Raw genomic sequence first — 72,089 nt, 5'->3', positions numbered from 1 at the left:
CTTTTTGTTTTTTAAAGACACTTTGCTTGAGGTGATTGTAGCTGTATTAGTGCACTTGCGACAGAAACAATTGAGTACTGTCCGTGATACTTTTTTTATTTGCACTAACATACAATTTTGAGGACAAGCTTTCGGGGAGTGTCCCCTTCTTCAAGGTCCCCCACCCCCCAGTCTTTTCTTTTGCTTTGCTGTGTCTTATCTCTCTTATCTCTAGGCTAACCTTAGGCTTGTGTTTCTTTCTTTTTTTTTTTTTCTCATCCTCCACATCTCTTCTAACATTCTGCTAAAACTTTGTAACAGTACTGCTTGGACCTTGAAGAAGGGGACACTCCCTTAAAGACACTTGAAACTGAAATTATAAGATGGTCATACACCAGTAGAAATCTGGCTGAAAATGTTTACTTTTTAATGCTGCTAGAGCTTAGAAGGGATCCCATGGTATAGCGCAGAGGGTGCTAGTTCTCCTCTCCCCCTCCCCCGTTTTCTCTTCTTACAGGTTCCCATTGAGTACTACATACAAATTCCACTACTGGCAATAGCAGACTATTTGTGCCTTTCAGTGGACTCAGGGTACTATGTGCCACTGCCTTATAAAGAGTCTAGCTCTTTCAGCACTAGTGAAGAGAACCGAACCATGGCTCCCACCCACCCTCCCATATCATTTGTTACAGTTTATCTCACTGTGTTTTTATTAGTGGGGATTAGTCTAAAATAGTCTAGATGGACATTATTATTATACATGATTTATATAGCGCCAACAGTTTTCTCAGCGCTTTACAATATAAAGGGAGACAATACAGCAGCGATACATTTCAATACAAGAGGGTAAGGAGGGCCCTGCTCCTGGGAGCTTTCAATCTAATAGGAAGGGGCTGGTGGTACAAGAAGTAATAACTGTGGGGGATGGACTGATGGAAGAAATAGAAGATTTAGTTATTAGCTGAAGGCAGGATAGGCTTCTCTGAAGAGAGAGGTTTTCAGGGATCGCATAAAAGTGGGCAGGGTAGGTGCTAGTCTGACAGATGGTTGTAGAAAGTTTAATAGGATGGGGGAGGCTCTGGAGAAGTCCTGGAGACGAGCATAGGAGGAGGAGACAAGGGAGATAGAGAGCAGGAGGTCTTGGGAGGAGCGGATGGTTTGGGTGATATTTAGAGAGATTGTGATTGGATTTACTGCAATTGGATATTTGGTGGTGTATGTGCCTATGAAGCTATGGTAGGTCTTAATTTGGTTGTTTTGCGTTGTTAAAATTGGGGTTACCCTTCTTTGGGGTCAAATCAAAGTTTGTTTTCAATGTAGTGGCAAGAAAATTTGAAGAAGGATGCAAAATTTTTCTTGAACAAACAAAATTCCTATTGTGAATGTGGTTTTTATATGGGAAAAATTGTACATATTTGGGGAGATTTACTAAAACTAGAGCACTCAAAATCAGGTGCAGCTGTGCAAGGCAGCTTCTAACTTCAGCTGGTTCAATTAAGCTTTGACTATAAAACCTGGACACTGATTGCTTTCTATGTACAGCTGCACCAGATTTTGCACTCTCTAGTTTTAGTAAATCTCCCCCATTGCATTGAAACCTGTTTAATAGCAGGCCTGGATGACATTTTAAAGGCTTTCTAACAAAATTAGTTAACTCAATCATGGCAAGAAATAATGTTCTGATGAATGATTTTTCTATGACTGTTAAAATGAAAATATATATGTGTATGGCCAGCTTTAGACCAAATGGTTCTTTACAGGACGCCCAAATGCATGTTGTCATTTTACATCCTGTAATATGTTACATAAAATAAAGGAATAGATTATAGCTTGTCCATTGGAAGACATTAGTGGAAATGCTCAGTATAGCTCGGTTTTCATCAGTAATTTAATTTGAATTCACATGAAACCTATGTACAAATGCCTTCTGCCCTACACATAATGACCTGACAGCGAACAACAAAAACTATAGATTTTATTTAGTGTCATTAATTGCACAGCTTTTTGCTAATGATTTGCCTTCTTAGTTTTTCATCCACGCAATTAATGTATTTTTTTTTCCTAGCAGTGTCCTGTTTAACCCCTGCCTGACTTCTATCATTACCCCCCCTCCTCATTTCATCACTACCCTGCTGCAGCTGTCAGATTGAGGTCAGATAATAATCACACCTCTGATAAAAGCTTTTCCAAGTATCACAGCCTGGGGGATTCAAAAAGAGTGGTGGGGAGAGCTTGATATGCAATGAGAGACTGAGATGTGTGCAGTGACATGGGGAGAGACGCTTCACATAACAGGAACTCACAGAAAGGGAGTGATACATGAAAAAGGACGATGAAAAAAAAATATCGTAAGGCTGTGACTAAGACTCTTTCCCGAATTACAAACACACTGTGACTCAGACTGCCCAACACATCATAAAAGACTACAAGATTTGGGAGGCAGAGTAATAGAAAAAGTATGAAAAGGATTTACAAATACCTAGAAGCAAAATGTGGGAAAACGGAAATAAATTTAACCAGGGGAATTCCCCTGCGGTTTCAAACAAATGTTACAAATTACCTCCATGAACACTTTTACCATTTTAGATTTTATATATTGTAATAAATAAATAAAAAATATATATATATATTGTGCTTTTCTTTTATTTACACGGTTATATGACTCTATAGCTGGAGAGTGCAAAATCAGGCTCACTTCTACATAGAAACAGTGGTGTATTTAGGTTTTGTGCTGCCCTAGGCAACACAAAAATTGGCACCCCCAACAGAAAGAGCCTGACATTGCCCAAGAACACCCCTGCCCTCCACTACCACTGTCCTCTATACACCAGCCACCATCCCCCATGGCGAGAGAGAGAAAGACACTCACCTTTACACTCCGGACATCCCCAGGAATGAGAGTCGGGCTGTGCATACACTGTCATGATGAAACCCACAGCATCTCTCGAAACCCACCAGGTCCCCAATGCCGTGTGTGTCCCTTCTTCCATCCCTTCTTCCAAGGGGCAGTGCCGCCCTAGGCAAATGCCTTGTGGTAAATACATCCCTGCATAGGAACCAATAAGCTTCTAACCTCAGCTTGTTAAATTAAGCTTTGGCAATAAAACCGGGAAGCTGATTGCTTTCTATGCCGAAGTGAGCCTGATTTTGCACTCTCTAGCTTTAGTAAATAAACCCCTGTATATATATTTTATTTTATTTAGATAGTTATACAACTGACTCTCTCTCTCTCTATGTATATATATATTTATATATTTATATATATATATATATATATATATATATATATCAAAAATTAAAATGAGTACAAGATCTCTAAGTTGCAAAAATGTTCTCTTTACTTCAAGTGTATCTTCATACAAAAATTAGCGTGACTGCGGAGTTTCAAGCATAACACTGCTCTTCATCAATTGTAGCTTGATGAAGAGCAGTGTTATGCTTGAGACTGAGCAGTCGTGCTAATTTTTGTATGAAGACACACTTGAAATAAAGAAAGAATTTTTGCAACTTGGAGATCTCGTACTCATTTGTTTTTGGATTTTATTTATATATATATATATATATATATATATATATTATACTGTATATCTTTTTACATTTTTTTCTTAATTTTATTTAGTTATAAGACTCTTTAAAGGTACTTATCTGCATAAATGAAATTTTCACCCTTTAGCACATTGTTGTAAGTTGTCCTGTGCTGCAGATGGTGCTATGTGATATGTCCTTTCACAAGAAAATAGTTTATCCATTTAGGGTAGAGCTTAGATGAACACATGCTGTTTTGGAAGGCAAAGCTCGGGAGGTTTACATAGAATTATGTGCAAGAAGGAAAAGCTGGAAGTACTAGATAAATTTAGTGGCATTGGGGTTGATAACAAAAATGACAAATATAATACAATAATTTCATGTAAAGGTCTCCTCCATTTATACAAACATGAAAAAATATTACATTTTCTATATTCTGTCATTGATTTATTGTTGAAGACAAAAAATAAATATTTCAAACCACCTTTGCTAGGAAGTCCATGACTCTGTGGCTTTCCATTTTTTATTTCAATCATTTGTATTGAGTTTTCAAAAAGGAAAAATGTGTTACAGCAATACATTACGCTACTAAGGACTGGAAATTGCCCCATGGAGAGGTTAAACACAAGATCCACAGGAGTATGTTCTTGAGTACAGTAACATACAGTATCTTAGAACAGAGGGTGGCTTTCCATTTTGATATTTTTGATGAGGTTGATCAGTAATATTATGTAAAAGAAAGTCTTATGTGTTTCAGAAATATATGTCATTTTTACTTTCACTGACGCTGTGAATATAAAGCTCAACTCTGATATATATATATATATATATATATAATTATTTTTTTTTTTTTATTAAAGCTGGATGGGGGAAGATCCCCTGATTGGATACAGCTGCTGTTCATGCAAACATTTTCTGCCCAGCTCAAAGGGTGCCGTTAGAGATGTCTGCAGCTCGAATTTCAGCTGCTTCATCAGGATTCAGTCCATATTCAACCTGCACATGGTCAGCTTTTTTGGATAAAGTAGTTTTTTTATGCTGTCTGGGGAGATTTCCCCACAATTCCAATCACAGTGACAGGAAAAATCTCCTCAAGGGAGGCACAAACAGCAATAAAGATCTCCCCGCTCTCTTGGAAGGCACAGCACATGCTGGACTGGGGCCACATGAAGGGACACTGGCCACCCCAATACCTTGGCTGGCTCCCACACTCTTGCACTAAGCCTCATTAGAAGCTGAAGCCTTGCTCAGAAGCGCTGATTGCAGGTCCTGTCGAGATGAAGTTTAGGGAGGTGTAAAAACATTAAGCACATGTGAATTTCTTCCAGGGGTCCAACCAAGGCAGAGGATTCCTCCCAAGCTGCACCAGAGCCTTAGCTGATGGGTGTTTTGGTGCCAGGCCTGGTGAGCCCCTCAAGGCACTCCTAGAGGGATTCCTAATGTTGCGCTGGACCCTGGGAGCCATGTCAGGACATATGTGCTCTGAAAAACTTCCTTGAAAAAATCCAGAAGTAAGAGTTTTCCCCAACAGAGCTTCCTTTCAACTGAAGACCTCTAGAGACCCCTAGCTTGACCACCCCCTGTGACTCCACCCATTCCTGGACTGGATTCCAATCAAGAAAGTTCCTACAACTTATATTTTCTTCCAGACTAGGCTCCTCCTAGTCCCAAACCCCTTTAACCCCTGTCATGACAGCCCTCCTCACTGCACTAGGAAATGTTAGAGACTCTGTTGGGTTATTTATTTATTTTTATTTATTTTAGGTACTTATGTAGCACTGTCAATTTACACAGTGCTTTACATATATATATATTGAACATTCACATCAGTCCCTAACCCTCATGGGGTGTACAATCTAAGGTCCCTAACTTACATACACATATTAGGGCCAATGTAGACAGGATCCAATTAACCTACCAGCATGTCTTTGGAGTGTGAGAGGAAACCAGAGTACCTGGAGGAAACCCATGCCGGCACAGGGAGAACATGCAAACTCCATGCAGTAGGCACCATGGTTGGGAATCAAACCAACGACCCATTTACTGCAAGGCAGACGTGCTAACCACTAAGCCACTGTGCCGCCCGGGTTATCATTGCTGCCTGTGTTCCCACTGGAAAGATTTCACATTGCTTTCTTCCCTGAGGTCATCCTGGGTGGGTAATGTGACAGAGTTTCACTAAAGTCCCGTATACACGGTCCAGATATCAGCCGGTTATGTCCAGTTCAATAAAAACCGATCCATATTCAGTCCATGTACACCCACCTACCCGTGCATCCTGGAAAATTAGCCCCCGATCAGCATCTGACCAGTGCTGACAGCCAATGGCTGCCAGCACTAATCGGTGTGTTCCGGTGGGGGGCAGTCCTCCTGTCAGAACATATTAGCTCAGCAGAGAGATCATTGTACTACACTATATGATCAAAAGTTTGTGGACACCTGATAATCTCACCTACTACAATATATGGCAAAAATGATATGACACCTCCTCCTAATTATTGAGTGCAGGTGTTTCCAATTAATATTCTTGTTAATGTTACAGCATACGAAGAAATATTAAACAACTGTATGCTTCCAACCTTGTGATGACAGTTTTAGGATGTGACTGTGCCCAAAAGTAAGGTCTAAAATTATATGGTTTGATGAGTTTGGTGTGGAGGAACCTGAGTTGCCTTCACAAAGCCTTCACCTCAACCCTAATAAAAATCTTTGGGATATACTGCCTATTGTGTGCCAGACAACATCAACTTGTTCAACATCAGCACTAGACCTCTATTTACCAGATGGGCCAAATTCCCACAGACACGCTTTCCAGTGGAACCTGTTACAGCCCCAAAGTGTTGTTCAGCTGTGTATCAATGCTCATAGTTTTGGAATGGCATATTTAACAAACTCGTATATTGTAGGTGTGATGGTCAGGTGTCCACAAACTTTTAATCACATAGTGTAATTTCGAATAGTACAGCGAGCTCCTCCAGAGCACTTCAGGTTTTTTTTGTTCAGCCGCTGGTGTGCAACCAGCATAAGACTGCTTTCACACTGATCCATTTTTGCGTTAAAAAAAGATAAGAAAAATGCAAAACCATTAAATCCAATGGAACTCCCCACACTGCTCATTTGTGGGATCCATTGCATTTTTCAAAGTCCTGCTTCCTGCTTTTTTGTGCATGTTTAGTGAAGTGAAAAAAAAATGCACCAAAAACACACCTCATTGAAATGAATGGAAAATGCATGAAAAACACAGCGAAAAATGTAGCTACAACAAAAACGCAGCAAAAATGCACCGGCGGTTTGCATTTTTGGTGTCTTTTGAGTCACATGTCAGGGGAAAAACACCAGAAAAGTGGCAAAAAAGCACAGTAAAAACAGAGCAAAAACATGTCAAAAAACGCACATGCATCTTTACCTCGTTTTTGCAATTGAGCAGTGTGAAACACTAAGATGGGCAAAAAGGGTAAATCTACCCAGAGGGAACAAAAAGCAGTAATAAAAACCTGAGAGTGCCCCAACATGTGTCTGCTGTACAATTGAAAGGATGGTTTGAATTGAATTTTAAATGCAATCAGTAGTTTATTGTAAGGTTTAGTCTTAGGTTAGAGAAGACCGTCTACTATTTTCTTCAGTAGGGTTGTTAGAGAAGCCAGTCCTGACATCTGCCAGGAACAGAATGGTTTAATTTTTTTTTTTTTTTATTGAATTATCATCGCTTTAAGGTTTTCATTTTGATTAGAGTAAGGGACAAAGGGGAAAATGACTAGTCACCAGTTTTGTTTGTGGTATCCCTGCAGCTGAGTTTTTCCTCCATTACTCACTTACCATGCCATCTGCTGCACTGTATCTCTGTGTGGAGGCAACCATCTTGATAGAGGCAGGGCTTTGCTTCCTCATGTCAGAGCTTCATATCGAAGTAGAACAGAGAGTATCACCACATTTCACTTTGTATCTTTTGAGACTAGCAGCAAAGCCCTAGATCTCACACTGCAGATATACAGCTATGAAATTCTAAGCACAGGAGGGCCTAGGCACACTCACATACAAGAAAGTGCAATGTTATTTTTCAGGAGGGAAACATGCTTTCTTCAGGCTACTGCACAATCAACATACATAAATATTTCCTATACAAAGCAAATCTTCACTTCTTGATTCAAAGATGTATTTTAAAGTGAGCTTGATGAATAATTGAAATGTTGTATAAATCAATTCAAATCAATTTGTGCTGCCATTGCTGCATAATTGACAATGGGAAATCAATTGTTTTGGAACCATCGGATTTAGAGCAGCTGAGTTAAGCAACATGATTCTCACTAATCAATCAAGACAATGCACATGATTATTTAGAATGTTTTAATGCATTTAACAAACCTGGAAATATTATCTCCATAGCAGGCCACTACATGTTCAAGCTTTCTTTCTTGGTGACAGATTCAAACAAGGTCCTACAGCATTAGGAGGTGCCTGCTTGATCATCCCATGGCTATGTTGCAAACTTTAAAAAATATCAAGTCTAAGGCAAGTTTAAAGAGTAACTCCCATTTTCGTTGGGGAGTCTCTGGGTGTTCAATGCACATTGTAAGGATTTTAACAAACTTTGTTGCAGATGCCTACCTGTTTCTGCTCTGTAGAAAAAGCTGTTTGTTCCTCATTGTCTTTTGGATACTGAGGCTTTAGAAAGAGGTGTTACAGCCTTGAATGATGTAACCAGTGCTGGTGCTTCCACTAGGCAAACTAGGCAGCCGCCAAGGGCGCACTGCCATCTAGGGGCACCTGGGTGCAGCAAAGTCCGGCACTCTTTCTGTGTGGCCTATGGACCTTTTGTATGCTCATTTCTCTGCAAAGTCCCCCTCTCCTGATACACAGGGAATGATGGTATCTTTACTCTGCATAATTGTCTAGACTCTGAACCCCAGCAGGAGACATCAGAGGTGAGCCGAGCCTAGGAGGATGGTGTGCCATAAAGGAGACAGGAGGAGGAGGAGGTGAACAATGGTCGGGGTGAGGGGAGTGGATGCTGATTGATCGTGTGGGACACTGCCACATCATGAATGATCCTTCAGCTGAGGGGAGGGGCAGCAGAGGGGGAGGAAGAAAGGACAGAGGAAGATGCCAGGTGTCTGGGGCCAATGTAGTGGCTGAGCTGTTGCTCCTTCCAGTGTTCCTCTCAGACTCAGTCCCTTACTACAAGCCAGCTGGCGGTTGCCGATCACTGTGAAGTTTTGTAACTGTCTTTTTTTTTTTTGTTTCTCTGTCTAATTGGTTAATACAGTTAATTTATATTTGGATAATATATATTTTGCCTTTAATATTGGTGCTGGTGGCATCTTATGGCACTTATTTTTGCAAAATAAAAAAAATTTAGCACTTTCATGCTTTGTTGATTTAATATTTTCTACTGTTTTTAAAACATTTTTGTTGATTTATTTATTTGGGAGGGTGCAGGTAGCTGATCTTGCGTAGGGCACAAAATACTCTAGCACCGGCCCTGTGCGTAACCATGCCCCCATCTTACTCCCAGCGTCTGACATCACATTACTCGCTATTACTTCCCACGCTATCGGATCGGCTCACGAGCTTGTGTTCTTACTCCTATGATAAGTGAGTGGACAAGTTTCTTCTCTTTAATTAGTAAACCTTTGTTGCAGATTCTGAAGGGGAGGGACTTTTCATGATTCAACAGCTGATGCACTTGCAATGTCTTAATGAAGAAAGTTGCAGTGTCAACATCCCGTTAAAAGTGATTACCCTTTGGGAGTATGTCGCTAAAAAATATTTTTTGCGGAAGATGCCTGAAATATGACTTGTATCTAATTACAGCACTGCAGATTGGCAAGGGTGGCACAAACTATTTGGGCGCACATGCATGGGCTGGCGGCTGCCACCTTCTTATTTTGTTAAAAAAAATTGAGTCACTGGCCCTATAGGAATTTAGCTTATATGTCTGGTGGATTTATGGCAGAGAGACAGCAGATACACTTGCCTTTCAGGAATCTTCCATGGCATGTGGCGAACCATATAAATATCCCTGGCTTTCCCTCGCAGTTGATCGGCATTGGCTTGGTGCTCTCTCCTCCTTCCCACCCTTGTTGTAGGCACCTTAAGTGGTCGTTCACCCTTGCATCAAGGGGAGACTTTGTAGAATAAATAATTTGTATTATCTTGCTTGAGTTATGACTGTTTGAATTTATTCAGTATTTATTTTTTATGTTAATAAAGTTATTTGCCTATTTAGTGTAATAAAGCAATAAAAGTGCGGCGGCCATTCAATACCGTACATTTTTCGTTTGTTTATTTATTTATATAATTTAATTATTATTTTCTGATAAATTGGGTAGAAGAAGATTGTGTATCCTGCAGTCCCATGAAAAGTAAAGGCCATTTTTAATAACATTCAATTACAATATAGTTTGCGTTGCAATTATAAATGCTATATTATTTATTTATTTATTTTTAAAGATTTTTTTCACCGACAAAACTGAAGTTACCCTTTAAATCTGATTGGTGGAATTGAGAAACTTCTTAATATTACTCTTATTTTTTTTACGTCATGCTTAGTGTGATAATAAAGGCATTATTGGTTAATAATTCTGTACTTTGTTCAGACACAGAACTGCATGGAATAGTCTAACTCCATGCTGCTTTCATACAGCTGATTGACATTTACATAATATGTTTCAAACTGCTGCTTATTTGGCAATGCCTGCGTGAGTTAAAAGTAATCTTGCTAATACCTGATCTCCTCTGCCACGCTGAATCTTCTCTCCCATGTTGCAGATTTGCTATACAATGGTAAGAAGATATGATTAATCACACTTGATGCTCAAAAGTCACTGTCATCTAAATTTTACAAAACACAAAAATGCGCACAATAGGACATGTACCCGCTCATCTGTCTTCAGTATTCTCTGTCTGGCAGATTTTTTTGTATTAATTCTTGCTGCCTTCTTGTCAAGAGCTTTGTCAGTGATTGTTCACCTATCACACTTTTTTTTTTCACACTTCGCACAGCCTATTAAGTATTCTTGAGCTTGACAGAATAATTGAGATATCAAAAGAAAGCAAATTGGGATAAAGGTGTAGAGGCAGAAAAAGGTTAATCCCAAAGATAAAATTTAGAGTGTCAGCTCTTTTGCACAACAGCAGTGCCCCTAGGGAAAATTCAGAAAGCACCAAGAAACATGATATGGACTAAGTGCTGACAGGCATCAAGCCCTGGGCGTGTGGCTGGAAAAAATTCTATGTGTGAGACTGAGACCCGGAGCAGAAAAAAATACACATCGAATTCACATCACACTCCATGTGCTAAGAGAATAAAACAAAGGGAGGGAGAATGGGGGTTTACAAGAGAAAAGCGTGGGATAGAATAGAAAAATAAATTGTATAAGAGAAATTTATGAAGAATACGGGCAAGTTCTTTGTCAAACTGAGGAGCGCAGATAAGAAACCAAGGAAAGGTAAAATGGGTAGGAACAAAACAATATGTAATTCTAAACATGCTGGTTAATGTAGATGGTATACCAACACAATACTATTGAATTAGTCCTTATAAGAAAAATGTTAGATTTTATTTGTGTGCTTTCTTTATATCATTTTTCGAAGAATTCTTTACGCTCAATTTGTCTTCCTTTCAATTTTCGGTCAGGAAAGCGTATGTCATGCTAAAAATCAATATTTTCTAAAAGGGTCGTAATCATAAGGACCCCCTGCACCAATACACCATGCTGCTGTTGATTTCCATTGACATACATTTTCTGTATATGAATTTAAATCAATAGGCTTTGGAAAAGATGCATAAAAAATGCACAATCAAAGACACCTATTTCAACACAGGCCTCTAAATGATTTTGTCTGCCCTAACGGGACTGAACTGGGATTTTGCATATATTTCAATGTACTTTTTTATGCTCAGTATTAAAAATACAATTAGTAAAAAAGCTTTCTTTATTCTTGAGTAAATATGAAATCATGCACATGAATAATTCTCATTTACATTTTCTGTCAACAGGTGGAGCTCTAGTTTCCTGGTCACATATTTATTAGGCTTTCCTTTTATCTGCAAATTGTTTACAGAGCTCAATAGATTAGATTCAGGGCCTTATGGCATCTTCATAAGGAAAAAGTCTGCTTTGCTGTCAATCACACTAATAAAATTGCTGGCGAATAATCACAAAGGCCAAATTCCAGTTGCAGTTGGAGGGGGCAGTAAAAACATGCAGTTAAGCCCCCCATCTGCCCTCCTTAAGCTGCAAAGGCAGCAGACGGGACTGTAAACGTGCCACAGCTGAGATGTTTTGCATGGCGCTGCAAAAATGATCCCCTCCAGTTACATTTGGTGGCCAGTACTACTTGCTGAATTGCTGAATTCAACTGAATGGGCTACTCTGCAATTGCCCCACAAAACATGATCATACACATGGTTGTGGCGCGGTGGTGCAGCTTTTTAGGGGGTTACAACAGTTGGTGAGAAGGCAACTTCACCGCCTGTCAAACACCATCTGAAAAGTGATCGCATTTCAGTTATTATTATTTTTATACAGTGTTTATATAGCGCCAAAAAGTTTGCTCAGCGCTGTACAATATAGTAGTTGGCACTGCAAGTGTAAACGAGTCCTAAGAGTAACAATCAGTTGATGAACAGATTAAATAAATGTCTCCCCATGGTATAAGCTACACCTAAACCATAGATAGCCATTTATTTTCATGTGTTTAGCATCTGACCGCTACATTTAGGCCTTGTGCACACAGGCAGCATAGGGTTGGTAAAAACAGGTGGTTGATTCCGACCTCCCGCCTGCTTTTGGTTTTTTATACATTCTTTATTTATGAAAAGAAATAAAGTTTATAACAATTACACTGGGTAATATTACAGTGTATCAACACAGTGATAAATAACACAGGTTACCAACATATATACATCCAAAGGCTGCGATAAAAGAAGCGCCCCAAAGGAAGGAAAGGTAGTTGATATTTAGCACCATGGGGGCTCTCATCCAAGTAAGCCTATAGAAGAAATTTGGTTGTAAACAGGGCAACACAGTGCATTACCTAAGTGGGTGGTAAGTAAAAAATGATAGAGCATTACAAAAAAGTCTCATACATGGAATTCTGACAGGGTCGGGGGAATAACCAACTTTAGCTAGAATTCAAGTTAAAGGAGAGCCACAGAGGAAGAGAGAGGGGGGTGTAGAAAAAGAAAACAATCATGGAGGAAGATAGATAGCTACACCAGATGAGGAAGACACGTAGGGGTTGATTTACTAAAACTGGAGAGTACAAAATCTGGTGTAGGTAGCCAATCAGCTTCTAACTCCAGCTTATTCAGTTAAGCTTTGATAAAAAAAAACCTTGGAAGCTGATTGGTTTTTGGATGTTTCACTCTCCAGTTTTAGTAAATCAACCCCATAGTACCTATGGCCAGTTCACAAAACTGGTTTACTGAAGGTGGATGAGAAGTCTAACCAGTAGAACTACGTGGTGTGGAATTTGGAAGCAGTCCCTTAATCGAGTTAGTGAGGTCTTCCATTCTTTCAATGTCTTCGATTCGATGGAGCCATTGCTGTACAGTGGGTGGTGAATGGAATTTCCAAAGAGGCAGAATGCAGGAATGAGCCGCATTGACCAAGTGAATGATAATGGAATTTCTGTAAGTTTCAAATGGAAAATCATTGTGGCGAAGGAGGAAGAAGCCTGGTTCTTTTGGTATGTGGTGGGTCGTGAATCTTCCACCAGCCAGCAGTAATCTGGTTCAGATGGGTAAATAGACTTTAGAAACCTGAGGGTACAATACCACCATGTGACAAGCTTGTATCCAGATTCCTGGCATGTACTACTTATGGATGAATGGAAAGATAAGGTAAGAATCTTAGTTCCTGCCTGAGGAGATAGAACTGTGTGATGGCCTAATCCCCATTGGTCCAGGAAGCGAGATCTGTGAGGATTCTGGTAATAATAACTTGTAAGTGAACAAAATTTCAATCTGCATAAATCCTAAATGCCTAATCTTGGCCAGTTTTGAAGCCCAGATGAAGTTATTAATGCATTGTAATGATTTGAAATAACTTGCTGGGATATGAATAGGAATTGCTTGGAGTGGGTACAGGATCCCACTTTTAATTTTACATGGCTGCCACGTAGGGTGGTATACCTGGTCGTGTCTGTAACGATTTGCAGCAAATGTATCTTAACCCCTCTCTTCTTTTTTCGGTAACAGATTGTCTCTATGACAAAATCTCAGCCCTGTCCTGCCCCAACCTGGCCACCTCTGTCTACAACAGTTCACTGTTATCCACCGTGGACACATTGGCCCCCCTCACTACACACAGAATTAGGCCCCGACTGCTACAGCCCTGGCAAACAGACAATACCAGATGCCTCAAAAAACGTAGCTGGAGCATTTATGGCGTAAGACTAAGACCAAGCAAGACTTCGACCAATATAAATTTGCCCTTCAAAAATACAACGCCTGTCTTCACACTGCCAAACAGACCTATTTTATCACTCTCATTAACACCCTCTCAAGCAATCCTCATCAACTCTTTTCTACCTTTACTCTCTACTTCATCCCTCTTCACTTCCACCCACTAACTCACTCACTGCCCAGGAGATCGCTAATCACTTTAATATAAGATTGATACAATTTGTGACGAGATCTCCACTGTACAGATATCTCCCTCACCCTACACTCCTTGTCCACCTGCACAATCTATACTTCCCTTGTTTAACCCAGCTACTATAGAGTTGGTTGGTAAAGTTTTATCTAAAGCCCATCTAACCACCTGTTCTCTGGACCCTGTTCCCTCACAAATACTACGGTCACCCTCTGGTTCTATCCTTCACTCCTTAACTCATATCTTCAATCTCTCCCTTTCTACTGGCATTTTCCCCAACTCTCTAAAACATGCGCTAGTAACCCCCATACTTAAAAAGGACTCACTGGACCCCACCAATCTTAGAAACCTGAGACCCATTTCTTTACTCCCTTTTGTCTCTAGTCCACAACCGGCTGAGCTGTCACCTTATTGAGAATAACCTTCTTGATCCCTTTCAGTCTGGATTTTTCCAACAACACTCCACAGAAACTGCTCTCCTAAAACTCACAAATGACCTGCTAATCACTAAAACTAATGGCCACTATTCCATACTCTTACTCTTGGACACCTCCGCTGCCTTTGACACAGTTGACCACCCCTCCTCAAAAAGCTCTATTTACTTGGTCTCCGTGACTGTACTCTCCGTTGGTTCAAATCTTACCTATTTCACCGCACCTTCAGTGTCAATTACAACTCTACCTCCTCTTCTCCTACTCCTCTTACTGTCGGGGTCCCCCAAGGTTCTGTCCTTGGACCTCTCCTATTCTCGATCTACACCTCTTCCTTGGGTCAGCTGATAGCTTCCCATGGTTTCCAATACCATTTCTATGCTGATAACACACAAACCTATCTCTCTACTCCTCAACTCACCCCATCAATTTCCTCACGTATCACCAATTTACTAACAGACATATCAGACAGGATGTCACACCACTTCCTAAAACTCAACCTATCCAAAACTGAGCTCATAATATTTCCTCCCCCACGTGCCTCTTCCCCTGATTTCTCAGTCAGGATCAATAGCACCACTATCAACCCATCCTTGCATGCCAGAGTGCTAGGGGTAACCCTGGATTCTGAACTATCCTTTCAGGCCCACATCCAATCACTGTCAAATTATGCCGCCTCAACCTCCGCAACATCTCCAGAATGCAACCCTTTTTAACTAATGATACCACAAAGCTCCTAATTCACTCCCTAGTTATCTCTCGCCTCGACTACTGCAACTCCCTTCTCATTGGCTTACCTTTACATAGGCTATCCCCCCTCCAGTCCATAATGAATACTGCTGCCAGGCTCTCCCACCTCACCAACCATTCAGTGCCTGCTACCCCTCTCTGCCAATCCCTCCACTGGCTTCCACTCGCACAACGAATAGATTTCAAAATACTAACAACAACTTACAAAGCCATCCACAAATCTGCCCCCAGCTACATCACTAACCTGGTCTCAAAATATCTACCAAACCGCTCTCTTAGATCCTCCCAAGACCTTCTGCTCTCTAGTTCCCTTGTCACCTCCTCCCATGCCTGCCTCCAGGACTTCTCCCGAACTTCTCCCATCCTATGGAACTTCCTCCCCCAATCGGTCTTTCTCCTAATCTACCCACCTTTAGATGATCCCTGAAAACCATTCTCTTTAAGAATCCTATCCTGCTTCTAACTAGTAAACTGCTTTTTATTTCCTCCATCAGCTCATCCCCCAACAACTATTACCTTTTGTATCACTCAACCGTTCCTCCTAGATTGTAAGCTCTAACAAGCATTTCTCTCTGTTTCCTCTTGTACCAAATTGTACTGTAACTGTAATGTCTACCTTCATTTTGTAAACTGTTTTCGCTATATAAATCCTGTATAATAATAACCAGAAGTTGCAGCTTTCAGACTGCTGATACGTTTGGGAAACTGATAGAGTCCCTGAGGGGACAATTCTTTCTAACGACTCCTCTTCATCTGTATAGTGGCACAGTGCCATCTACTGGATGGAGGAAAACCTGCACCTGACTATACTCCAGCCCAACGAACCCAGCAATGTCAAGACATTGCAATCTGGTGCTCAGGTTCCGCAGTTTGGATCCTGCTCTGGTATTTTCTACTTTGACGCCATTGGGAGCCCAGCTGCCTCTTCTGGAAGCGGACAGCCCCTGAAGACACGCACCAGCTTCACCCAAGGGCCACTGTGTGTTTCTGTTCTGGAGACTCCTGGGCTATGCGAAATGGATGTCCCAGGACGTTTTTGAGAGGAGATGTGAAACCTTAATGCTAAGGGGCCTCTAGGGGGGCAAATAATACACATAGACCTAACCCCTAGATTTGCCTACAAGCCACTTCTTACTGTTGAAATGCGGGTGAAAGAAGTCAACATTTACCTTGGATTAGAAAAGTTTACTTACCAGTGAAGATGTCATAATAAGTTTGAAGAAATGTGGTCAGAATGGTTGAATACACCCGGAGTGGCACCAATGGCTATGATCCGTGACCGATTACCATAGTAATGTATTACCTTTTTAAAACTCTGTACTAGTGCGTGACCAGATGTGATTAAAAAGAACATGGTGTCCAGCAAGACAATACGATTTTCTATCCAGTGTGTTGAACTTGGAAATCAAATCTTCTCTCCTGCTATGTAGCTAAATTCCACAGTTATTTACCTAAATGGGCTGAAGGGCTGTACTTCAAATAAAGATCTTCCACTAGAAGGACTAAATTAATTAAATAAAAATATAATAAAAGTTACAGGTGATATTTGGCAGAGCATTGTACAAATAACATACACTTTCACTCTTCCTGTTATTACAATTTTTATTGGATTTGCACACATCATGTCTCACTGCCTCTGTTTTCTTAACCAACATTTCACTATGAGAAACATTTTACTAGTAACAACATTTATTTATATGGGAAATAATATATACTAATTGTTGAAAATATTATCCATATAGTGATGTGGACATTTTTGTATAGCTGGAGCAATAGAGCTGCATAATTTAAATTAATCCATTAATCTTAAATCCTTCTGAAAATGCTAATTACCTGGCTCTCATGCTGATCCTCTTCCTTTAGCACTTTGTGTCTCTAACCCAGAGCAGGTTTATAGATAAGATATTTTCTTTGACATTCCTAAACTGAATAATTGTATTAGGTTAGTGACTTATACATTAGTGGGATAGAATATCTGCCAGGCAATTGGTATATTTAAAAGGTTGTCAGCAATGACAGTCCAAATTCTGCATGCCATTACTACTAATGTTATGAGATAGGAGAAGTAGGAGAGGTACTGAAAGATGTAAGTATATATATATATTTTTTTCTTTCCTCCAATACAGCCAGGGTTCTGCAGCATATTGCCACTATTAGTGCAGGCACTTGGGAAGAGTCCTGTGAATCCAAGCTGCTCTACTTCCAGACATATCAATTAACAGACATTGCAGTTATGTGCTAACATTTAAAGGCATATTCCACCTTTTAAACAATAAATGCACCCATATTGCAAAAAAAAAAAAAAAAAAATTAGTGATTAGTGCATCGTGAATGCATTGCACAGTCTCTGGCAAAATATTTCTTCAGCCTCAGGACTGTATAGAGGTACGGACCTTCTGTTATGGAAATGGAGCTAGCAATCAATGGAATATCACTTCTATGACGTCACGGGTTGATTTGCTAAAGGCATGCAGACTGTGCACTTTGCAAAGTGCAGTTACCCCAGAGCATAGTAGATAAGGTAAAGCTTCACTTTGCAAAGAATATCCAATCACGTGCAAGGAAAATAAAAAAAAATGCATTTTTGTTTGCAAATGATTGGATGAGGGAAGCCATCAGAGCTTCTGCTCATTTACTAAGTTCTGGAGCTATTGCACTTGCAGAGTTCAACTGCACTTTACAAAGTGCACAGTCTAATTGCCTTTAGTAAATCAACCCTTATGAGTCCCTCTGTCACATGGGATTTACAGTCTTGGATTCACAAATCTGTGTGCATGGATCAGGTAATGGATGATACAGCTGGGCTGGGTGGAGTCAAGCACAGCCACACCAATTAAAAAAGAAAATACAAGATGCTGTGGGGTGAAAAACCCTGTGATATGGGTAAATAGGGGAGGTTTCAGGTATTGCACCATATTTCATGTTATACCCTATGTATGGGTTAAACAATATCATAGAGGAGAATTTAGCCTTTAAACAGCGCACTGTTATAACTGAATATCACCCCCTCACCCCCTCACTCTCCGCCCGCATTGCCCACCTCCTGAACGACATATCACACTGGATGTCGCTCCATTTCCTCAAATTAAACCTGTCCAAAACCGAGCTCCTGGTCTTCCCCCCAGCCTGCGCCCACCCCAACCTCTCCATCACTACTAACAACGCCACCATCACTCCAACCCCACATGCCAAAGTCCTGGGTGTCAACCTGGACTCAAACCTTTCCTTCCAACCTCACGTCCAATTACTATCAAGGTCATGCAGGCTCCACCTCCGCAACATCTCCAAGATACGTACATTCCTCACCCCAGACACTACTAAACAACTCGTACACTCCCTCATCATCTCACGCCTGGACTACTGCAACTCCCTTCTCACTGGCCTACCCAAACAAACGCTATCCCCACTCCAGTCGATCCTGAACTCAGCGGCGAGACTCATCCACCTCACCAACCGCTCCACATCTGCCACCCCCCACTGCCAATCCCTTCACTGGCTCCCGATTGCCCAGCACATCAAATTCAAACTGCTAACCCTGACCTACAAAGCCATTCACAACGCCGCCCCAAACTACCTAATTGACCTGATACCCACATTCCACCCTACCCATGCCCTTCGCTCCTCACAGGACCTCCTACTCTCTAGCTCCCTGGTCTCCTCCTCCCATGTCCGACTGCAGGACTTCTCCAGGACTTCCCCATCCTTTGGAACTCCCTACCCCAATCCATCAAACTGTCACCTACCCTCCTCACCTTCAGGCGCACCCTGAAAACCCTCCTCTTCAGGGAAGCCTACCCCACCCTCACCAAACAACTGACCTCCTCCACTCCTCCCACCACTCCATCCCCCACAGCCATTTCCTCCTGTACCACTTTCCCCTCCCTCCTAGATTGTAGCTCGAAAGAGGAGGGCCCTTGAACCCCTCGTGTATTGTATTGTTACTGTCTTGTCTCATGTTCTGTCCCCCACTATAATGTACAGAGCTGAGCAAACCCTTTGGCGCTATATAAATACTGTATAATAATAAAATAATAATAATCATAAACTGTCATGAAATAAAGACCCACTGAGCAGGTGACTACAAAATGCAGTCGAAAAGTTGGACCTGTCTGTCTCCAATTCTACAAATCTGACATTTTTAAATTGGGGACATTTGGTGCTTAGCATCTTCATTCTTCCTATAGGGTGATTTTGTAAAAAAAAAAAAAAAAAAGGCTTTGACTTTTTCCAATATGCTTTAAAAACACAGGTTAAGATTACATTTCAAGGGAGTACTGGCCTAGCAAAAATCCTTTGACCATAGGAACATACCACCCTGTGTATTTTTTTTTTTACCAGGACATGTGCTTTTTTGATAAACTTTGTGCAAATTGTGCCCCATTGAATAGAAAAGGACCAGTACTGATTACAGGAACACTCTAGAATTCTATGCTATGCAGCTGCAGAATTTTTATGTGTCAATTAAAGTTTCAAATGACACTAGCCACAATTAAGTTATTGGTCTAGCTTTTTAAACAGTGCCGCCATTGAGGATTTCCTGTGTTTTTCTCTGAATTTTTTTCATCCACTACCACTAGTAGGTGATAATGACACATGGCTACCTAGAATTTCATTGCATAGATAACAACATCCTGATTATTTAAATAATTTCTCCAATAAGTGTGCTTTCAACTAAGCTTCATTGAATTACGTCTTCCTTCAGCACTTCCTTTTGGGTTTTTCTTTGTGTAAATGTGATAAAGTTTCTTTCTTGTATATTCATCATTTCAGATGATTAAGACTCAATTACACAGAAACTTTACTGGGTTATTTACAACTGTTTCCAGGGTTAAGCTAGCTGCCATACTGAATTAAAAAAATTAACCAATGGCCATGTTTTCCATTTTTAGAAATGATCACTTGTATTTTTTAATTGTTTGTTCTACTAACCGTATCAAGGATCAATTACAAAAGATTATCTTTCTTATAGTAACCTATTGATTAAAAATGTCACACTGTATAGTAATATTCAAAAAACTGTCCCTTGCAACTTAATATATATTATTCCCCTAATATAGAAACAAATCACAGCTATAAAATAACATATAAAATAACACATACAGTTTTATAAAATCAGGTCACAAAAAAACAGAATAGTACAAAGGTAAGCGTTTTTGAAATACTAAACAACAAACATGTTTCAGGCACGGAGAAAGTTACTTTTGACAATAAGTGCACGAGTATGCACAGTATAAATATATTTATTCCATGTAGCTGTATATTTATACTGTAATTATGCACATGTCCAAACAGACAAGTTTACTTTGCCAGTGCCCTTAGGCAATAATTGGCACCCCAGATGAGAACCTAAGAAATCGTAACAATCTAACAAAATTGTTTCTAGTTTATTTAGAGAGATTAAAAAAACAAGTAGATTTTAGTTTAAAAACACTTAACAGGGATAGTGATTGCCTTGCAGCAGCCCTATAGTAGAACCTGGGTTATGGGTGTCATGGGTAACAGAGAGGTGAGTATGTGTATTTTATTTCCTACCTCCTACACTAATACATAATGGGGCTAATAACACAGTGCAAAGAGCAAAGATGGAACCCAATCAGATATGTGCTTTTTAGCAATTTAAACTGAAGCTCAGATCAGATGGCAGCCTCTTCCACCAGCATCTGCAGTCTATTTTACTGAGCCATTGAAACAGTTTCTCCTTAGGGCTTTACACTGAACCCCAAATAATTTCAAGCTTGCAGGGAAATGGCTTCTGAATTTAGCTCCATGGAGATACTGCCATGTATGCACAATACACTGTGACTCAGTGAAGAGGGTTGGAGCCACCAGAGCTGTAGTGTGGCTGCTGGTGGAGGTGGTGGTGGATAATCTGATGTAAGGGGAAGGCAATAAATATAGAATGGGGAGGGCTAAGAGAGGCAGTTGGGGAAAATATATGTAATGGTACAATTGTATTCTCATTTTCATTATTGTTCTTAGCACCATGTTATTAAAGCTGAATTCCAGGCATACAGCTAAATACCTAGTTACTTCTGAGAAAGGGGTAACTATGTACCCCAAAACATTGTGTCATAGGACCTCATGAGCTATCTGACTGCTATGAAATACTTTTGTATCTCTATACAGTGTATTTGTTTATATACAGTATGCTGTAACTCATTTGTACATTGGATGACATTTGGGCATATTTCTTATGCCTTTTAAGTTATAGGCATACTTTCCTGAATGTATACTTTTCTGGCTTTGATATAAAACCTGCATCACTGAAGTTTGGGTTTGCTTGCCTTCTTGTTATTATTATAATTGTTTGGGGTAAGAGGGTGGTACCCTTTTGTAAATGGCACCCCTACATACAATATACACCATTCACCCAAATGAGTAGGTCCCCTTTTGCTGCCAAAACAAATCAAAGCATGGACTCCACTAGTTAAACTACCTCTGCCAATTTGCCTTCTTTTCATAGTACATCCTGGTGCCATCTCATTCCTCGACCATCCACATGATGTAAAAGAAAAACTAGGATTATGGCTGATCAGTGTATATGTTTTTGTAATTAGTGTGCAAGGACAAACTAACCACTTCCATACAACTAAATACACACCTGTAATAAATATTGTGAAGTCTTTTCTCCTGCCATAGGATTTATCTGTATTATCTAGGCAGTTCTGAAATTTTTACAGTCCTACCAGACAGTAAAGCCACATTGGTGACCTTACATTTTTGTTCTGAATTTAGGCAATACACTTTGGTCATCTTCCTGCCTGCAGCCTGTTCTTAGACAGTAATGGAGCAGCACCGTTCTGCTGAAGGCCATCCCCTTCCCATCTTGGTGCTGCACAGGGGGATCACAAAAGACTATTACTTTCAAAATTGGATACTTACACTAACTGCAATAAAATGTTTTATTAGTTCTTAATGAATGCATAACTGCATATTTTGGTGTAAATATATGTCAGTTGTAGATATATACACTCACTGGCCACTTTATTAGGTATACCTTGCTAGTACTGGATTGGACCCCCTTTTGCCTTCAGAACTGCCTTAATTCTTCATTGCGTAGATTCAACAAGGTGTTGGAAACATTTCTCAGACATTTTGGTCCATATTGATATGATAGCATTCCTCAGAGATTTTGGTTCATATTGACATGATAGCATGCCTTTCTATCATCTTGAACCCGTCTGCCCATTCTCCTCTGATATCAACAAAGTATTTTCACCCACACAACTGCCGCTTACTGGATATTTTCTCCTTTTCAGACCATTCGCTGTAAACCCTAGAGATGGTTGTGCATGAAAATCCCAGTAGATCAGCAGTTTTTTAAATACTCAGACCAGCCCGTCTGGCACCAACAACCATGCCACGTTCAAAGTCACTTAAATCCCCTTTCTTTCCCATTCTGATACTCGGCTTGAACTTCAGCAAATCGTCTTCATCAAATCTAGATACCTTAATGCATTGAGTTGCTACCATGTGATTGGCTCATTAGCAATTTGTGTTACCAGGCAACTGAACAGGTGTACCTAATTTTGTGGCCGGAGAGTGTATAATCTCAGCTTTAAGCTGAACTCTGAGATAACCAAATGTTGTTTATATGAGAGAGGCATGTGTATTTTTGCTTGAATCTTGATGTGCTTTGTGTATTTCTAATAGATATGAGCAGTGTGAAATTTTGCCTTGTACTGGGGCTTCCTATAATATAGACTGGTCACTGCTGCTCTCTCTCCTTGTGCAGGGTGACTGGTCTTGTCTCCACCCTCTCCTCTAGTTTTCTTCAGGCAGCCTATAGTAGGTGATGCCTTCTGGACTCCACCCACAGCTCTGCTCTATGCACAGGCTAGGTGCAGAACAGTGATCATGTAACTAATCACTAGGCTTGAAAATGCATTGCTACACACAAAGTGAAATTGAATTTTTTGTGGCTATTGAGGAATAATATATATATATATATATATATATATATATATATATATATATATATATATTTGTGCCTGGAGTTCAACTTTAAATAAAGCCATGCTTGTGAAGTACAGACTGTTATACTTGTGTCTGTGCTTCATAAATGTTTTGTTCTTTTTGCATTGTGAAGTGTTTTATGATTTTAAATATGTCCATGTAACAACCCTGAATGAAATCATGGCAAATGTGCATATAGTCATGTATACTTGTCTTATATACATGTCACGTATAAACAGCTACGTATATTGACATTTATAGTTTCTTGAAAACCTTACTTATTGAATGTACAGTGTGAAGTTTTTTTCTGTAGCCACATATGTACAGGCCCATGATCAGTTGTGTATAAGTAATAAATTCAAATGTTAATAAAGACTTATCAAACAGAACCTGTTAATAAATGTACCATATTTGATGTGTAACATGTCAGGTAATGATAACAGCCTGGATATAAAATATAGGCCCAGTTCTCTATCACATACAGCATAAACCATCAGTTACATGATGATCAAATAGGTATATTAATAATAAAGGGGACACACTAAACAGTATATAAATATTGTGCTCTCATCTCATCATGAAGGATTGACTTTGTGTCCAGCTGGTTGTGACTCTGTGAAATGAAGGGAGGGATGGTGATGGAGTCCCCAGAGGCACACAATGGAGCTTTTACAGGTATTACAGCTCAGAGAAGACACAGAGCAGATACAATCTCAGCACAAAGTTTCCCCCATAATCCTCTTGTTTTAATGTAATTAGATCTCCCAGGGATTTGAATAGATCTTGTTTCTTTGTTGGCAATAGTGATTCGGGAAACCTATAGTTATCAGAGGATTAGCATCTGATCATACACTGTACTATGCAGTCCTGATTTAATATAAACAAATTAACAGGGATATGGGTGTGATTTAATACATCATTTTCAACTACAGGATTAGAGGTCTATGATTCCAAAGCGTTGCTCCGTTGATCAAATAGAAATGGTGCATAACATTTGAAAAACTTTTATGTTTGGGTGTTTTTCAGACTAATTTGATTGTTTCACAGTATGTGTATGAATACCTAATGCTCAGAACATTGATATTAATTACTCTGTACATGAACAAATGCAACACGAAGTTTGCGTGTCCTGCATATACAATATAATTGTTTGCATGCAGGCCTACATGTATTGTGTGCATTTTCTTTGCAGAAACACTTTCCTATATACATTTACGGGTTTCAATATATACGAAATATGCACTCACAGTTACAGTTACGTATTGTCATAGACTAGCCTACAGTACACATTTTTGTATTTTGTGGTCTACACATACACTTTGTTAGAGAAACACTTTGAAGCACACTGACCTGCATTATACATGGCATGCAAACAAATGTGCAGTGTTATGGCACCATCAAAATATTTTCTGTTGACCAGGTACTTATTTTGCTGTTCTTTTCCTTATGCGCATCTGTGGTCAAATTGACTAGTCGCTGTAGAACTCTTGTTTATCCATAGGGAGTTTTATATATATATGCATTTCATCCCCTTGTTTTAGTGTAAGTTCTTAATCTTGAACAGATTCCCAGAGAACTGGGATATTTGTTCAGGTTAAGTTCTTATTCTTGAGGCTGTGGTGTTCATGGGTTTTGGACTCTTTCATGATTAAATGAAAGGGCTTAAGTGAGAAATGATTTGATAATACCTCTAGCTTTCAAGTCAGCGTGCAGGTTGCTTGTAGTTACCATTAATCTCCTCAGAGATGGTGACTGCTTCAGCACCCAATGGAAGCTTATCACTGTACTCTGATCCAACTTCAAACTCTTCCTGGTTTGTTTTAGATTGGGAGTTTGGAAGGTTCTCTTCTAACACACTTCCCTCAGCCTCTCTCTCAACTGCTGCTGCTTCTTCTTCTTCTGCTGGGACTGCCTCTGCTTCACCTTCATCTCCACCAGCTTCGCTAGGGACAGAGTTCTTTTCTGACTCTACAAAAGAAGCTCTAGGATCAAAATCAGCAGCCATGTGCTTCTCTTCGGGATCTGGTTTGTGCGTCTTCATTATTAATTTGTAATTTTTGCCATGGTATTTTGTAATTAAATGACAGCAAGAGGCTCCCAATAGAGGAATAGTGGCCAACCCAAGAAGGAAAATGCTTACCACAATAATAATGATCAAAGATGGCACTTCCTTCTTAGTGGTGAAAACTACTTGCACATGACAGTCTTCTCCTTTATATGTTAAGCATACAGAGTAGTTAGTGCCAGGAGTTAGGCCTTGAAACCAGTAGGAGTTTACTCGATATTCAATTTCTGACCACTGAACCACAGAAAACCCTTTGGGACTTTCTTGGCATAGGTACAGCATCTTGAGCGGTTGTATTCCTGGACGTGTACTATAAGGAGTAATCTGAACTTTAGCTTCTTTTTCAGAAACATCTAGAGCAATAACTCCCAGTTCAAAGAGGTGAGGTTTTAAATTAGCACTGTCATTGAATGCATGGTTGGAAACATGCAACCCTCCCACCTTTGGTCCACATTTCTTCTCATCTGAATGTGGATGCTCCATATCCTCAAGACTATTCTCATTTGTTTGCTCAGTGGGAATAACAGCCTTTATTTTTTCTTCAGTTTTATCTGGATTGATAACATTGTTCCCTGAAACTTTAGACACTATTTTCTTTCCATCCACTGGTATTTTTCCTGATGCTGGATCCTCAACCTTGGTTAGATATTTTTGACTGCCTGCCACCGAGACATTTACAGAACTCTGGCTACTTCCCATCTCATTAGTGGCCAAACAAGTATAGGCCCCCTCTAATTTTTTGCTAAGGTGAGGGATAACTAGAGTTCCATTCTGATAAACCACAAAGTGTCCAGATACTTCAGCTTTGGATGTGTCAGTGGGCAATTTGATCTCAGTTTCTTTAGTTGCATTATGAACTTTCCATTGTATGGTTGGTTTGGGGCTACCAGTGACTAAGCAGTGAAGTGTTAGAGTGAATCCATCATATAATTCTGTGCTGTCAAGGTTAGGGTGGTAGCTTAGCTGCACAGCAGGAGCTCCACATGGTAAATCTGGAATTTTAGAAAGTGGCTTTCCTTGAAGATCTTCTGGTGAAGCACACACGATTAAGTCCTTCTCTGCCACAGTAACTTGTGCTTCTCCAGTCCACGTTTTAAGCCACATAAGTGAACAAGTGCAATGGAAGGGGTTATTGTAAATCTGGATATGATGTAAGGAAACCAAAGGTTTAAAGGTTCCCTCATGAATAACAGAAAAATGATTGTTATTGATCCTCAGAGACCTCAGGTCTTTTAAGTTGTCAAAAGCATTCACTGGCAAGTTGACCATGCGATTGTTGTTCATTTTCAATAGCTGTAGAGAAAGCAGACTGGCCAGATCTTCCCAGGGAAAATCCACAAGTTGGTTGTGACTAATATCCAGATTTTTAAGATACAGCAGAGTGGCTAAAGAGCCCTTTTCTACAGTACTAATGTCATTGTGAGCTAACCACAATGATGTCACCTGAGGCACCCCAATAAAGTTAGACTTCTTTAAAGAACTTATTTTGTTTGCTGAAATACTAAGAGTTGTAACATTAGAAGGAAAACCTGTTGGGACCTTTTGCAGCTTCTTGTAGGTACAGTCAGCAAACTGTTGATTGTATTTATCCACACAAGAGCAAGGTTCAGGGCAGCTGTAGGTTGACCCAAGGAGTGTCACAGCAGCATACAGGAATAGTAGAATATCCATTATTCCACCTAGAAAGAAAGATAAAAAATATTGTAAAATAAACTATGGAATGACATGTCTGTTTATATTTGTTAGGTAAACGTTAAATTGTGTATACGCACACTAATAAAAGTTTAAAATGCCTCCCATATGGCCAACAGTTATAAATAAGGTAGTGCCCTCCTTCAGTTAGGCTGCTAGGCTAAATTTAGTTTTTGACTTCATTGCAGACAGTGGAGCAGCAATTGAATGAGTTTGTCTAGTCAAAGTTTTCAGGCTGGGTGTTTGATTTCTCTCATTTGCTTCTGGAAGAAGCTTCCAGAATATTGGGCAGGGACAGTCAAATAACCAACATACATATTTATCATGCTCCAGCCAATCCCTGGAAGCCACTGCCATTCACACTATGTCTTGAATTGTTTTATATGAATTCAAGACATTCTCTGATTGGAAGAGGTGTAAAGGAGCAGTGATGAAGTGAGGATGGTATCTATAGTACATATTGTGCGGCAAACATGGTTTTGTGGCAGCAATGCAGAGCAATTTAGAATGGGAGGGTAGAGAGAACTTTGTAGGCAGAGACAGTAGTCCACTCTGTACTGCACATTCATGTTTAATGAAAAACTTAAATGCGAACAGAACAATAGGACTACAGGTAATATAATGTCTTTATTATAAGTCTTTTATTTATTTTAACTGAATTTTATTAGAAATGTCTGTAATAAACATGAAAGAGGTGCAAGAAAGTTAACGGTGGTGTTTTATAATACAAAACAAAAATTACTGTAAAAATTGAAAAAAATGAATTTCACATTAGGATAGGAAGAGGAACCAGTTCTGATTTATCAACCATGTAAAAACCACATATAAAATATAAGCACACTGCCAATGCTCAAGTGCTAAGGGCTATGAGTCAACCACTTGAGTGAAAACCTCTTCTTATACACTAATCCAGTTCTACTGATGTCATGGAGTCTTTCACAGCCTTCATCAGATCAGGGAAATCATCAACTAAAAATAATAAAAAGAGAGAGTACATTGGCCTCATGCAAAACCAGATGCAAAAACACCACTTTATTATTTAAAATCCCAAAAAATTTAAACATATTAGAATCACAGTCATGTAACCATCCTGCATGTCTCATCAACAGGACTTCTTTAGATCTGGACATGGGCCCACTGAATCAGGATTATTGAAAGACAAGCATGAGTATTAGTAAGTTAGCTCGCACAAGAGGTCCTGCCCTTCGAAATGTGTCAGTTGATTTGTACCGACTGAACCATGCAGTAGGGGTTCTCTTATAAGTCACTTAAATGATCGAGATGTGAAAAAGGTCCTGTCCATGAGAAATAATGACTAATAACATGGCAGTGATTCTGATATCTTTGTGAGTATTTTATCAGATTTTAAATAAAGTGCAACGCAAGACAGAAGCTCACACTTTTTTTTATGATTTTAATCCACTGATGTAAAAACCACACATTAATGGCTTTTAAACTATAGAGAATTATTTTGATGGAAGCCTAGAGCTTTAGTCAGCCTAGCTGTGTGTCTGTTTTCTAAGCATGGAGCGTACCATCTCAGTCACTTGTGTGAGCTGGCAACAGCAGGTTGTGCTACAGATATAATTTTGTATTAAGAAAGTTTAGCCAATCAGCAGGCATTGGGGCCTGTGAGTGCATGCTGGGAGAGATATTAAATATATGAGGCACTTCCTGGCACATGGTCATTCTTCGTGGGATTTTGCCATTTGAGCATGCAAGGGTAATATATGCTTTGTTCCCAGGCCTTTGAACCAAAGGGTCTGAAATGCTGCAAGGATCTCCCTTCCTGGGAGGAATGGTGGAATATATTGGTTGCCATGGAGTTCTACTTTGGACCTAGAGGATGCAGACTGCAGTTGTCTCGCCACAATGGAGATGGTGAGTGACTGACTGAGTAGGAAAGTAACAACAGAATATTTCCAAACTGTCTTTCCTTAAATACTAAGACTGACATACCACTAGAACCTAAAATGTCAAGGAACCTTTTTGAAGCTTAAATGCTCAGCCTGTATAGCCCTGTGAGAAGGGGACCCAGATAGTCAAAATATCATGCAGAAGATCAAGAACTGTATTTTGAGTAAAAACATATAGATATCCTGTTCCTCCTCCACTTCCTCCTTCCTTTTCTCCATATACCCATTAATCAAAACAACCCTTCAGACCTTCCACACCCTGTACAAAAACGTTTGACCTCCCCCTAACGCCCATGAGGCTCAACCTGGTGATAAAGACCATAAAGTTTCCTTGATTGTGGCTCACTATTGGGTAAGAAAGCCTCCAAAACTTGGTTAAGGGGCCATATAAAGACAAAAGGATTACCTTAACTGACCAAATGCTATAGGAATGTCATTGATAACTGACCATATGGCCAAACCCACTAATTTTCTTGGAATGTATGCTATCTTCATTAAAAGGGAACGTTGTTTATTATTGGTCAAATGCTACCAATTAGTCCTACATATACTACAGTCAAAACTTGTAATAGTAAGTCTCGTACTAGGGCAAGCATGCACCTAGCTTAATCATCATGCCCGCTGCAAAGATGGCGGACTCAGTGACAAAAAAGCATCTACAGCTAAGTATTCTTGTTACATTTTCCAATAATATTAAAAGTTATACCTACAAGTGTTTGTGTGATCTCTATTTGCACATCTTGAAAACCCCCCAAAGCATAAACTATCACGTAACCGGAATTCCTACCAGGATTGTCTGTTACCTTCTTGAGCACCTGGAGGGCAAAGCCATTACTCCCTGAGCAAACCTTTTTTATACAGGGCACCTTTCTTACTTTACAAGACCTTAGCCAAGTAGGCAGCCTCCCTCAATGGTCCTACTTACAGATAAGACGCTTCCCTGATTCCCCAAATAGCTGATTGCACTATACTAAGCATTTTACAAATTTTGAGATGCTGTGCAATTCCAACACTCCCCTTAGACATGTCACACCCAAGAAGTCTATTTCGGAACTACACACTCAAAGGAGACTTCCAGATATGGTGGGGGGAAGGGGGAGAGGCTGGAGGAGGGAAAAAGCAGAACTTTCCTTTTAGGTGAATTTCCACTTTAATTTTCTGTTGTAGTTTACAAAAATAGACACAATCCTATTGTTTTTATAGTGATGTTTATTATGTAATTGCTACAAAATATTGGTCAGTTTTAGGTACAATAACTTTTCACCTAAAACCTAAATGTAATATTGGTTTATATTGTTATAAATGCACAGCTTGATATGTCTTTATGTGTTTATTCTAGCAAAATTCAGGTGTCACAATCACTGCTGAAACGTATAAACTGAAACAACTGTGGTTACACAAATATGCTGTGACTACCTCCTCCCATGATTAGTATGACCGTTAAACACAGTTGTGTGTTTTAGTGATATGAGGCACACCTTTCTTGTATCAATCCTCACCATTCACTATGAATCCTAATTTGATTTACGAATACATCCTTATAATTTTGGCTGTTCAATAATGTCTAACAGTGCTGCAGGATAACCTTTTATAGAGATGGCCGAACTCCTTCAGATCTACTCTGCTGATAAATCACCCAATCCACTTCCTTGATCTTTTTAGTTCATGAAAAGAGCACTGCAGATCCAAAATGTTCCCAACAAGGGAATTTAAACTTTTAATGATTTCTTTTTTGTGGACCATCAGAGCAAAATATTATTTCTTAGGAATCCAGCAATCCAAGTAATTCAGGGAGGCCAATGAGGATATTGAATTGTTATTTTTTAACAGGTGTCACAGATGCAAAGCAAAGGTTTCAATCAGGCAGAGGTTTCAACAAAAAGAAAATGGATAATAATATTTGTTGTCATAGGGTATAGCATTATCATTGCAAAGAATCTATATTTTCAGGTAATCTACACTCACCAACCTCTTTATTAGGTACACCTGTTCAATTGCTTGGTAATACAAATTGCTAATCAGTCAATCATATGATAGCAACTCAATGCATTTAGGCATCTAAATGTTGTGAAGACGACTTGCTGAAGATCAAACTGAGCATCAGAATGGGAAAGAAAGGGGATTTAAGTGACTTTGAATGTGGCATGGTTGTTGGTGCCAGACGGGATAGTCTGAGTATTTAAAAAACTGCTGATCTACTGGGATTTTCATGCACAACCATCTCTAGGGTTTACAGAGAATTCTCCTAAAAAGAGAACATATTCAGTGAGTGGCAGTTGTGTGGAAAAAAATGCCTTGTTGATGTCAGAGGTCAGAGGAGAATGGGCAGACTGGTTTGAGATGATAGAAAGGCAACAGTAACTCAAATAACCACTTACAACCTAATTATGCAGAATACCATTTCTGAATTCACAACATGTGGAACCTTAGAGCAGATGGGCTACAGCAGCAGAAGACCAAACCAGATGCCACTCACATCAGCTAAAAACAGGAAACGGAGGCTACAGTTCACGCAATCTCACTAAAATTGGACAATACAAGATTGGAAAAACATTGCCTGGTCTAATGACTCTCGATTTCAGCTGCGATATTCAGATGGTAGGGTCAGGATTTGGTGTAAACAACATGAAAGCATGGATCCATCCTGCTTTGTATTAATGGTTCAGGCTGCTGGTGGTGGTGTAATGGTGTGGGGGATATTTTCTTGGCACACTATGGGCCTCTTAGTACCAAGTGAGCATTGTTTAAACACCACGGCCTACCTGAGTATTGTTACTGACCATGTCCATGCCTTTATGACTACAGTGTACCCATCTTCTGATGGCTATTACCAGCAGGATAATGTACCATGTCACAAAGCTCAAATCATCTCAAACTGGTTTCTTTAACATGACAATGAGTGCACTGTAATCCAATGGCCTCCGCAGTCATCAGATCTCAATCCAACAGAGCACCGTTGGGATGTGGTGGAATAGGAGATTTGCATCATGGATATGCAGCCAAGAAATCTTCAGCAACTGCATGATATTATCATGTCAATATGGACCAAAATCTCTGAGGAATATTTCCAACACCTTGTTGAATCTATGCCATGAAGAATTAAGGCAGTTCTGAGGGCAAAAGGAGGTTCAACCCGATACTAGCAAGGTGTACCTAATGCAGAGGCCAGTGAGTGTAATTCTTCTTGTTCCCTGTTTTATGGTTATGGAAGAAAATGTAAAGACATAAAATGCATACAAAGTAAAAATAACAAGTTGTGTTACATATTTAGTGTGTCAACAACCCTGCATGAAAAAGGGGCAAAAAATTTAGGCCATTTTTATATGTCGACCTGTTTCATTTTATTCTGATCTAATGCTTTTTTTTTGGGCTTAAAAATTTTCATAGTGACAGCTTCAGTATTGAATCACTGCAATGCACTGCTGATATACCTAAAAGTTTGATTCAAAGAATATTCAGTGAATCTGGTTCACAAATTGGCCAACCCAAACTTTGTGGCAAATTTTACTGAAGTCTTCAGAGTTTGGGGAGGGTGAATCCTGTTGTTAGATTCTATCCATATTTCAGCCACTGCCTTAAGGAACATTTAACTATAAAAAATATACTATACAGTGGGAACTGGCTCCTTTTAAAGAAGCTATAAAGGTGGCACAGTGAAAACACAAAGAAAACAGCAATTCCTTCAAATCATAAATGCTTAGGGGGATGCCTTTAAGATGTATGTGTTATTATGGAACAGTACAGTTTTCATGGACAGCGTCAGTGCCACTATAACACACATCACATATTTATGTAATGGATATGTAATTGATTTTTTTTTTACTTTTTAATTTAGCTTGTCTTACATACAGCAGCAGCACCTTAGTTTGATTCAATTTAAAGTGAAAAAGTTTCGGTTGCAACACCGGCTTTTCCATTAAGCAGTAATACGCTAATCAGGGCTTTTTTTTAGTGGGAACATGGGGGAATGAAGTTCCAGCACCTCCAGCACTGTATGTACTGTATGTAATGGCAATGGGTGCGCTGGAGAGTCTATTGATGCTGGCTGCTGAGGGATCTATTGTTGGAAAAGATCCATTTGTGCGGAGAGGGGTCTATTGTTGCTGGCGGGGGTCTATTGTTGCTGGGGATGTGTCTTATGCTGCTGGGTGGTCAATTGTTGCAGGGAGGGATCTATTGTTCCTAGAGGGGTATTTTGTTGTGGAGGGGTCCATTGTTGGTGGGAAGGCCTACTGTTCCTGGGAGGATCTATTGTCGCTGGCTGCTGGGGATCTGTTTTACTGCTTTTCTCGCTATCATTACCAAATTCCACACAAATTACTTAACATCACAAAATGATACCTGGGTCTGTATTCTATAAATGGGGCAGTACTGGGAGGTGGGTAGGGGGTTGAACCAAGGAACCGTGCTCAGAGGTGGGTAGGGGGCGGAGACAAAAGGTGACTCGGAAGGAGAGAGTTCCTACACCTATTCTCTGAGAAAAAAAGCCCTGCATCCACAATAGAACCAAAAGCTATAGGAAAGTTTCCTTTTAAAAATAAAGCTACAACCCTGTTTTTATATACTGGCCAGTGGCACAATAGTATAGATAGTAAGAATGTTCTTTTTTCACAGTACCACACTGCATTGTCTTAAAAGTTTAATAAAATGTCGAAGCAGAGTGCACAAAAACACGTTAAAACCAGATCACCACAATCTCACATTCCCTACACACTGACAGGAGCTAGTAATAGCGGCAGGTATCAATTTTTTTTTTGGGGGGGGAAGGGGGGAGGGCAATTGGCCCTGTCAGTGGTACTTCTCTTTTATTACCTTGAGCAGGCATTTGAGCATATGATTCCATTCACCGCAAAACACCAGGTTTCCGAGTCCTTGGTGTTGCTGAGGACCACTTTGTCCTCAAAAATCTCACCCCAATCATGTACAACACCCAGGGTTTGAAAGGGATGAAGAGTCCCCCATAAAGTGTGCCATTTCTCTCTCCTAGTCACTAGCACCCCAACACTCATCCTCCTTGTATTCTCCCTTAGTCTACTGCTGCCTCTGCTTCACAGGGGCAGGAGACAAAAAATTCTGGTGGCCCTGATAAAGCCTGAGCCCTCCACTTCCTCCTGCTAACGTGTATCCAGTGCCCGGTCCATTCAGGCCAAACAGTGTCTGATTGGGATTGTGACACTCATTGTGTCTAATCATTTTGATCATCTCTTCAAAAGGTGTCAAAATGTTACATATGTACTAAATGATAAGCCATTGATGCAGTGAAAGAAACCAAAGTTCCCCTTAGCCTGTTCTTATATCATAATTTCAGAGGTACTCATTGATGAATAGCAACAAAAACGTCTAAAGAAATGCATGTCTAATAAATGATGCACTGATTTGCATGTTCATGAGGGAAATAAGTATTTGATCCCCTATCATTCAGCAGGATTTCTGGCTACCAGGTATCTTTCATACAGGTAACAAGCTGAGATCAGAAGCAGTCTCTTAAAGGGAGTGCTGCTAATCTCATTTTGTTACCTGTATAAAACACACCTGTCCACAGAAGCAATCAAACAATCAGATTCCAAACTCTTCACCATGGCAAAGACCAAAGAACTGTCCAAGGATGTCAGGGACAAGATTGTAGACCTACACAAGGCTGGACTAGGCTACCAAACTATTGCCAAGCAGCTTGGTGAGAAGGTAACAACAGTTGGTGCAATCATTCGCAAATGGAAGAAACACAAAATAATTGTCAGTCTCCCTAGGTCTGGTGCACCATGCAAGATCTCACCTCGTGGAGTGTCAATGATCAGGAGAACAGTGGGGAATCATCCCAAAACTACTCATGAGGATCTTGTCAATGATCTCCAGTAAGCTGTTACCACAGTCACCAAGAAAACAATTGGTAACACGCTACACCGACAAGGATTGAAATCCTGCAGTGCCCTCAAGGTCCCTCTGCTCAAGAAAGCACATGTCCAGGCTCGTCTGAAGTTTGCCACTGAACATTTGAATGATGCAGAGGAGGACTGGTTGAAAGTGTTGTAGTCAAATGAAACCAAAATCGAGCTCTTTGGCATCAATTCAACTCGCCGTGTTTGGAGGAGTAGGAATGCTGCCTATGACCCCAAGAACACCATCCCATCTGTCAAACATGGTGGTGGAAACATTCTGCTTTGGGGATGTTTTTCTGCTAAGGGGACAGGACAACTACACCGCATCAAAGGGACAATGGATGGGGCAATGTACCATCAAATCTTGGGTGAGAACCTTCTTCTTTCAGCCAGGGCATTGAAAATGGGTCGTGGATGGGTGTTCCAGCATAACAATGACCCAAAACACACAGCCAAGGCAACAAAGAAGTGGCTCAAGAAGAAGCACATTAAGGTCCTGGAGTGGCCTAGCCAGTCTCCAGACCTTAATCAGATTGAAAATCTGTGGAGGGAGCTGAAAGTTTGAGTTGCCAAACGTCAGCCACCAAACCTTAAGGATTTGGAGAGGATCTGCCAAGAGGAGTGGTCCAAAATCACTCCTGAGATGTGTGCAAACCTGGTGGCAAACTACAGGAAACATCTGACCTCTGTGATTTCCAGCAAGGGATTTGCCACCAAGTACTATTTCATGTTTTGTGAAGGGGATCAAATACTTATTACCCTCAGGAACATGCAAATCAGTGCATCATTTGTTAGACATGCATTTCTTTTGAAGTTTTTGTTGCTATTCTGTCTCTCAGTGGTACAAAATACATACCATTCGATTTTTAGACTGATCATTTCTTTGTGAGTGGGTAAACATTTAAAATCAGCAGGGGATCAAATACTTATTTCCTTCACTGTAGTTAATAGTGTTGTGTAAATAGTTTATATAAATGTGAAAAAAAAAATAAAACCCCCCAATAAAAATCTGCATGAGGGTGTAAGGGGTGGCAGCTAAATAGCAACAGTTGTTGCTGATACACACAAAAAGGTAGTACTGTTGGGTCTCTGAGCTGTCAACAAATGTGGATACACAAAAATATGTATCCCACCACACTGCAATCTGCAGTAATTTAGCCCAATATAGCACTATATACCACTGTATAGCAACTAACTCTTTCTACAGAAACTCGCAGCTCTCCCTGAAGTGCTCCAACACAAAACACAAAAAGACAAATGGCTGCTGGGAACCCAACCTTTAATAGTTAGGGACACATACCAAAGCCCCCTCTATTGGTCATTCTAAGCATGCTGACCACACTTGAAGGGTCAGGCAAAGCACTCTGATTCCTTTAAAATATCATCGGGAGAATTTTGATGATACAGCAAACAACTCAGATTTGCCGCAAACCCACCATGCCGCAAATTCAAATATCATCCCTACTGAAGAGGACAGTGGGACTGACTTACTAAAGAAATAGAGGATGTTCACATATCAAAGTAAATGTTTCCTTTGCAAAGTGAATACAACCCCTGGCAAAAGTATGGAATAACCACTCTTGGAAAATGTTCATTCAATTGTTTAATTGTGTAGAAAAAAAAACTAGTCACAGTCATGCCTCAAAACTATTTTAATTTAACATTCCAACCTTCTGGCCTTAAGAAACACTTAAAAAAATTAAAAAGAAAGACATTTGTAGTCAATTGCAACAGTTTTTGCAGTTCAAGCAGAGGAAAAAAGAATATGGAATTGCTCAATTCTGAGGAAAGAATTATGGAATCATGAAAAGAATACAATACAATACACCACTAGTACTTTGTTGCACCACCTCTGGCTTTTATAACAGCTTGAATTAGCTGAGGCATTGATTTAACGGGGCTCCAACTTTCTCTTATTGCAGTTACCAGATCAGCCTTGTAAGTTGGAGCCTTGTCCTGGACCATTTTCTTTGGATTGAGGTCTGGACTATTTGCAGGCCATGCCATTGACATTATATATCTTTCTTGAAGGAAAGTTTTCATGGTTTTTGCCCTATGGCAAGATGCATTATCATCCTGAAAAATTATGTTATTGTCACCAAACATTCTTTCAGTTGATGGAATGAGAAAAGTGTCCAAAATCTCAATATAAGCTTGTGCATTTATTGAAGATTCAATGACTATCATCTCCCCCATACCTTTATCTGCCATGCAACCCCATATCATCAATTATTGTGGAAATTTGCATGTTTTCTTTAGACTGTTATCTTTATACATTTCATTGGAACACCACCAAGCAAAAGTTCCAGCATCATCACCCTGCCTAATGCACATTCGTGATTCATCACTGAATATCACTTTCATCCAGTAATCCACAGTCCATGATTGCTTTTCTTTAGCCCACTGTAACCTTGCTTTTTTTCTGTTTAGGTGTTGATGGTTTTCGTTTGGCTTTTCTGTATGTACAAGTAAATCCCATTTCCTTTAGGTGATGTCTTACAGTTCGGTCACAGACATTGACTCCAGTTTCTGCCCATTTGTTCCTCATTTGTTTTGTTGTGCACTTTGTTTTCAAGGCATAATGCTTTAAGTTTTCTATCTTGACGCTTTGATGTCTTCCTTGGTCTACCAGTACGCTTCCCTTTTACAACCTTTCCATTTGATTTGTATTTGGTCCATATTTTAGACACAGCTGACTGGGAATAACCAACATCTTTTGCAACATTACGATGATTAACCTTCTTGAAGACGTTTTATAATCCTCTCCTTTGTTTCAACTGACATCTCTCGTGTTGGAGCCAAGATTCATGTCAATCAGCTTGGTGCACCAGCTCACCAAGGTGTGCAAGCACTCTTTTTTAACTGCGGACTAATTAGCAGATGTAATCTGATGCAGATGTTTGTTTTAGAACTGCAAAGTACATGGTGATTCTGTAATGTTTTCCTCAGAATTGAGTGATTCCATATTTTGTTCCTCTGCTTGATCTGCAAAAACAGTTGCAATTGACTACAGTTTTCTTTCTTTTTAATTTTTTTAAGTGTTTCTTAAAGCCAGAAGGTTGGAATGTTAAACAAAAATAGATTTGAGGCATGTCTGTGATTTTGTTTTTCTACACAATTAAACAATTGAATGAACAGGTAAAACTGTGTGTCTAATCCATTATCAACCAACACTAATGGGTGCTAAAACTAAAGAGTATAAAATCAGGTGCAGCTCTGCATAGAAACCAATCATCTTCCAGGTTTTTGGCAAAGCTTAATTGAACAAGCTGATTGGCTACCATGCACAGCTACACCACATTTTGCATTCTGCAGTTTTAGTAAATCAATCCCAACGTGTGAGAATTAGGATGCACTGTGTGAAAAAAAGGTGATGTGTGATGAAAAGAAACAACTGAACACATAAAACACTGTAAAATAGTAATGATGAAAACTGCTATCAGAAATGATGGTGTACTGTGGAACACCTAGAATCATTGACTAGGGAAGTCAGGCATACTGTTTGCAGTTCAGCTCTAGATGTACTGTCTCATGTACTGTCTCACAGAGAGGGTAATCTATAAGTAGACATCATTCAGCATTCCCCACCACAAAATGCACAAACTGTTCAAAGCAGCAACAATGAATTGCACAAGCAGGAATGTATTACTTAGTCATGAACATGATTTAAAAGGTGTTTTAGTGACACCCCTGGATTCCTTGATGCTCTAGACCAGGGGCCTACAAACTTTTAAAACCAAGGGCCGGTTTACTGTCCTTTAGGGGGACCACACTGTAACCAGTGCCCCAGTGTTAGTGGTGGTAAATAATTACTTAATGGCTTGTGGGAGGGGGAAATTTAAATTTTAATGTCATCACAAATTACATTTAAAAAAAATGACATGGATGGTAGGAGAAATAGTGCCCCATCATTGGTAATAGTTGGACAAATGGTGTTCCCTCATTCATATCAGTGAAAGTCATAGTGCCCTATTGTTGGTGTCAGTGTAGGGCAAAGTGCCTCATTGTTTGTGTCAGTGGGAGGAATTGTCCCTATTTGTTGGTATCAGTGAGAGGAATAAGTGCCCCATTGTTGGTGTCAGTGAGAGGAATAGTGCCCCATTGTTGGTATCAGTGGGAGGAATTGCACCTCTTGGTGTCAGTGAGAGGAATAGTTCCCCATTGCTTGTTTCAGTGAGAGGAATAGTGCTCCATTGATGGTGTCAGTAGGAAGAATAGTGCCTTGTATCAGTCAAAGGAATAATGCCCCAAGGCTCAGATAAAGGCAAGAAAAAGGCCACATCCCACTTGTGGGCCTTAGTTTGGAGACCACTGCTCTAGACCGTGGCCTATATGGGCTATGCAGAATTCCATCCATTGTGGTAATTACTCTCTTAGTTTCATGTATGTGGCTCTATATCCCATGAAAATAACATCAGGAAGGTCTTTGTTATTAGGAGCAACTACCACTTAGCAAACATTATCAAGCTAAAAGTGTCACTTTCAAGGTAGCTAATTACTGGTCAAAAGGACTGGAACAATGGCATTTCAGCTCTTTGAACAACCAGGATTTTACCTTCAAGGGACTCAGTAATCAAAACACTTTGGTTAAAGGCTATGATGGAAGCAGGTACTTGCTGCCAAACTTCATTCTAGCTCCAGGGCAATATCTTAGTAAGCAGGTTTAGCTTCACAACCCCATTAATAGTATATTACACAGGCGTTGGGGAATGTGTACATCCCATATGGAGTCTTTTTAACTAACTGAAGCTATAGAGGTGAGACTTCTTGAGATGAGTGGGTGCTGGATAAGATGAGCAAAGAGCATCATTAGGGCTTCTGTGAAGAAATTCACAAATGTCAAAGAAGGCCAATCTTAGATGCTGGTGGTTGTGGCTTATTACTATTTAAACTTAAGTTAAAGACTGAAAGCTTGAAAATGAGCACTTTGATGCAGACATCAAGGGGGGATTTCACCAGTAATGCTCCTGCAGGGCTTCAAAATCCTATTGGGAATTGTTCAGAGAAGAAAGGACTACACCAGTTGTATACAGATGGGAAGGTTTCTTCTCTACACAAGGCAGGCTTCATGAAGTCTTGAGTAGAGTGGACATAAGGATGGTAGCACAGTCGGTTTTCTCTTCAAACCATAAAAATGATGTAGGTCTAGTACTGTCAACAAACCCTAAAGGAACTTATTGCAGTTGAGTCATGAAAACTGGAGAAAACAAGTGTTGCCAAAAGCAGCTAATAAAGTGTTGTCAATAAGAATTCTGAATGTTCACCATGGACAACAACTGCAATGTTATGTATTGTTCTTTCCTCCAGTTTTTCTGAACCGGGCTTCCTCTTAAGCCCACATGAAACATATGTTAATTCATGTCTACCAGAAAGAGGGGGCCAATTACAATGGAATACAGCGGCTTTTAAAATAAAAGGAATTGTGCTTTTCATTTTCTGTGAAATGCAAGATATTTGCATGTATTTTCAGTCCCTATGGGCTGATCTGCATATCTCATCAAAAGCATTTTTATCAAATGAGCTTTACTGTGTCTATACTACATGTAGTGAGGAGCACTGAAAGTATGTAACTACTCCCATTCAAATGTGCAAGATTTTGCATCACTAATTCCAGCTGGCCCAACATGCTTCTGCTTCTCTGGTTTCTATGTGAACTATTACAAATCTTTGTGAGCACATTACTATGCAATTAATACAAAGGATATAGCCACTAGTCTATTTGTTCAATTACATAAGTAAGATGTACATAACTGTACAATGAAGTCACGGGTTATAACTGCTAATCTATTTGTTCACAAAAGCAAGATCTTGTCAGTACATGCACAACATCAAGTTGTAGTTTGGCTGGTGTTAATGGCTCTTAAGATGTACATAGATACATAGCCTTTTGTGCAATACGTGCAATTTTGTCAGGATTAATAAGTCAATCAACCAGTCCATTGTGCACAAAAAGCTTAGCAGACACTATCGGCTGAATAGGCAATAGGCATGGCTTAATATCTTCAGGCAATACTGTAGATTTCTTTATATGAGTACAGAGATGACAGAGGTCTGTATTTCAAATAAACAAGAATAATCATAGGACATAGACATGTATGTTTATGCAATGGTTGGGTAGGAAGTTTAGTGGTTATTCTATGACCTAAAGTCTGACTGCCATCTTCTGTTCATAAGCCCCTTTAACATGTATGTAAAGGCCCTTTCATTTAAAAAAAACATATTTAACACATCCCTGCAATAAGTGCACATTTCCTCATGTTTCATCCCTTTAGAAAAAACACTGCCAGAAATCCTAATGTCTACATTTCTCTGTGTGATCTTCCACAATCCAACACATTACTAGTATGTTAATGTGTACATGTGTATGACAGTGTTAGCTGCGCTGGAGGAGGGACAGATGGGAATGTTTCTTTGCTCTCTGAAAAGTAGTTTAGAAATCTGTAAGTAAAGATAAATAATGTAAGCAGGCAGAATGATGAGAAACATACCTTCACATATGTCTTAATATTAAACCCCAAAGCAAAAATGTAATATATTCAGAGCCACCATCGGTGGGGGGAAGGGGGATGGACAGCCCATACATATGTAGGGGACCCAGGCATCACATGGGGCCGACCAATGAGGTTGAGTTGTTGCTGCTGTAATAACTAGCAATTGCTATAGCAGAGTGGCTGCGGAGTGAACTGATGCAGCTCACTTAGTTCCACCTGCAGGGGGACGTTGGAGTGATATCATCTGCACTCTGCCTCTCCCTGCAGACCGGATGCTGGTTTGGGTGCCACACCAGTCTCAGCTCAACTGTTTGAAGAGCTGTGCTGCATGTAGCCTGTGGACTGATCTGGAGACAAGTTGTTAGAAATCACAATAGTAAATTGATTGACAATGTTGCTGGATGTGGGCCTGTGCTGTGACTGTCTTGTTGGATTGGGTTGTTTGTGACTGTCCCTTTGTTGGATTGGGCTGTCTCTTTGTTTGATGGGGATGTCTCTTTGCTGGACCGGGCTATCTCTTTGCTATATGTGGAGTCTCTGCTATATGGGGATGTCTCTTTTCTGGATTGGGATGTCTCTTTGCTGAATATATGGGTATGTCTCTGCTGGATTGGGCCGTATCTTTGCTGGATTAGGATGTCTCTTTGCTGAATATTTATTTGGATATCTCTCTACTGAATATATGGGGCTGTCTCTTTGCTGCTCTTTGGTCAAAATATAATTTCTTACTGTTAAATCTTGAGAGCACTGATGGCTTGGAATATGCTTTTCATTTTCATATACAGTCATGGCCGAAATTGTTGGCACCCTTGATATTTCTCCAGGAAATCATGTATTTCTCACGAAACGTATTGCATTAACACATGTTTTGCTATACACATGTTTATTCCCTTTGTGTGTATTGGGACAAAACAAAAAAAGGGAGGAAAGAAAGCAAATTCGACATAATGTCACACAAACCTCCAAAAATGGGCTGGACAAAAGTATTGGCACCCTTTCACAACTGCGGATAAATAAGAATGTTACAAGCATGTGATGCTCCTGTAAACTCACCTGGGGCAAGTAACAGGTGTGGGCAATATAGAAATCACACCTGAAAGCAGATAAAAAGGAGAGACGTTCACTTAACCTTTGCATTGTGTGTCTGTCTGTGCCACACTAAGCATGGACAACAGAAAGAGGAGACGAGAACTGTCTGAGGACCTGAGAACCAAAATTGTGGCAAAATATCAACAATCTCAAGGTTACAAGTCCATCTCCAGAGAACTAGATTTGCCTTTGTCCACAGTGCGCAACATTATCAAGAAGTTTGCAACCCATGGCACTGTAGCTAATCTCCCTGGTCGTGGACGGATGAGGAAAATTGATGAAAGATTGCAACGCAGAATAGTCCGGATGGTGGATAAGCAGCCCCAAACATGTTCCAAAGACATTCAAGCTGTCCTGCAGGCTCAGGGAGCATCAGTGTCAGCGCGAACTATCCGTCGACATTTAAATGAAATGAAACGCTATGGCAGGAGACCCAGGAGGACCCCACTGCTGACACAGAGACATAAAAAAGCAAGACTACAGTTTGCCAAAATGTACTTGAGTAAGCCAAAAGCCTTCTGGGAAAACGTCTTGTGGACAGATGAGACCAAGATAGAGCTTTTCGGTAAAGCACATCATTCTACTGTTTACCGAAAACGGAATGAGGCCTACAAAGAACAAAACACAGTACCTACGGTAAAATATGGTGGAGGTTCAATGATGTTTTGGGGTTGTTTTGCTGCCTCTGGCACTGGGTGCCTTGACTGTGTGCAAGGCATCATGAAATCTGAGGATTACCAAAGGATTTTGGGTCGCACTGTAGGGCCCAGTGTCAGAAAGCTGGGTTTGCGTCCAAGATCCTGGGTCTTCCAGCAGGACAATGACCCCAAACATACGTCAAAAAGCACTCAGAAATGGATGGCAAAGAAGCGCTGGAGAGTTCTGAAGTGGCCAGCAATGAGCCCAGATCTAAATCCCATTGAACACCTGTGGAGAGATCTTAAAATTGCTGTTGGGAAAAGGTGTCCTTCCAATAAGAGAGACCTGGAGCTGTTTGCAAAGGAAGAGTGGTCCAAAATTCCGGGTGAGAGGTGTCAGAAGCTTATTGATGGTTATAGGAAGCGACTGATTTCAGTTATGTTTTCCAAAGGGTGTGCAACCAAATATTAAGTTAAGGGTGCCAATACTTTTGTCCAGCCCATTTTTGGGGTTTTGTGTGACATTATGTCATATTTGCTTTTCTGCCTCTGTTTTATATTTGTTCCAATACATACAAAGGGAATAAACATGTGTATAGCAAAACATGTGTTAATGCAATACCTTTTTTGTGTGAAATACTTGATTTTCAGGAAAAATATCAAGGGTGCCAACAATTTCGGCCATGACTGTATTAAGTTTTAAGAGTGCTAAAAGTGGGTGCACTGCAGAGTTCAGTAGGATGGCCAGTCGAAGGATCCAGTTGGGTGGCTAGGTTCTGGGGAATGTTGGTGGTCAGGCCTGGGGGGGGGGGGGGGGGCAGGCCTAAAGCCATGTAAGAGGCCTCAAAATTTCTGATGGCTGCCCTAAATGAATTTCAGCTTAGCAATCCTTAAATGTGATGGCTGCATTAGTTTTCCCTTTTTATTATTTTTTCCTTTATTTTCTCCTGGTGATCCAGCCAGTAACATACCTCATTCTCAGTAACACATATCTTCATTCTCGATGGAGGAGTAACAGAGCCACCGTTCAACAGCAGCATTGTCAATCTGGGGAGAGGGTAGTGTTGAATGCACTACCAAATTTTGATGGACTTGACTAACAATTTAAAGCTGAACTCTAGCTAACACCTTATAAGATGATACAGCAACAGTGTTTTTCTTTTGAGATAAAGGTTTTACATAAATGAATAAAAGCTCACCATTGTAAACACCCCTGGCAGTGTTAAATAGTTTGTCTCAACACTGGACAGCTTGGTCTGTACTGGCTTTATCAAATATTGGAAAAAAAGAAAACTAATGCAGCTATCACATCTAAGCATTGGTAACTTGCAACATAATACATTTTTGTTTTTGGGTTTAACATCGTATTAAGATAACAAAAAAAGGCCTAATATAATACAATATCAATGCTCAACAGCAGCAAATATATGTAGCCTTTACCTCCCAACCAAACCAGATTCCAAGGGACCATCCTGGGATTTGACAAAATCCCGGTGTCTCGTGGATTGGTGCTGGAGTCCTGGGGCTCAAAGCTGGAAAGAGTTCTGGCACATCAGTTGTCAGAGCATGCTAGCACCAGGCTGCAGGCCACATGCACCCCATCTTCTGCAGGGTGCCTTGGGTCCCAGATGATACTATTGCCCACTCTGTAGCAGCCAGCAGCATCATTTCCCACCAGCTGCCTGTTAAAATGGTACATGCCAGAGCTGAGGAAGGCTTCTCATAGGCCCCTCCTCGGCTCTGACGTGTATCATGCACACAGGAGGAGGAGCCCAGGAGGAGGGGCATCCCTCTGTATTGAGCTGCGCTAATCCAAGGTCTTTTATGAGGAATTACTCTGCAGGGATTACAGTCTGTATGGAAGAATTACACTGGGAGGGCATTTTGACCGGGGAGGGGGGGGCGCAGGTAAGAATGATTTGATGATTTGTGCTGGGTGGAATGATTGGGCGTAAGGGAGGGTTAGAAGAGGGCAGATGATTAGTGTTGGGGAAAATTTGTGCAGGGGGAGGACATGTGGGGGGAGAGCAGCATTTGTAGTAAAGGGAGGATTTGAGGAGATTTGTGCTAAAAGTGGGGAGACATTTTTTGCTGGGAAGAAGAAATGGGGGGGGGGGGGGAATTGTGCTGTGTGGGATTTGGAGGAGGTAGCGGATTTGTGCTGGTCCGGGGGAGTTGTGCAGAGGGGGATATTTGGGTGGTAGAAAAGGATTTGTGCTTGGGGAGTTGTGCTGGAAGGAGGAATTTGGAGGGAGAGAGGATCTGTGCTGTAAAGAGGGATTGCGAGGGAAAGGATTTGTTCTGGGAGGAGGGATTGGGGGATTGGGGGACGGAGGATTTGTGTTGGGAAATGTGGAGAGAAATAGGATTATTATTGGGGGGGGGGGGGGCAAAGATTTGGGCTGGGAGGGGTGAGCATGAAAATTAGTGCTAGATTTTTTTCTTTGGAAGGGAAGGAGTGGGGATTGGGAGTGGGTCGGCACAGTGGCTAAATGATTAGCACTTCTTCCTGGTAGTACTAGGGTCACTGGCTCGGATCCCAGCCATGGCTCCACCTGCCTGGAGTTTGCATGTTCTCCCTGTGCCTGCGTGGGTTTCCTCCAGGTACTCCGGTTTCCTCCCACACTCCAAAGACATGTTGGTAGGTTCATTGGATCCTGTCTAAATTGTCCCTAGTATGTGTAGTTATGAATGTAAGTTAGGGACCTTAGATTGTACACCCCTTGAGGGTTAGGGACTGATGTGAATGTACAATATATATGTAAAGCGCTGTGTAAATTGACAGCGCTATATAAGTACCTGAAATAAATAAATACATTTTTGCTGAAAGGGTAAAGTGGAGGAGAGTATTGCTTGCATGGGGCATTTTGCACTCTTCTGACCCCTACACTGTGTGTTACACACCCCTGAATCCTGTACTCTGCATGTGCATTATGTATTATGCACTGTTGTGTGTGTGTGTGTATATATATATATATATATATATATATATATAGTTTGGTGAGTCTCTCAGACTTCAAAATCTGTTTGTTTTAGGGTTCATGTACACTGCACCTGATAAACTCATGTTTAGGAGCTTTTTTGCGTTTTTTTTTAGCAGCCCCTGGACTCTCCCTAATGTTTTGCGTTCAGGAGTAGATTTTATCAGCGTTTCAAACGCCGAACGCTTGTAAACGCGGCTAACTGCGTTTATAAGCCTTTGCCTTTTTTCATCAGAAATGCATGCAAAGTATTTTCCATGTTTTCAAATGGACCCGGTACACCAGCGCAGTCAGTTACAGGTTTTGTGTGAATGAAAAAATGGTAGAACGTGCCGCATTATGCTCATTATGGGATCCATAGTGAATACAACCAGAAAAGACAGGTAATCTCAACACATACTGCTCTCTCTGCTTCTGCTCTCTCTATTTCTCTCAAAATGTCTGAAATAGTTAATTCTTTACTGTTTTCAGTGCATTCTGGGCATTTTGGAAGGTCTCCTGAGGTTATCTTAAAAAAAAGCTTCTAAACGCAAACGCTCATAAACACACATAAACGCACATTAACGCGTTATGCAAACGTGGCTAAACAGACTTTTTTTAACCTACGTTTTCCAGCAGTCAGTTTCCATCGTTCAAAAGAGTTTTCCAAACCCTGATAGGTAAACATCAGATTTCTTTGAGCTAACAATTCTCAAACAAATGCTATTAGATTTAGATTTAGAGTTTACTCAAACTGTCTTCTAATACAATTGGAAAAAAGATACTATTGTTGTATACTGGCCAATGTAAATGAGTCGATGGCCATTTAAACATTTTTAGCTGCTCCCATTGTGTCACAGTAGTTCTGGTCAACAATACTTTGACTCTTTGACATATTTGACCTATGGCATGTATGAAACAACAGTGTCATAGTTTGAGTTAGGAAATGATCACTGGTACAAACTGATGCAGAAAAGGATACGCCCATGTAGGAATGACTAACCAAACTTTCCAAATAAAAGGCCAGCAACATAAGCTGACAGAGGGATCATTAACAACAAGGAAGGTCTGCGCATTACAACACAAGAACTAACACTTGGTACACACAAGGCTGAATGAAAAAAACCTAAAGCGGAGCTCCACCCAAAAGGGGAATTTCCACTTTAAAGACTGCTCCCCTGCTCTCCATTAAGGATTGGCACCTTGGGGGCGGGGGTACCCGATTTGACAGGTACCCGCTACCATTTCCGGTCCGATCGCCCCAGAAGGTGTCCTCAATCCATGTAGTCTTTTGGGACACGTGACAGGTCCCAGAAGACTACAGGACCATTCATGAAGTGTAGAGCTACTCGTGCATGCGCAATTTTTGTAGCTGCTAACTTTAATTTTTTGACAGGTGAGTGGAACTCCGCTTTAAGAGCTTGGGAGGAGAGCACTGTACTATCTGATGTTATTGCAGTGATCTCTACTCTGAGCTATTGCAATCTGACAGAGGGACTGTCTCCCACCAGAACACACAGGTCAATACTCGCAGCCATTGGCTGCCAGTACTGATCAGATGCCGGTTTCTGTTGGACAGACTGGTGTACAGAAGGGCCAAATGTTGTCCGGTTTCTGTTGAACTGGCTGACCCCAGCTGATATTCGGCCTGTGTGTATGGGGCTTAATAAGGAAAATATGTGCTAGAAGGAATTCTACCTGGGGATGACACTGGTGCCAGATTTCCTGCAATCGCTTGGGTAGAGCCTGAAGCCCTGGTTGCCTATGGAAATAATGAAGCCACCATAAACTAAGCTATGTGATTTTTAGTGTATCTCTCTTGCACACAGACCATTGTTCATACTCATTTGCTAGAAGGTAAGGTAGTGTGTACATCTGTTGTATGTATATCTGTAATACTTTGTAAGGCTTTGTATTGTTTCCCTACTATTGTAAGTAGATTGTGTGTATGTATGGAATTATTGTTTAACCACTTCCACGCTGCCCCTTAGTAGAAATACTGCTACAGGGCAGCACGGGTGCGCAAAATTACTATATATACGTGGTCTTGCAGTTCTGGGTAGCAGTGATTCCCGGCGATCTCCAAGTATTACCAATGGAGGAGAGACCTGTATGTAAACAATACAGATCTCTCCCCTGTCAGCTTATGCACACTGCATAGCAGAGCCATACAAAGCAGTGTGCTTACAGTGTAAAGCACACACACAGCACACAGAGTAAAACAGCACACAGTTAATCCTTTGATTGCCCCACATGTTAACCACTTCCTGCCCAGTGCCATTAGTACAGTGTCAGTGCTGTTTTTTAGCACTGATCACTGTATTGGTGTCACTGGGGATGTCAGTGACACCAAGTCAGTTCTCCCCCAGTGTCAGAATGCCAGCCGCAGTAAAAAAAAAACTGCACTATATATACTGCCATTTGTAACTTTCACGTAAACCAATTAATTTACACATATTGGGATTTTATTTTTAGCAAAGACATGTAGCAGAATACATGTTGGCCTAAATTTATGCCAAAATTTGATTTTTAAAATTTTTTTACTGGATATGTTTAATAGCAAAAAGTCAGAAATATTTCAAAATTGTTGGTCTTTTTTTTTTATAGCACAAAAATTTAAAACGCACAGACAATTAAATACCACCGAAAGAAAGCTCAATTTGTGTGAAAAAAAGGATGTAAATTTCATTTAGGTGCAGCGTTGCATGACCACACAATTGTCAGTTAAATAGCGCAGCGCCATATCGTAAAAAAAAATGCCTGGTCAGGAAGAAGGGTAAATCCACTGGAGGGCAAGTGGTTAATAAAGCATATTAACATACTACAGTGCTTTATGCTTCCCTGCTTTTACTGCAAAGTGACCTAAAAGACACAAAGCAAAACAGACAATGTGTAAAAATAGGCATTCTATAGATTGCCTAGGCAATTTGCTGGTTGCTAAGCAGTCTCTGACTATTTTAATGAATTTCTTCTTAAAGGTAGGCTTGGACACCTGTGCATGATAGCCAATCAGCTTCTAACCTCAGCTTGTTCAATTACGCTTTGGCAATAAATCCTGGAAGTTGATTGGTTTCTATGCAGAAGTGAACCTGATTTTGCACTCTCCCCACTGCTAGCACTCTGTCTATTTTCAGAGTACACAAAAGCAAATGTGATGAAAGCATTTTATGCACATGATTGTGCTGAGGTTTATGTGTGTCTGTGAGAAACCCTTCCTTGTGGCATATATTTTATAAGTAAAAGGAAGCCCGTGTTTTGTTTAACCAAACCCCTTAGTCCCCCTATTGATAACTGTTTAGCCACACCCACTGTTCACAGCTGTGCGGTGCACATGCTGCATTACTATTCTCCCTTGGGTGCCCAAAGGCACCTCAGCTTTTTTATAATCCAAGAGCACCCATGGCACTGAGGAAGATTGCATCATCCTGGCTGCCATAATACAACCGAACCCAATTTTCACCACACCAAGCAACATGCACCGCAGCTCGCTCTCCCTAAGTGCCCCTTGTTCTCAAGTTCTACATTTCAGAGGTATGGTTGCTTTAGAAAGCTTCTAACATGCTGAAAAATGTCACGGTGACGGCCAAGGGTTCGGCAAAAATTAGAAATGCACTGCCCTGTAAGGAAAGCAGATTTATACTTCTCTGCCTGTCAGGGTGTTTGCTAAAACTTCATTCTGTAATATGGCTCCTCACCTTTGGTTGTGGGAAATAGTGGGTCCCCCGCTGGCTGCTGTGGTTTCTCCCACTAACTTCTACATTGTGCCCCGCAGTGACCAAAGATCAGCAGGAAACACAGCAGCCAGTCCAAGGTGTGAAATGGGCGCACAAGCTCTGCTACAAATTGAAGTTTTAGCAAACGGCTATTTTCTTTTTTTGAGTCTTTTTTGCTTCATTTTTCCTGCTGATTCTGCCAGTAGCACATTTTCTCTCCTAGCATTACAACACTCACTGACTATACTGTACCTGTGGGGAGGCAGCATTGTTACCCTAATAAAGGACTACAGAACATCTTCCCCTTTCCTATTCTCTATAAAATGAGAGGTGGTGTTTTGTCACCCACAGAGATAACAGAGAACAATGTAACAGATAACAGTCAGTGCATGTAGAAAGCACAGGAAGATTTCTGGCAGGATCAACAGGCATTGAACAGACATACCAGAACACTTTTAGTGCTCGTTCACACCGGAATGTGGTGTGGGGGAGCTGCTTTCCCCTGTGGCTTCCCGCAACGCATTCCGATTGCAATGCCCTTGTGGTCTGCTGCAGGGGTCACTTAAAGCTAACAACACCCTGAACGTAGGTTGCCAGTGCATTCCTTTTCCCGCTTCGGGCCACACCAAACAAAGTTTCATGTGATGCGGTTGCCGTGCATTTAAAAAAAGTAGTGCATGTACTACTTTTAGCATGGTGCGGTGCAACTTCATCCCATTCAAATGAATGGTAATGAAATCACACTGCATAGACCCGCATATGAATCGCAGAAGAACGCATAGCTTGTTCCTGTGCGATTCATATCCGGGCATAGTGTGAACCGGCCCTTAATGTTGAAGTTTCCAGATACAAGTGCTGCTCAAATTTCTGGTATGCCTCTCCGGCCTGCATTAAACTAGGTGCTGGTGTCTGTCCCCACTCAGGGCTCCAAAGCAAACATTGAAACCAGGCTGCACGCTGATGATGTCACACCGTTGGTATTCTATTCCACCAGCCTTGCTTACGAGGTAGTTCCCGCCTGTGGCCATACCCATTTGATGTGTTTCATCCCAATTGGACTTAATCATAGAGGGGGTAGCTACTTTTACAATTAAGCCCAGTCTGGGTGAAACACTTGAGAAAAGTATGGCCACAGGTGGGGACTTTCTTATAAGCCAATCTGGTGGAAGAAAATACCAATGATTTGACATCATCAGTGTGTGGCCTTGTTTGAATGTTTGCTGCAAAATATTTAATGGAATATTTAACAGACCAACAGGGAGCAAATTAAGATTTTTGTTTGTATAACATGCACTTCCAGGTCTTTTTGGCAGCATCTATAGATTCGCTGATTAATGTCTCCCAGTGTTAATGAGGAGGTGGAGACTCAGCTCCTTGCACAGAAAGGTCTGCAAGGGTTGGGACAGTGATAATAATGGGGGATTTTAAATGCCCGGAAATTGACTGGAGTAATGGTACTGCAGGAACAGTTAAAGGGCAAACATTTTTAAACCTACTACAAGACAATTTTAAGGTACAGTTCATAGAGGCCCCAACTAGGAATGATGCTCTGCTGGGCCTGGTAATCTCAAACCATGCAGAGCCTATTACGAATGTCCATATAAAAGAACATCTGGGTAGCAGTGACCATAACATGATTTCATTTATTGTTAGCTGTAAACAGCAAGCACATGCTGGAAAAATAAAAACACTCAATTTTAAGAGAGCTAATATTCCAAGGCTGAGAGTTGCTCTCCAAGACTTAGACTGGGAGGGAATATTGGCATCAATGAACACAACACAGAAATGGGAGTTCTTCAAAAATATTGTATGTGAACACACTGCAAATTATATTCCCATGGGAAACAAGTTTAAAAGGCTAAAATTACGGCCAAATTTAGAAAAGCTATAGATAATAAGAAAATAACTTTTATTAAATATAAAAATGAAGGAACTCTATCATCGTTTAAACATTACAAAGAATATAACAGAATATGCTAAATAGAAATAAAGGCCTCAAAAATTGAAAACAAATGACAGATTGCAAAAGATAGCAGGACCAACCCCAAAAAATTCTTCAAATATATTAATAGTAAAAAGGTCTGGTCCGAGTATGTAGACCCTTTACAAAATAATCTAGAGTGGGTGACAAGGGACAAGGCAAATTTTTTAAATACCTTCAGCTCTGTGTATACAAAGGAGCATGAGGGAGCTCTTGTCCATAATGGGCATGGTATTGACACAGCTCCAGATGATCCACATTGGCTCACAACTGATATGATCCAAAAATATTTAGACAGAATAAAGGTGAATAAAGCACCTGGACCGGATGGCATACACCCACGAGTCCTTAAAGAATTAAGCTCTGTCATTTCAAAGCCATTGTTTCTAATTTTTAGGGACTCTAATGACTGTCATAGTACCACTGGATTGGCATAAGGCCAACGTGGTGCCAATATTTAAAAAGGGGTCAAAATCTTTACCAAGTAATTATAGAACTGTTAGTTTAACTTCTATAGTTGGGAAGATACTGGAGAGTTTAATAAAAGACCACATAGATGAGTTCTTTCTGGAAAAAAATATTTTAAGCAACAGATGGTATGGATTTATGAAAGACAGAAGTTGTCAAACAAATCTGATTTCTTTTTATGAGGAGGTGAGCAAAACCTTGGACATGGGGGCGGCAGTGAACGTGGTATACTTGGATTTTGCTAAAGCGTTTGACACAGTTCCCCACACATGGCTAATGTGTAACATAAAGTCTACAGGCTTGGAAAAATCTGTATGTAAATGGATAGAAAACTGGCTAAAATATCGTATTCAGAGAGTAGTGGTTAATGATTCATACTCTGAATGGTCTAGTGTTGTCAGGGTGTACCCCAAGGTTCAGTGTTGGGACCCTTACTTTTTAATATATTTATAAACAATATAGGGTCTGGGATTAAAAATCCCATTTCAGTCTTTTCAGATGACACCAAGCTGTGCAGTGGAATAACGTCCTTACAGGATGTCTCCAACTTACAAGCCGACTTCAAGGCACTGTTTAATTGGGCAACTATGTGGCAAATGAGGTTTAATGTTGATAAATAAGGTTATGTACTTGGAGGCTAAGAATATGCATGCATCATACATACTAATAATGGCATGCAATGCCAAGCTGTGGTTTCTAAAGTGAGTAAAATCCTCTCTTGTATTAAAAGAGGTATAGACTCTAGAGAGAGAGATATCATATTTCCCCTGTACAAATCATTAGTTATACCTCATCTGGAATATGCAGTTCAATTTTGGGCACCAATTCACAAAGGGAACATTGGGGAACTGGAGAAAGTACAGAGAAGGGCAACCAAACTGATAAGAGGCATGGAGGAGCTCAGCTACAAGGAAAGATTAGAGCAACTGAATTTATTCTCTCTTGAGAAGAGGAGGTTAAGGGGGGATATGATCTCCATGTATAAATATATCAGTGGTTCATATAGTGAACTCGGTGTAGAGTCATTCACCCTGAGGTCATCACAGAGGACAAGGGGGCACTCTTTACGTCTGGAGGAAAAGTTTTCTTCACAATAAAAGCTGTGAAAATGTGGAATAGACTCCCTCAAGAGTTGGTTCTGGCCAGCTCAGTGGATTGCTTCAAAAAAGGCCTGGATTCTTTCTTAGATACACAGAATATAACTGGATACTAACATTTATAGGTAAAGTTGATCCAGGGAATATCTGATTGCCTCTTGGGGAATCAGGAAGGAATTTTTTCCCTGCATGAGCAAATTGCATCATGATTTGCTGTTTTTTTTTGCCTTCCTCTGGATCAACTGTGGGTGTAGGATTATAACTTTTTTTTTTTTTTTTAATGGCTGAACTGGATGGACTTTTTTCAGCCAGACTAACTATGTAACTATGTAATGAAGCTGATACGCTAGGCAACTAGGATTTTCTTCTATATTTCTCTCAGTACAGGTCTTTAGGGCCCTCTTACACATTTGGTCTAAAAGTCATTTTATTTTTTTTAACATATGTTGTTGAATGCTTTGCATTTTATGCATTTTTTTTTCTGCATGCCTTTTTGTCTCCATCATGCTGCTATTGAAGAAAACCTAACGTCCTAATTTTTTATATGCTAAACATATATGTAAGCTTTGTTGCAAGATTCCATCTATCGCTGAGCATACAATGGGGAAAATAATTATTTGATCTCCTGCAGATTTTGTAAGTTTGCCCACTTACAAAGAAATGAAGGGTGTATAATTTTTATCATAGGTGTATTTTAAATGATAGAGACAGAAAATCAACCACAAATCCTGAAAAAACACATTATACAAATATTATAAATTAAGTTGCAGTTCAGTGAGTAAAATAGGTATTTGATCCCCAAGCAAAACATGACTTTGTACTTGGTGAAGAAACCCTTGTTGGCAAGCACAGAGGGAAGACATTTCTTGTAGCTGGTTACCAGATTTGCACACATCTCAGGAGGAATTTTGGTCCACTCTTCTTTACAGATCTTCTATGTTTCTTGGCTGTCGCTCAGCAACTTGACATTTTAGCTCCCTCCAATTTTACATAGGATTGAGGTCTGGAGACTGGCTAGGCCACTCCATGACCTTCTTCTCCGTCTACTCCTTTATTGCCTTGGTGGTGTGTTTTGGGTCATTGTCATGTTGGAAGACCCATCCATGACCCAGCTTCAGTGTTCTGGCTGAGGGAAGAAGGTTCTCATCCAAGATTTTACAATCCATGGCCCCATCCACTGGCCCCTCAATGCAACAAAGTCGACCTGCACCCTTAGCAGAGAAACAGCTCCAAAGCATAATGTTTCCACCTCCATGGTTGACTAGGGATGGTATTCTTAGGGTCATAGTCAGCATTTATCTTCCTCCAAACACGGTGAGTTGAGATGTCAAAGAGCTCAATTTGGTCTCATCTGACCACAGCACTTTCTCCCAATCCTTCTCTGAATCATTTAGATGTTCATTGGAAAACTTAATATGGGCCTGTACCTGTGCCTTCTTGAGGAGGGGTTCCCTGCAGGCACTGCAGGGTTTCAATCCATGGCGGTGTATTGTTTTACCAATGGTTTGTTTTGTGACTGTGATCCCAACTGCCTTGAGATCATTCACAAGCTCGCCCTCCCCCCTTGTAGTTCTGGGTTGATCCCTCACTTTTCTCATGATCATCTTTCCCCCATGAGGAAAAATCTTGCATGGAGCTCCAGACCGAGGGTTATTGATGGCTATTCTGCCATTTGCAAATAATTGCTCCAAGAGTTGTCTCTTTCTCACCAAGCTTCTTGCTGATGACCTTGTAGCCCATTCCAGCCTGGTGCAGGTCTACAATCTTGTCCCTGATGTTCTTTGACAGCTCTTTGGTGTTTGGCCCATTGTGGTGAGGTTTGAATGGAAGAAAGAGATTCTGTGGACAGGTGTCTTTTATACACATAACGAGTTGTTGTTAGGAGCACCTTTCTAAATTGCCAGGACTAATCTGTGTACTACATGAGCACATAGCCAGTGTGTGGGAGCCAGAATTATTGTTGGTTGGAAGGGAATCAAATATTTATTTTACTCACTGAACTGCAACTCAATTTATAACATTTGTATCATGTGTTTTTTCTGGATTTTTGGTTGATATTCTGTCTCTATCGTTTAAAATACACATATGATACAAATTATAGACCATTCATTTCTTTGTAAGTGGGCAAAGTTACAAAATCTGCATGGGATCAAATAATTATTTTTCCCACTGTAAATGATGTGCCAAGAACTACATTACAATGCTAAAATTTGGATTATTTTAAAACTTCAGCGCTCTTCTATGCTGTGATGTGAAGAACTAGATTGATATTGGACCTGACCTGTGGACTCCCTGTAGTGAGACTGTGCGTTTTGCCTGAAGGAAGCGCAGAAGTGTGAAGGGACCCTTAAGGAACAATTTTCCATGTGAGGCTGTGTTTACTTCAAATGCTTAGTCAAGAATAAAGGAACTAAAATACAAATCCCTTAAATCTCCTGAGATGCCTAAAGTAAACCAGGGTGAAAATTATTCCTTTAATAGTATTAGTGTATGCATGCTTGGCCCAGCTAGGACTATAGGCATGTGATTACAGTGACATATAAAAACCAATAGGTATCTCATGCCCCCCATATTTTTGGGGGGCATTTCTCTGCTGGCATCTTCTGACCTGTAGAGGACAGTTCAGGACAACAGGTGCCTGTGGAATGTGTGCATTCATGAGAACAATAGCTGCTCCCCCCTCCCACATGAACTGCTAATCCCTCTATGCTACAGAGAACAGGGCACATGGAAGGGCTCTGTCACCGAGAGAAGTGTCTCTATTATCTTGTCCAGGCTGGCTGTCTGCAGCTTATCAGCCGTGTAATCACTGTTCATCTTTAATGGAAACACATGCAGAGCATCTCACCTTGAACACAACCCTGTATTGCTACTTTACTCTTCTAATCTTCTATGGTTACTAAAAAATGTATTCTTAATACATGAGCAATTAGCTCCTATTTTAGCAAGAATCTCACATTTGGGCTAAAGAAGGAGAAATTTTAAAATACCAGTCATCCTACTGTGTATTTAACATATGTAGAATACAAATGTATATATTTACACACACTGTATATTCTCTCTCTCTCTCTCTCTCTCTCTCTCTCTCTCTCTCTCTCTCTACAAATTTATTTTACATTTTAATCTTGATATGTTTAGAACACAATGGCATGAGTGTAAAATACATAAATAAATAAATATATATATATATATGTATTTTTTTATATAAATATTTATTTATTTATTTAATTATTTTTCCTTAATTTAATTATTTATTTATTTTAAATTATATTCTTAATATGTTAAGAACACAATAGCATGAGTGTAATTTTAACATTTATGTCTCCTTAGCCTAAATGTGAGATTCTTGCTAAAAGAGAAGCTAATTGATGTTGCTTAATATGTTAAGTACATACACATATGTAGGTAGGTATATGTACATAACATATGTGTGTGTTTCTATACTGGCTTGTTTATGATCTCTTTTTTTCATACACACACACATATATATTTCTTTTTTTTTAAATATAAATATGTATACTAAACAGAAGTACAGTATTATGTTGATGTCCTTACTTATTGTGAAATGTTAAAAAAAACATTTGTGGTATAATTTTTCATGCTATTTATAAGCTCCAATACTATTTAAAAAAATGTCTTTGTATTTATACATAATATAGAAAAACATTCAAAAGATGAAAACTTAAATGCAAAGCTTGAGATGTTGGACAAAGCAAAGCAACACAATGAAGAAAAAAATGGAGCGCCATTTTTCCATATGTGCAAGATGTCGAGGAAACTGTCAGAGCTGTAACAATTTTGTGCAGTTTACTCAGAACTAAAAGATAAATATTTGAAAATTAACACTACAAATAATGTTTTGTCAAAAGACAAATTAAAATATACAATCATAAAATTACAGAATTACAAACATCTGCATCTAGTCTCCAACACGGACTGTTTCATTGTACAAAAATAAAGAGATATTGGAATAAATTGGAGTTGAGGAGTATTTGGATGTAGGATTATATTTTTATCTCAGAATATAATTCTATTACTTTAAATGTTAAAGTCAGCTAGAATACTGCAGTGTGCCATCAAATGACAGTGTTTATTTGCTAGCAGTGAAGGAAATCTTAAAAACATGGGCCAGGTCTAGGTCCCCCAGCATCCTGGATTTGCAGAATTCTTTAAAAACTTGGCAAAGCATTATAATTGCTTTTCATAAAGGCAAAATTTTCTAAGGATTATTTCTTTTTTTTTTTAGAACGGGCATGATACTTTATTAAAACCATTTTTCAATTTTAATATTTTTCATTTTTTATATATATATATATATATATATATATATATATATATATGTATGTATAAATTTTGACTGTTTTTTAGCAGCAGTATTTTGGTAAAACTAAATAACAAGATTAAAATGGCATTAACTATGCATCTACTTAAAATGTCTAAAATACAGTATTGTGTTAATCATTTATACATATTTACCATAACTACATATAAAATTGGAAATCTGCAGGTATATTTATAAGAAAGTATTTTCCAACTGATGCACATAAAATGTAAAAAATATATCTGCATACGCACACACTACACACTCACATATACTGTGTACATTCTTGTACTATTCATCTACACTGTGTGCATTCTGTACATGCACACAGGCAGAATCAATTATAAATGTACACATTATGTATTCTAAAAATAGTTAAAAATTGCTTTTGCAGGACATATGTTTAATGCATTGGCAGAATATTTATGATATATAGAATATATCCGTCTATTGGAGCATGTACCGTTTTGTGAATTTCCTGCATTTGCACATTGTCCTCTTTGACCTTGGGACAAGTTAAGACATGAGATTTCAGCAATTCAATGACATAGGTTCCTGACTTTCCATTTCCTATATTTTTAGTACACCCACCCCCACCCCCACCTATGGATATAATTATAAACCATTTTCATTGACATTTCAGACATTGTCACAGACATTTCAGCTTGCCATTGTTTGGGATGGGGATTTACTGGCTCTACTCTTCCCTTTTTACCTTCTCCTCAGTTATCCAGTTTTTCTAGATATTTTATTTTGTCACTTTACACTTTTTCTGTAACAACTGTCTTCCTCTTACTTGTCCTCGGGATCAAGCTATTCATACCTCCCATTGTACTTTCTTCTGTCCCCTCCTGTTGATATAATTCCCCATTTCTTCTCTTCTGCAATTTGCCCTCAGTTTTCTGCCTCTAGTAAATGTCACTTCACTGATGACTTCCCTGCATCCCTAGAGAGACCACACCAATGTTCATTCAATTGAAATAAAAGTGAGAAACTGTTCGAATATGATCAAGTGGCTGGGCTTGCAAGGAAATTTGCTTTTTTCTTTATCCTTATATTTTCTCTCCTAAATCTTTCTATCATTCATGCTTTCTATGTCCTGTCCTTGTCATTTGCTAAATTAACCTTAAATGCTGCAGCCACAAAGAGAGCTGGTTAGGAGACGCATTTAGTCTGTCCCTTGTCTGAATGGCCCAGTGGGTCCCATGCTGGGAGGGCACAGAGACTAATGTAGACATGCTGGAGCATTACACATGCATTAAACATACACAGGGAGAATAGAGGAGCAGAGGGGGATCGGGAGGGAGCTGAGAAACTAAAGGGGGATAATTGTGTAGATATTTGTATAAAAAGGTCACCTTTTACATGCATCAGAACAGATAGAATGATAGATTAGACAGAGATACAGACACATAATCTCATTATGAACCTACAGAAAAAAAAAGAGAAATGATAGATAGATGATAGATAGATAGATAGATAGATAGATAGATAGACCGACCTGAATGTGAAGATGGATAGAAGGATGGTTAGAAGGACATATGGACAACCATACATAGACAACTAGAAAGAATGATCATACTTTCCTACAGAACCTAAAGAAAAGATGAGAAATAATAGATAGATAGATAGATAGATAGATAGATAGATAGATAGACCTGATCGAGTAGAAGGATGGTTAGAAGGACATAGAGACAGCCATAACTAGACAACTAGAGATAATTATCATAATCTCTTAATACTTTATAAACCTAGCTTTCTCAACTAAAAGTCGAGAAATAATAGATAGATAGATAGATAGATAGATAGACAGATAGATAGTCCTGAATGAGTAAAAGGATGGTTAGACGGATATACAGAAAGCCATACACAGACAACTAGACAGAATTATCATAATCTCTTTATAAACCTACAGATAAGAAGATAAACAATAGATAAATAGATAGATAGATAGATAGATAGATAGATAGATAGATAGATTTGTATGAGTAGATGAATAGAAGGTTGGTTAGAAGGATGTACAAACATGCATAAATAAACAGCAAAATGTTCATAATCTCTTTAAAAACCTAAAGAGAAGAAAGAAAAAGATAGATAGATAGATAGATAGATAGATAGATAGATTTAGATTGTAAACTCTCTCTCCCACTAACCCTCTTTTACATTTTATTGTAACTTTACTGTCTCCCTTTATTTTGTAAGCACTGCCCAAATTGGTGGCGCCATATAAATCCTATAAAATAATTATAGAAAAATTGATAGGCTGAACTATAGATAGGGAGATAAGTAGATTGATAAGCAGATAGGTAGTCTGATAAAACATTACAATTATTTAGCTGGAAATTCATACGGATAGCAGTACTACGCATGGAACACCCATATGTTTAAGTGAATGTAGCCAGCCATAAAGCACAAACCGGACTCTCTCCTATGGGAGGAATAAAGCGGTAGAGGCTCATTGAATTCATCAGGAGCTGTCCACAGTGCTGCAATAAATTCTCGCTGATTAATTCTCCGCCACTTGAAGGAGCACATTGTCAAAGCCTCAACGTGTTGCTTTTGTTGGAAGTAAAATCTCCTTCGAGGATAGTTCAGTGATAAAAATCAGGTCCTGCAGCTGCTAACCCGATCCTACCAGTTTAATCCCTCTTAATATTACTGTTCAGATCACTATCTATCCTGCACACATTCACACTGATTACTTCTTCCATGCACCGTGTCTATGTTGCTTTGGCTCACTAAATGAACACAGCTAATCGCAAGCAGCTCCAACTCATAGCTGCATAAAGATGACATGCACATGTTCCTTTAAACCTTTATTGAGTCTGCAGGACATAACAATATATAGTGTATAGGCTGTACTGAATGCACACATCTACATTCAGCTGGTAGCTGGCTGCAAGGACATCATGCATTCAAGCACACACATCAAGCTCTGTACAAAGCTGCTTTCCTAGACAGCAGTGTCTTACCTCCTGAATCTGCCTCTAGGATGTGTGGCAGGCGTCCAGTCAAACAGGTTATCCAAAGTTTAAAACTTCATAAAGCAAGAGGGATAGGCGTGCTATAAGGATTTGGGGGTCTCATTGGCATCAGGTTGCAAAAAATTAAGGAAAAAAGTAGGATTTTCTCGAGTCTCTGCTTCCCATGAATATACTGTGCACCGTTCTGATACCATTAGCCCACTCCCACACCCCACCCAAGGTACTGTAGATAGTGAGTGGTCTAAAGCTGCAGGAACCCCCCCCCCCCACAGCAAATGGAATGAAACATTAATGACACATCAGTGTGTCCCTGCACTATACACCTCCCTCCCTATGCATGTGTCTGTACCCCTCCCTCTGCAGCCCTGCTATGTACCTCTCCCTTCTCATTTCAGGTCCACATCCCTGTCATTCTAATTGAATGTAAATAGCTCCAGAGCAACAGAGTTGGAATTCATGTTACGTCGATGTCTATGTATCCAATATATAGATAATAGACAGCCGTCTGGTGTTTTAAAGGTTAATCCTACTAATGTCATTCATGCTGAACAGATGCCATTCCATATAATCAAAGTAAAGATTATATATACAGTCATATTGTTCTGCATTATCTGGCATTTCAAAGGTTAATTCAATCTTATTCATCATTCCTTCCAGGAAATGATATAAATAATTGATTTTGTAACCAGATTTTAATTTCTCGACAGCTTTGAATACTCCTGAGACAAGTAAAATAGGCAGTGTGAGCATGTGCCCGTGTGTGTGCATATGAATATACAGAAATGGCTCGCTCGCTTTCCCCCTCTCCATCCTTTCTCCAGTATTTCCCACTCTGTTTAATATATACACAATGCCTACACATATATTGTAATAGAAAAGCGGTTAGATTACCTGACATAATGGTGGTCATACACGAGAAGCATAAAAATAGTCTCGCTTGATGTCTCAGTGTGAGGATTTGTAATGAGCTTCACAAAATACCTAAAGTTTAAAAAATATAGTATGTATAATAGGAAATAGGAAAAGCAGCAGAATTAGTGCCTATAACATCCACACGCTATACATGTATGTAGTATCAGGCATGTAAAGCACATTCTACAGGCAGATCACTTACAAGATGCAACCATTATATAATGTATATGCATTTCTTGCAGCTGCACATTGTATCTGCAGCTTTCTGAGAAGGATGTATTGTTACAAATAGTTCAACAGTCTCCGATGATACCTCTTCTTCTGCTATGCTTTAAATACATATCTTCCTTTAAAATTATGTTCAATCTAAGAAAGAGTAGGGATGCCCAAAAAAGATAAAGATTTTATTTTTAAAGCTCAATTAAGGAATAAACTGGGCCAATTTTAAAGTGTTACTAAACCCAGGATCCTGCATTCACTATATCTGGTCTCCCACAGTACATACAACATGGAAATGCAATTATTTTAGTAAATATAAACTGCTAAATACCTTTTCTCATCAGCAGTTAGAGCAGTCTTGTGACTTCTATCAGTGTTCTGCCAAGCACTAGCTAAAGCTTGTAGGAGGAGTTTTCTTTCTTCTCTAGGAGGATGCAGAACCCCTGACTTCTATCTGACCAGTGCTGATTGGCCCTGTGCTGATCACATGCACTCTCCCAAGAAAAAACCCTCTCAAGCAATACACGTCAAACTGAGCATGTGCAAAATGCCTACAGTTCAATCTGTCTTCTCAGAAGATAAGAGGTGGTCACGTGAAAAAGTGGAGGAACAGAGAAGAAAGGATTTTTACATAAGGCAGAGGATTAACCCCTTAGGCTTCACAGTGAGTATAACAAGAATGCTTCACTGCATACAGAGACTGATTTTACTGTTGTTGGTCTATTAACACTTAAAAATATGTAAATTAAACATTTTGTACTCCTGTTATATGCCTGCTGTGCCATGTACTTGTACATGTAGAAAAATGATCCTGTTATTTTTGTTTTTGCTTCCTTTGTATGAAATCCTTGGTGTTCCTGCCAGTCCCTCTGCTTTCCTATTAAAAACTGAGCATACTAGGCATGAGAGAACAGCGTAGTCAGTTCTGTAGCTGTGCTAGGAACTCAATCTGCTCTCCTCCAATCAGCTTTCCTCCAATCAGGCTTCTGCTGACACACCCATTCCTACGCACAATCATTCACTGGGAAGACACTGTGCTGCTGTTTCTCCACCCTCACCACTTTATGCAGCTGAGAACAGAGCTTATGTGATCACTTATAAAAAAGGGATAAAGAGTATTTATAATGTTTGTATATCTATAAACACATTTACCTTTCATTTCCATTTTAAACTGAATGGAATGTTTTACAAGGTGAGGGTTTACATATACTTTAACTAAGATGACAAAACAAATGTCACCAGGTCTAAAAACCTGCACCATCATTGCAGATCCACATCACAAGTGCAGTTAAACCATAATCCAATTAAAATTATTGTCTTTTTACCAGTGCCATGTTATCAGGTGTCAAGCAGTGCCCTAATAACAGCAACAGTTGTGCCATAGTCAAATCTATGACAGCAGCATACAGATATCCATGGGTAGCCTATGATACAAAATTATATTATACAATTGAAATGCCATCGTTAGTGAAAACAATAAAAGAACATAACTTGATGGTAAAGACAATATAGGTACATACACATAAATATATATATATATATATATTAAACAAAAAAAGTGTGTGGAGCATTGTACACTACTGTGTATAGTGGCACAAATATCCCTCTTACTTTTGCTTCATCGTGATTTACAGTATGGTAGTAAGTATTGCTTTACATATGTAAATTATTTTGGGTGGTGGGTACCTATTTCTTTCCCTACTGTACAATCTGCACTCCTTCCACTCTAGTATTAGTCAAATTACACTTAGAATGAAGTGGTGTAAACCCAACTCTGGTTTTGGATTGGCTGCCCAAGCTGTCAGTCAAATGCTGGGTGCTTGATCACACCACTCCACCTCTGCTGTCATTTAATTTAATATTATATAGACAGGAGTGCAGATGGCACCACAGGAAGCACCTGCCTCCCATGAAATTTACAGCAAAATCTGAGGTCTGATGTGAATTATAGGGAGCATGGGGGACCTAGGGGCCCAGGTCAAAGGGCCAGTTTCAACCTTGGCATTCATCTATCCACAGACAGAAGACAATGGTTGTAAAATCAGACTGGTTACCTTAAGAGCATGTTTATGAGTGGAAAGGGACAACGCTTTAAATCTCATATTGATTATTGTTCATTACTGATCAAGCTAAAACTAGATCAATTAACATCAATTAACAGACCAAGGCACATATACAATTCAAAGAATTCACAATGTCTTTAGATGCAGCTCCTGCACTAAACAGGAATGCCTAGTTCACATGAGCATTATGTTTTCGTAATGGAGGAAGAAGAGGAGGAGCATGTGGAAAGTTTAGTGCTGGCTTATCTTTATTAGGTAAAGGTTTCTAATTTATCTTTATTCCTTTGAGAAAGGTCATCTGAAAATGTCCACGTCAGGAGGAATGTCCACATCATTTAAAATCTATCGGAGCTTCCAAATTCATGCTGTGTATATGTGATCGCCCAACTGAGAAATATGACAGATTTCAATATGACTGGACTAAAGATAATAGGCGATTAGAAAACAAACATTTTCTTATGAATACATTTGTGTTGAGATAAAACTTGTTCTGACTAACACCATGGAAGCATGCAATTGGGTGTCTCTGCCCTTGCTCCTATCTGATAGGACTTCATTCCAATAAATTTGAAGCTGATCCAGAAGCTGATCCAGTTTTGTCCTCTTCATAGTGCCTAACAAGATGTGATGTACAAGCAGTTCCCATAGCCTTGCTGTGATAAAGTTTCAGTCTTCTGTCTTGTTGCTCCCAGATGAAGGTCTGTTTTTAGACCTCAAGTAAGGCTTATTTGCATGTGTGCTTTTGGCTGGCAATGGTGTGTGCCTATATAATTAGCAGATCTGTACCTGGGGTGACACCTTGGCTCTTCAGCTGAAAACTTCTAATTTTTGCCTTTAAAAAACTCTTATTTTAGCTTGCCTCTATCTGCTTCCTTGCTCTCTATGCTCTCTATGTAGTGTAGCACTACCCCCGCAGGAGCCACTAGTAGCATTGGGTCCTCTATTCTTGCTTGTACTTGGATAATGACCTTGGTCCCTCTGACACCTCAGGTTACACCACTTTGAATACCGGGGCCTTCACCAAACTTTAGGGTCCGCCCCTGGGTCACCCTGAAATTAAACTCGAGACTCAGTGGTAAACAACTGGGTATATTGTCTCTTGAGAACAGATAAAGCAGAATATATCAATGCAGAATGTAATAGCACAAGTGATGTTGAGAGAAAACAGGTGGCGCGCACACACCTAGTGCATTATCCAAGGTTTATTGTAGGAATTAAATCATAAAAACATACTCACAGACGAAGCATGTATCTAAAAAGCATAGAAAAATGACAATGGCCACAACGGCGGGCAAGGTGTTCTCACTGTCAGTGCGGTCATTTGACCGCACTGACAGTGAGAACACCTTGCCCGCCGTTGTGGCCATTGTCATTTTTCTATGCTTTTTAGATACATGCTTCGTCTGTGAGTATGTTTTTATGATTTAATTCCTACAATAAACCTTGGATAATGCACTAGGTGTGCGCGCCACCTGTTTTCTCTCTATCCAGTGGCTGATTTCCCCGTCTGAGGAGGGCTGCACCCCTGGAACATTTCCTTTTGGTTGTCGCTGTCCTGGTGCCCTTGGCTTCCCTTTTGGCTGTGCATATCCTGAGGCACTGGAGAGTACATACACTATCCAGCACAAATGATGTTGTTCACAGGTATTAGCAGAAGCTAAACTGGATTTTGATGCAATAAGCACAAATTGTAGCTTTCCCCACTGTATGTGCAGTGACAGGCAACCAAAGGTATGTAATTAACAAGGCTTTGGGAAATACAGTAGGTTGATTGTGAGCACTCATAGTAAAGGAGCTAGGCCTAGTCTCTTGGCAGATTATAAAATATGCAGAAATAGAATGGCTGTACTAAGAAACTATATACAGTTCTTTTGGATTTGTTCTTCTGCCGGCTGCTGGGGCCCTTAGAGACGCTAGCGCGCTTAGATGGTAGATGTTCCTGCACATAGTGTGGTGGCAAAAAAAAGCAAAGGATTTTGTGGGTGCACAGGTTTAGGTGACCTTAGGTAGAAATGAACAAAGGGCTTGCATATGTTAACTCAGCATTACAGTATAGACTGGGCATAAGATCAATGGCATAATGCTTAGAAGATGCATAGATGGAATTTGGGCTTCTCAATCATATGTTCGGTGCCAACAACAAGACAAATGGTGGGACAAAGACCAGCTCATCAGCTCTCCGAACTGTGCAGTAGACTGTAGTGGAAGAGACTCCTCTGGGTTGGATAGTGTTTCTGCACGTTGTTCTCCAGCAGCTCCCTGATAGTTGGACGGCTGGATGAGTTCTCAAGCAGGATACAGGCTTCTCTGGTGCAGACCCACACAGTGACAGGCTCAGACTGTCGCTCACTACAGTGTGCTCGGGTCCCCCAGCGGCAGATGAGAGGGTCTCTCAGCAGAATCTGTACAGCAGCCGATTGCAGATGTTTTTCAGAACCCAGTGCAATGATATGCAGTGCTCACAGTGGCTCTCTGGTGAAACAGGCACCTCAGCTATTAAGTCACTTTTGTGTCCCTCTTTCTTCTGTCCTGTCTGGTGGGAATTCCCCAAAAGCCTCTGCTCTTTTCCGGGCTTTCTAATTTATATTGCTCCTTGTAGAATCCTCCTACCTCCAGCTGCATAGGAACTTGTAGTTTTCCCTCCATACAATTGTATTGGCACTCTTTATATTACAAACTACATCTCCCAGCATTCATTGTTCTGCATTTTTAATTCAGAAGCACAGTATGTCCGAGAGTTTCATCTTGTGGCAGAAAGAACAAAGCTTTCTCAGACAGCTTTCACAATAACTATAACCTTCATGTTCTACATAACTCAGTTCCAGTATGTTTGGTTACAGGTTAGCCCTCCCATTTGCTTCCCTTTTAGGTAGATCCTGTTCATTGTTCTGCTTCAAGGTTTATTATTACACTTCCATTATCACACTTTTATTATTACACTTCCATGTGTCTAGGGGTCATGGTGGCCAGAATGATTCTTGTGTTACAGTGGTTGTGGGAGTAGGCGAAGTGGCTGAGAGCCTCTATGTTGGCCTGCACATGCACAGCAGATGTTCATGTCACTCTCCTGTGCATGTGTCGTCATTTTGTAGGTCATTGCCGTAGCTTCCTCTCCCACATATGCTCAGTGAAGGCCATCCATTCGCCACATGGTGACGTCACCTGCCAAGTGGGCTATTTAAATTCTCTTAGTGTCCCTGAATGAGAGGGGTCTTTTTATGATCGCGGCAGGTCCCTCTTCACTCAGATTCCTCTTGTGGGTTTATTGCACCTGTGCAGGTTAGTGCCTGGAGGCAGCTACTGACTTTGACACTGACATTTTAATCTTGGAATGTCAGTCTGTCTCTTAACCACTTAAAGCGTTGTTGCGTTGTAAAGCTTCCAATCTCCCTGCGCACAGACCATCTATGCTCTTAATGTCCAGTTTTCAACCCAGAACCAGTAAATTAATCTCAGTTTAAGGCCAATCAACCTCTATACAAATAAAAAGATAAAGCTGATGATGATGACTTATATGCAGGTATTGATATTGCACTTGTGTCTCCTTTTGCAGGGGCTATGAGGATGCTTTAAAATAGGAAGATTCTATAGAATCCCCTGCAAAACAGCAGAAGTAATTTAAATACCTCAAAAAGCAAAAGCAGAGTAGCAATTTCCTTATGATGACAGAACTAAATTATATATTTTTTTAAGAATGGAGCAAAATTCAGCACAAGTCATATTTTCACATTAGGATGTTAAAATTGTATTGTTTTAACCACTTGCCCTCTCTCCAGAAGATTTACCCCTTCCTGACCAGGCCATTTTTGCGATATGGTGCTGCATTATTTTAACAGACAATTGTGCGGTCATGCAACATTGTACATAAAGTAACTTTGTCATTTTTTTCCCCATAAATAAAGCTTTCTTTTAGTGGTATTTGATCACCTCTGTATTTTTTGTTTTTTTGTGCTATAAACAAAAAAAAAACAATATTTTTGACTTTTTGCTATAAAACAGATCCAATAAAAAATTTTTAAAAATAAATAAAATTTCTTCATACATTTAGGCCATAATGTATTCTGCTACATGTCTTTGCTAAACAAAAACCCCAATAAGTGTATATTAATTGGTTTATGTTAAAGTTATAGCATCTACAAATAGAGGTATATGTACTGGAATTTTAATTTTTTTATACTAGTAATGGCGGCAATCAGTGACTTATAGCAGGACTGTGGGACTGTGGCGGGCATTCTGACTCTGGGTGGGAACTGACTAACTGCCACTGACATCTCCAGTGACACTAATACAGTGATCAGTGCTATAAAAAGCACTGACACTGTACTAATGATACTAGGCGGGAAGGGGTTAACATCTGGGGTGATCAAAGGGTTAACTGTGTGTTGGGGAGTGATTAAACTGTGTACTGTGTTGTGTTTTACTAAGGAGATCTGCTGCTTTCCATCTCTCTGCTGTGCAGAGAGATAGAAAGTAGCACGTCCATGCTGATAGGAGAGGGACCTGTGTTGTTTACATACAGATCTCTCCCCACTGGCTGGAAATCGCCATCTGGGACCCGGTGATTGATATCCTCAGGAGCCAATAACAGCACAGGTAGGGCAGCCCACACGAGTACCGCCTACCTGGGAATGCACAATCACGTATCTTTACGCGACCACCCTGTTGCAGTACATCTGCCATGCGGCGGTCATCAAGGGGTTAAGTAAGAACATGTCTACCATCTGGACTCACTCCCTTTGGTTGACAGAGCCCCAATGAGGTTGGTCAGATACATCATTTTACCATGTGCCCTTCCAGGATGTGCACAGTCTCTATACTGATCTTGACCTTAAGAAGGTATATCTGTTTGCAGGGAATGTCCTGCAAACCTGCCTTAGCTCTTGCTTCTATATCTAAGGCTGTGGAAGTCTGGGCAGAGGATATTGTATTGGTTCTGCCCTGAAGAATATTTCCAAGCCACAGATCATGTCTGAGTTATAAGAGCTGTTCTTTTTTTCACTAGGGGAAAATTGACATCATTCCTTCTTTGCCTTGGGCTGTGCTTTGGGCAGTGACTGCCAAATGTGCCTTGCGGTTAGGCCCATGTCTGACAGATTTGGCCTTTAAACAGGCCTGATGCAAGATTATCTTGGATGGATCATTATTTTTTGGCAACAAACTGGACAAAAGCCAAGGGCATGGGTGATATGTCCAGCTCACTGCCTCAGAAAAATGACTGAAAAGGCAAAGACCCCTTTCAACACGGTTTTTCAACAGTTTTTTTTTTCATCAGTTCAGTAACATTTTTACAAAGAATCGGTTTTTACATCAGTTTTTATATCAATGTTATACATCCACTACCAATACAAAACCGGACCATTTGTCCACTTACATTTGCTTTTCGTCTTTTCCGTTTTTTCAATGGAACAAAAATAGGGTTTGATCCGTTCCAAAAAATGGATATTGATGTATACGGATGTAAATGGATGTAAATGAATTTACATCCATTTTTCCATAGAGACGCATTGTTGTCTGTTTTTCATCCATCAATGGATGGATGAATACGAGACAAACAGAAAGCCCATGTGAAAGGTGCAAAAGAAGACCGCTGGTCAAATGTCTAGATTGCTCTAGAGAGGTGCGCTGTGACAATCCCTGGAACCACGCTTGCCCAGAAATGTCTTATGGGTGGCTGGTTGTTCCTTTTTGAACATGTTTGGCCAGCCATGGTCTCAGACTCTCCACAAAAAGTTCCTCAAGCCACACCTGGGAGTTCAGTCATATTCCATGCCTCTGATTGTGCTGAAGTGACAAGTTCTCTAAAAATGTCAAAACATTGCTATCTGAAGGGGTGGTAATTCCAGCCCCAGCAGACAAGAAATTTCAAGGCATGTACTCAATCAACATTAACTATATTTAATCTTTATGCTGCTGGTATTAGTAAATAGATAGGTAGGTATATGTTGTATTATATTTATTTGTTTCAAACTTTTTTTTTATATTTCTTCAGCTGCTTCCTGGTTTCAGGCCTAGGCCACAATTATGTCATACATCCCATGAGTCTATAGAGTCATTTTCTTTCCTCATCTGGAGGAGGGAAAGAGGGGTTTTCTCAGCTAAGCATGACCTCCTGTCTGCAGACTTGAGCTAAGGGCAGATAGATTTCAGGAAGTAAATGTTACTTGAACCATCTACCCTTACTTAAGATAGATTAGAAATGCTAGGGGGTGTTTTTCAAAGAGGATTCTAAACAAAATATTACATGGATGGGTGGGCTAACTTGCTGTGAATATTAAAATGAATTAAATAGTGTTTTCAGTTTGGGGTGCTAAGATACAGTTAAGTTCCTCTTTAAGAGGGTGCCGTATCCTAGACCTCAGGGAAGGTATCTTAGACCTACTTGCTTTGAATTTCCTTACCAATCTGTATTTGATCACTCTCAGACCTGTACCTTAAGGACTTATTCTTCAAGACAGCCCTTGTAATAACTATCTATCTGTTTGTAGTAAGTTATTTCCCAATCATATGCTGCCACGATGTTAGCCAGGAAAAATGGATAACTCCCTGTAAAATATTTAATGTAAATTTCCTTTCTGAATTAAATCCATGGCAGCATAGGATCCCTCCCAATTTGTCAGTTTTTTGAGCAGGCTGTTTACAGAATCTATGGTTTGGATCATCCTCAGAATTATGGAAGAGCTGTCCTATGAGGTAAGAGCAAGAGCAAAGACACCCAATCACATGGTGCCATGGAGTTAATCAGGAAATGAAAATTACAGTAAGTATTTGACAGGGAATTTTCCATTTTCTGCACCTGAGGCTTCTATAATAAAATAAAACTGACTAGGATTGTTCCTGGTTGGTGGCTGAGAGCATTTCATATAAGGGATTACTTTATAAATAGCTTGACTGTTTCCCATCATGTTGCTGCCATGAAATCGTCCATGCGAAAGAGCAACAGAGAAAAAGGAGAGAGGGAGAGCTTGACAGAGAGAGGGAGAGAAAATAAAATGCGTAGCATAACATATGGAAAAGGCAAGCATTCTATGAACGACAGCGTTCCCATATAAACTAAAGGATTAAGAATATAATGCGACCTTGCTGAAAGTTAGGTCCTTAGGCAATGCTAGACATTTTTTTTAGTGTGTTTAGCTTTCTCAAATAATTTCCCATCATCTATGACCGGCATTTGTATAAATTATTAATTAAAACAAGGTTCCTCCATGATCCTGGTCATAGATATGGAGAATTTTGTGGCCTACTGTATATAATAATTATTCACGTGCATTTGCATATGAACAATTATTGCTTATGATTGAGGGTTTGTCCTAATGATACAAAAGATTTATCAGACAGATAAGACATTTCTGTGAAGACCTTGTGATAGTAGAAATTGTGAATCTGAATGACAACTCATATAGTAATACTGTAGATCAGGGGCGTCAAACTCCATTTCATCAAGGGCCGTATCAGCATTATGGTCGCCCCAAAAGGGTCGGTTGTATCTGTAAGACTAGATGTTGAGAGCACCCCACCCCCCATTACATCAGATGTCAAGAATCCCACACCCTACCTAACATCACCGTGCATCCCCTTTAGGGACAGAGCTGAAAAGCAGAAAGTGCAGGGTCTGGAGGAGGACCAGAGGAGGAGTGGAGTCAGTTACCAGAGTCTGCTGAATGCTGAGACCAGGGGAGGCAGAGATGAGGGGGTGCTGCAGCTGTACTGTGATGTGCAGAATTTGGCAGAGGAGTTCTATTCTCCTCTCTGCTTCCGACTGCTGAGACAAGGTGGGGGCGGAGACAAGGGGGTACCAGCAGGAGTGCTGGAAGGGCCACATGAAATGGCCTGGAGGGCCGGATTCGGTCTGCAGGCCTTGTATTTGACACCTGCGCTGTAGTTGACATCTTAGCAAATGCCACGCCAAAAAACCATGGTAGATCAAATATGTCTTTTTTTTTAAATGCTGGCTTATGCACTTTACAAATAACATAAACCTATCTTCCTAAATATTTGCATGACCGTATACAACACCTGTGGATAGATGCTGCACTGAGGCAGACAAACACAGTTACAATCCACAGCACCACGCCGCGCCGTACATTTAAAGGAGTAGTCAGTACAGCTTTGTTATTGTACACAAGCACCTGCTGCTACATCGCACAGCATGACAAAGCAGCTCAGTGCGGCATTATGCATTTGTTTGTCCCCTTTCCAGACTAGTCTCAGCATTACCTACATGCACCACGCCTAGAAATGACAACATCATTTGTTTTCTTTCCTTTAAATATATATAGTTAGCACTATCCCTGACAAGAAGCATTATTATGTGCCCACTCTTTTATTATGCTATAGTCAGAGAGTTTCGTTTTCTCTGGGTAAT

General features: G+C 40.0%; 1 protein-coding gene across 1 annotated transcript; it reads right to left on the bottom strand.

Annotated features, from left to right (window-relative positions):
* Window positions 1-16,870: 16,870 nt before the first annotated feature.
* ISLR2 (immunoglobulin superfamily containing leucine rich repeat 2) lies at window positions 16,871-60,775 on the bottom strand. Its single transcript, XM_089671378.1, has 2 exons — window positions 60,522-60,775; window positions 16,871-26,986 (listed from the first exon to the last, which is right to left on the bottom strand). The coding sequence occupies exon 2, from the start codon at window positions 26,976-26,978 to the stop codon at window positions 24,945-24,947; it is 2,034 nt and encodes a 677-aa protein (XP_089527504.1). The 5' UTR covers window positions 26,979-26,986; window positions 60,522-60,775; the 3' UTR covers window positions 16,871-24,944.
* Between the last annotated feature and the right edge of the window lie 11,314 nt (window positions 60,776-72,089).

This window comes from Staurois parvus, unplaced genomic scaffold (assembly GCF_062004578.1).
Source record: "Staurois parvus isolate SC_StPar_1 unplaced genomic scaffold, SC_StPar_1.0 ptg000105l, whole genome shotgun sequence".
Lineage (NCBI taxonomy): Eukaryota > Metazoa > Chordata > Amphibia > Anura > Ranidae > Staurois > Staurois parvus.
The sequence above is the reverse complement of the archived record's forward strand: the minus strand, read 5'-3'. Positions and strand labels throughout refer to the sequence as shown.

Bases quoted from the DNA above. Each gene is read 5' to 3' on its own strand.
- ISLR2 (XM_089671378.1), bottom strand. From the start codon at position 26,978: ATGGATATTCTACTATTCCTGTATGCTGCTGTGACACTCCTTGGGTCA.